Source organism: Mesoplodon densirostris, chromosome 17 (genome assembly GCF_025265405.1).
Source record: "Mesoplodon densirostris isolate mMesDen1 chromosome 17, mMesDen1 primary haplotype, whole genome shotgun sequence".
Classification (NCBI taxonomy): domain Eukaryota; kingdom Metazoa; phylum Chordata; class Mammalia; order Artiodactyla; family Ziphiidae; genus Mesoplodon; species Mesoplodon densirostris.
In genome coordinates, this window is record NC_082677.1 from 77,590,080 (window position 1) to 77,660,228 (window position 70,149).

The following is a 70,149-nucleotide window of genomic DNA, read 5'->3' on the forward strand; positions in this document are numbered from 1 at the left end:
GAGCACCTCTGCCTCTGGGGTCCTGGGCAAGTCACCTTGTACCTTCAGGCCTCAGTCTGGTCATCTTAGGTGAGCTTGGCCTGCGGGTCCCGCCTGACGGGCATCTGTGATTGCCAACCCCTCCCCTGTGTCGTGGAGGCCCCGCCCCCCCCAGGGCGCACCGGCCGCCTCTGCCCACGGCCCCCGGGGTCACTCCACTTGCCAGTCCTGCCAGGCAGAGGCCCTGCTGCCATCCTGGAGGCCAAACCTCCTCCTCCAGGATCGAGAGGGAGCTTCTCTTCCTGAGGTGCCATGACCACTCTACTTCCTGTGGGCTCCGCAAGTGGCTGGGCTGGGGTCTTCGAGCCCTGCCCTTCCTCTCGCCCCCGCTCGTCTCTGGGCCAGGTTGTGACTGTAAACTCACGTTCAGCAGCGGGGTGGGTGGGGAGGTGGGTGGGTGCGGAGACCCCAAAGCCGCTTTGAGGGATTAAAGCCATGAAGCTGAAATGGGGCCGTGGGACCCCGGGCTGCCTGCCCTCCTGCCTGCCTCAGAACACACTTCAGGGTTTAGTATTTAAAAAGATAGAATCTCAGTCTTGGGGTGGAGGGAAGCCCAACCGGATGCTGGAAACTCCCCTGGGACCCTCTGCTGCGACAGCGCCCACAGCCCCGGATGTGTCCGCCGCAGCTGCAAACCGCGGGCTTGCTCTCCCCCATGACCTGGGCTGGCGTCGTGCTGTCGCTACTGCTCCCCATGCTCCTGGAGCCAGAGTGAAAGGCCCGTGCGCTCGACCCCCGGCAGACCCGGCTCGCTCTACAACGAGCAGGTGCCTTCCGCACCGCGCACGGCCTCCCGAAACGAGAAGGCGGGAGAACCGAGGCTGCGGGTTTGCACGGGGAGCTGGCGGCGTTGACCTGTGGTGCCTGCCCTTGGCCGCGCAGGCAGGCGACTGGCACTGCCGCCTCCCGGAAAGCGGCTCATCCCCGTCCTGGGGACGCCGGGCGGCAGGCGGAAGGGATGCCGCCTGGAGTTAAAGCCGACGGGCCTGGCGGACCTCTCGGCCTCGGACCCGCGACGACTGCGCCGCTGCACGCCAAGGGGCAGAAAGCGCCGACACAGAGCTAGGAAGGTTCCGTAAACGTTTTATTTTTCCATAGTTTTAGGTCAGAGAGAAGCATCTGGTAATAAAAATAACAGAATTCTCTTCCCGGGTCCGCTCGGGCGGTGCTGAGGTGAGTCCGCTATTTACACGTATGGTACACACGGGCAGGGAGGCCGTGAGGGGAGCTGGCGGGCGAGGGTTCAGTGTCTCGGGCGGGGGTGCGGGGGCCTCCCGCCGTCCTTCCTGGTCTGGGAAGAAAGCTGTGGCCGCACGGGCGTCCGGCGGCGGCAGAAGCCTAGGCAGCCGGCTCAGCTGGGGGGCAGGAGTGGGCCGTGATGTCGCTGTGCTTGTAGGTGGCTTCGTCGAGGTCCAGAACCTTCCGGTTGACCTCCAGCGTCATGCAGCCGCGGTAGAAGGCTGTGACCGGGGCCGAGGTCACTGGCACATCTGGGCCGCGGGGGAAGAACAAACACGTCTCAGGGGGCGAGATGCCCGGCGTCTGGGGCCCGGGCTCCCCGCTCTGCGTCTCCGGCCGCCTCGAGGGCACGGTTTCCCTTCCCCGTGGAACCCCTCCGTCTGGCTCAGGCACACACCCTAGGCAGGCGCCAGGCTTGACGCCGCCCCCCGGCCCCCAGGAGTGCACACAGAGAGTCAGATCAATTAAATATTATCTTCTCGGCCCGAATGAGTCATGCCCAGGGCTTCCAGGCTCTCGTCTTCTTCAAAGCTCTGCTTACTAAAACTAAAGGCACTTTGAGTCTGGCAGCCAAGACAGAGACGCCGCCGTCTGCGGCAAGTGGACACCACCCTGAGGGGTGGGAGCGGACGGGGGCTTACGTGGGGCCCTGGCCTCGTCCTCCTGCCACCACTTTGCCCCGATTCCTGGCTCCACCTGACCAGACCTGAGCCCCGGATGCAGGAGGGGCCGGGGTCACTCTGCCTGCTGCCACGGCAACTGGACACCAGGCCTCAGGGGCGAGGCTGACTGGGGCACTGGGGCACCTGGCCCCCAGCTTGGGCCAGTGGGCTGAACCCTCCTCACTAGCCTTGGCCGGAGCCACCGTCTGATGCCCACGGGTGGGGGTGGGGCTCCTGGAGGGTGCAGGAGCCGGGGAGGGGAAGCTTCAGGCTGCTGCTTGTCCCCGCAAGCGTGTTCTCAGCCTGGACGCCACACACAACGGCAGGCCGGGGCCGACACCCAGCAAGGCACCCGATGCAGCCATGGGCCAGCTGCTTCCCTCTTCCTTTTAGTACAGAGCAGCCCAGTTCTGCTTGGGGCGAGCAAGTTGGGGCACCCTACCTGGCAGCCCCCCGACGAAGGTGAGCACGGAGCCCTGCAGGTGCCTCCCGAGGACGGCCAGCCTCTCCTGCAGCCCTGCTGGGCTCACTTCACTCTGGCCCTTGGTGCCGTCCACCTCCAGGGTGGCCCCGTCCTTGTTCACAGAGACGGTCACAACGTGCTCCTGGCCGTCGCAGACCTTGATCTCCATCAGGACCAGGGTGACGCTCTCCACGGCCAGGACGACCAGCTGCGGGGAGAAGCGCGCCTGAGCAGGGGCAGGGCAGGTGGGGTGGCGGCCAAGTGCCCGCGGGCCCTGTTGTCCTGCCCTGTCCTGCGGGCCTCCTGCGGGCACGGTCGCCTGCGGCCGGGGCGTGACAGGGACTCAGTCTCTACTCGGGTGAAGGAGGGGGCCACCTGGACCCTGTCCAACGTGATGGAGGAAGAACGAATAAAGCCACAGACCCTCGGGCGGGAGCTGGGGGGAAACACGCTCCAGAAACGGGAACGCACATGCACTGGCCTGGGCAAAGGTGACCGCAGTCACCAGCGTGTCCGTAGCCGGGACACAGGATGGGGCTGCCCCTCCACGTGGAGCTGCCACGAAGCACCACAGAGGGGTCAGGGCAGCAAAGGCACACGCCAGGCAGATCACGCCTCTGACAACGCGGGGCAGAGGCGCTGTGATGACCGACGGCCCTGCCCTCTCCTCCCTCCCTCTCCTCACCCGGGGAGGTGGTCTCAGCTGGCCGGGCCTCAGGGCCGTTTGTCCCAAGTACTGGGATGGGGGAAAACTGGCCTGGGCAGGGCGCGGACCCGCGCCCATCAGCTTACAGCCCCGGTAAGAGGGGAGCTGGGTGGCCCTCGCGGGCGGGCTGACTTGGTGAACACAACCCTCTTAGGGCAGAGGTGAGAAAATAAACCTATTTCCGCCACCTCTTAGCTGTTCTCTGAGAAAACAGTAAGTCCAGTGAGCACGGTGTTGGCGTGGTGTCGGGAGAGTTGGGAGAGGGGGGCTGCATGGAGGTGACGGGCGGCGCGTCCAGGGCGTGTGCCAAGAGCTCCGCCTGCGTCCCCAGGGGGCCGCATGACAAGGGTCTGGGGCACGTTTGCACATCTTTTGCAAAAGGAAGATCTGATCTGTGAGCAAAATCCTTTGGCTTACATACGAGCAATTAATTCAAACTGCTACACCACTGAGCGGGTGGGAAAGTCTTCCCACCGCACAACTGGCTTTCGGAACCCCAACATCGTCCCCGAGCCACGCGTGGCTGCTCAGGCCCCGGTGAGAGACAGGGAGGGTGGGCTGGAAGCTTGAGGGGTGCAGCCGGGCTGGGCACTGGGCGCTGGGGGCAGCAGTTCATCCTCAGGGGTCAGGGGTCGGGTGGGGCAGTGAGTGGTACCTGCTTTTTGAGCTTCTTGGTGGAGTGGTAGTCGACCAGGGCCACAGAGAGGGCCACGGCCTGGTCATCGCCCACCAGCGCGAGCAGCATCCCCGTGTCGGTGGCGGGGCGGATCCGAGCCACGGCCTCTACTTCCCAGGTGGTCTCGGTCCCGACATCTGGCGATGTCCGAGCTGCGATGAAGGCGGCACATCACAGGGCGATCCAGACCAGAGAGACGGGGAGAGAGACGGGAGGAGCAGGGCGGCGAGCTCAGCTCCCCCACGGCCCCGGGCAGCAGAGGACGCCGGGCAGCGGAGGAGGTGGGAAGCCGGTGACAGCCTCCCAGAACCCGCGGTTCGTGCCAACAGCTGGGAAGTGACGGGGGGCCAGGCTCCGGACTCAGGTCTGGGCCGCAGTCCAGATGCCCCCGGCCGCCTGAGGATGGCCACGCCGCGCGCTCCCCCGAGCGCCCCTTCGCGTGACCACCGGGCCACCTAGTCCCGCCGGGACCGCAGACGCGCCACTCGGGCCGTGCTCAGCCCCCGGGCGCCCCTGACTCCCTCCCCGCAGGTCAGTTGAACGGGGCGGGCGTCTCAGCCTTTGACCCTCTGCACCTCACCTGTGGCCTTGCGCAGCCCCGCAAGCTGAAGGGCTTTGAAAAGTTAAAGACACGGAGAAAATGGAAGCTTCCCCGAGCCCCACTCAACAGCACATACGATCTTACATCCTGAGCTGCACTTTTCTACCGTCACAATCGACGCCTCCGTGGGTGAGGTTTTGTTCAGGTGTGTTAGGCGGGCTGCAGTAGGTAACGCGTGTGGATTATAAAGCACACGGCACGTGTCACGTATACGCCGCATCTGAATGAGTATACGTGGTGCACGCCTCTAGCACAAACTGCTCCAAAGCACTTGTGGTACCAGGGCTGCATCCTGGCTCTCGGAGGGCGAACACCACCTCACGTTTTCTCCCCACGTTTGATCACCTGCTGCTGAAGACGCCAGACAACCTCCGCCCGCTCGGTTTTTAAGTGTTTCTACCTCGTGAGAATGACAGGCAGGGGCTGCATCGGCAGAAGGATGGTGAGGCCACGTCTGCGAACACTTGGGCTCGGACCTCGCCGTGGGCCGGCCTCTCCCCCCAGTGGACTGTGAGCCCCTCGAATCATGTGTGCGTCCCCATCCCAGAGGCGCCTGTTATGGTCAGTTCCCATAATTGTTCATCGAATCGAACGCACACAGAATTGGAAAAAGAAACCACCCCCCCGTCCCAGCCTTCTCGTCTGCTGCCGAACTCCCCCTGCACCCCTGCGGCAGGGGGAGTGTGTTCCCCGCTGAGTCCCCTGAAGGATGAGGCCTGCAGCCTGGTTGCCAGAAGCGTGCTTAAGGCACCAACGCCTCGGCTCCCCTGGGGAAGTTTTCTCGGGTGCAGAGTTGGGTCAACCGCACGCCCCTCACCAAGGGCTTCTCAGGCTTTGAGACCCAGTGAGTCCAGATCCACTGGACCTGCCGCTGAGGACAGTATCTGTCATTTCCTAATGCGTCCTTTCTGTGTTGTAATGTGAGAACGTTGACGGTATAGTTCGAGACATATTAAAAAGGCGTAGAGTTCTAACTACCATTTGGCCTTTGTTGTCGCAGAACTTGAAGCTCAAAACCATGCAGCAAACGCGGCGAGCAGACCACAGCAGGCATGGGGACGGGCACAGGGACAGCACTGCAGCCAGTGGAGACCGTGCCTGCGGCGTCTGCGTCACCACAGTGTTAGTGAGCAAAGAATTAAACGTTTATGCTCCACGATGTGATATTGAACGGCACAGGATGCTCTAGGTCTGCACGTGCACAAAAACAAACACTGAAAGGGTGACATGTGTTTTGTATGAGGTGGTGCGATTAGGGGTCAGTGGTTCTTTTCTAAAAACCCTTCAGTGATACGGTGACGCTTTTGACAATTAAAGACAGAAAGGGGACAGTGACACAAGGTCTTGAGCGGATGGCCCAACTTGCTAAGGAGGAGGGAGCAGGCCCCACGTCCTCCAAGCTGGACGGGCCCTCCTTGAACTTGCAGGCCACCGGGGCAGTGAGGTCTGGAGGAGGCAGTGGACCACCTGCCCTCCCGGGCTGACGAGCAGGGCCGGGGCGGGGTGGGGGTGGGGGGTCACGTGTGCGCCGTCAGCCAGGAAAGGCTCAGAGTCTACGAACAGAGAGGGCTGGGGATACCCCGGGACTCTTGCAGGGTGAGAGGGTGGAGCGGGGACCAGAGCTGGGAGAGGGGGCCTTGGCAGCAATGCCAGGAGCCTGGCAGGAGTGGGCTACGGAGAAGGGGAGGGGGGCGACCCTGGAGCCTCCCTGGACCAGGTGTCCACCTGGGACCGCCGGGCAGCCCGGGCTCTGGACGCCTTCCCGACCCTCAGAAAGAGGCACGCGGTTCTGTGCGAGGTGCCCCTGGGCCAGGACCCGGGGCTCTCCCAACATCCTCAACTCAGAAGTCACTAAGGCCTGTAAGCCGAGGCACGGTGACGCCTCAGGGCTCCAGCTGGTGCCCCCTGGGAAACAGAGGTTAACTTCCACCCTGTCTGAGGGGACGTCGGGGAAACCCCGGGTCCAGACTCAAATGGAACCGTCACCGTCCACCCCCACCCGGCCCCCGAAGTCCGCACCGTCCGGGTTGACATCCCCAGAGCAGAGGTGGCAATGGTACCGCCGAGATTTGGGACATTCACTCAGTTCACATAAAGCTGACATCTAAGTGCTCACCTATCAGCACGGGAGGATTATTTGTCTTTACTGTAAAAGTTCTCACTGATGGATGATAAAAGGGAAGAGAGAGTTGTGGTTGGTTCCAGGAATGAAGGGCCCTGCTTTACAGAAGCCGAGGGACTCTGGGTCGACCCTGTGTCCCCTGCAGCAGCACTGGCCCCCAGCTGCCCACCCCGCCCGCTACGAGGCCTGCTCCTCTCTCCCCAGGTGTGAAGGAAAAGCTCCTTTGCTGCCTTGCACGCCGGCTGGAAAAGCCTCGGCTCTTTGGGGCCTCTCTCCTCTTCCTTCTGAAGCTTGAGCTCAGGGACTCCTTGAAGTGTTGCCCCTCCCCGTGGCCCACAGCGCTGTGACTGCAATGCTGGGCGCTTCCGAGTGGCTCCATCTACATCTACGTGGATGAGCCTGAGCCTGTCTTGTCTCAGAACCTTCTGTGAAGTTCCCCTTAGAGCCCTGCATCCGCCTGGCCTGCCCGTCTCAGCCACCGAGCACCGGCACCCTCCTCCGTCCCTTTTTTTCCCAGCCCTGCACCCTGGAAGTGGGCCTGTGCCCCGCCCTGTAGCCCGGGGGCCATGAGGCCGTCCCTCGTGCCGTCTTCCCAGGTAGGAAACTGGCTCCTGCTTCTCTGGTGTTTAGTGTATTTCGGCTTATTTTGGCTGGAAGGACAAGCACAGCCATCCCGATGCAGGAGCCAGGACTCACCATAATCCAGGCTGTAGAAGGCAAACCCGCTCCCAGGGAAGAAGGACCCTCTCTCGGTCAAGGAGAAGCACTGCATTTTCACGTTCACCTTGACCGTCTCCTGGACAGTGGTGTCCTCACCGTCCAGCCAGTGCCAACTCCTCAGGCAGCCGTCCAGACGGGGGTTCATCTGGAAAGACAGAGACCCCCGGTGGCTTCCTGGTGCCGCCCGGTCCGACGGCGCCCTCCCAGCGCAGGCACATGGAAATCCACCACAAACGTGGATGAATCCTGCGGGAGGAGGTGTTTCCACTACAGGCTCCGCGCTCATGCAGGGAATCGCTGCCCGACTCCAGGTGCAAGGCACACGCAGCAGCACACGTGGCACATCCGCGCCCCACACAGACGAGGACAGCGTGCCCATCCTCCTCTGCCTGCACCCGGTCCCCACTTGTCTAAGAGACACAGGGCGCTGACCACCGCCTGGAAGGATGAGGGCGAGGGGACCCTTACACAGCAGCTGTGCCTGCACTGCTACCAGGCACCCAAAGCACCTGGGGTGTGTAGGGCAGGGGCTGGGGACCCGCAAGCTGTGCACCTGCCGCGTGGCTCTGCGCAAATCAGGCCGCCCCAGCCTTTGTCTGTAAAACAAGGAGGCATGAGGTGCACGAACGGGCCTCTGGGGTGTGGGCCAGCCCTCTGCTTACACCACCCTCTACTTGGAATCTCAGTGCGCTGGACTCACGTCTCCTGTTCAGTGTGGAAATCAGACCCGGAACACCAGGGATTCTGGCCGTGGACATCAGCACACCGGGGGAGTGGGGTGATGAGATGGGACAGGACTTTGGGAAATGGCCAACGCCAACCTCCCATTAGGTCTTGTTTCCCCTATGGGAATCCCAGCAGGGTTAACAACCCAAATGTTCTTGGGAACGGTTCAAAAAAGGTGAGTGTTCTTTTTGTTAAAGGATAATTTCATTGTGATTTATCTCCTCTGCAAAATAGACATTTTTATCATCAATTTAGACGAAAACGCAAATGAGTTTCGTAGAGAGATGGTGAGGTACGTGATGTAGCTGCAGTGCGGCTCGTTAAGGTCTAGAGACGCTCGCCTCCCTTCCGATCCTCTGCCGGGGCCCTCAGGGTTAAACCCTGGGCTCAACCACCTGGGCTCCGACCTCAGGGACTCAGGACGGTACTTACAGGCTGGACAAGGTCTTTCTCCTTGAAGGGAACGCCTCCCACGGTCAGGTTCAGATGGTATAGTCCTCTGTCCAGCTGGAACAGGTCACCGGCCACGGCGATCTTCATGACAGCATCCTTGTTCACCTTGATCACCAGGCTCCGCTCGAGCTCCTCAACGGAGATCTGAAGAGCACAAGTGCTATGAGGTGGATGTGCACCTTCTGAAGGGGCGCCGAGCCTTGGGTACCAATTCCCATCACCACCCGGGGCCAAGAGACCCCCAGCCTCGGGGGGTCACGTTCCCATCACCACCCGGGGCCAAGAGACCCCCAGCCTCGGGGGGGCCACGTTCCCAGTCACCTATACTGCTTCCCTGGCATCTATGGTGTGGCTCCGACCCTGCGGGTTTTGGTTTCCCTCCAACGCTGCTCCCTCCCCCTGGCCCGCCCCCCTCCTGCAGGTGAGCCCACCTGGAGCCCCTTCCCCATCTCTGGACCCTAAATTAAGCCTCAGTCAGGGAGCTGCCTTCTGGGGCCCTGAGGTCACTGCCCCCTTGGGTCAGCCCTGACGTCTCTGGTCCTTTGCTTCTCCTACCCCTCAGCTGAGCACTTTGAATACAAGAGAACATACATTACTTCGGAATCTCCAGCAACGGTGCCTGGCACGGACTGAATGCTGACTGAACATAGGAATTCTTTCTATAACTTGCCACTCTTCCCTGCTTTCCTTGTAGGAAAATTTAAAAATCTGTCACTCTATACACGATGCATCTTCCTAATGACCCAGAAGCCCCTCGATTTCCTTTTTGGCTCGGGTGGAGAAACACTTAGGTACTGGGTCTGAATTTGGTCAGAAGACAGCAGTGTGCACATGTGGGGAGCTCAGGGGCAGGGAGAGTGGGCAGAGGTCGTTGTGGAACTGGCCCTGCACCTCAAGGACCAGGTTGTGCCTTGGGTGGGCTGGCAGCCACGTGCATCCACTGCTCATGCCTCCTCTAGCCCCTTCCCCTCGGGCAGTGTCCCAGCCCCGCTCGGGACCCTCCTGCCCTCAACCGCGGGGCAGCGGGTTCCCACGTGTGGAGCTCCCTCAACCCCGGGACGGCTTCCCTCTAGATCGACTGTTTTATCTGTAACTTTGCGGGAGGCATCCCTCCTGCTGCTTTGGAGATGCTGGTGCTTTAAGAGTCCAGGAAAGGAGGAGCTGGACGCCACTGACAGGATGGAAATATTAGCAAACGTCTACACTGTTTTTATTCGCAGAGACCAGGGCAAATTTTTCCATTTAATCTTCACTTCTAGAGGAAAAAAGAATGCTTTTCCCATTTCTCTTTCAAGCACTTACTTCTAAAAGCCCAGTTCCAACTAAGGGGCCTCCAAGTTTGGGGAGGGAGCCTGCGTGTCACAGGCTGCTTTGCTCCAGGCATCATGATGCAGGACAGAGCGGCAGCTCCAAAGCCACCGGCTGCCGTTCAGGCTCTGGGCGGTCAGGGCACCTCCATCAAGAGGCTGGAGGTCAGCATGAACGGAGCAGGCCAGGAAGCCAGAGCCTGGGACGGCGTCACGAGTCACGTCTGACCCTGCCCCACACCGAGAGCCGGGCACCGGGACCTTGGCCAGTTCTCAGCCTCGACGCAACTGGCGGTCTGAACCGGCGGGTCCTCGAGGTGGGGAGTCCCGAGTCCCCCTGGCCTCAATCCAGCTGCCAGGGGACCCCAATGCCCCCCACAGCTGTGATAAGCAGAAGCGTCTCCGGACACAGCCAGGTGTCCTCAGAGGAGTCACCCCACTGAGAACCACGGCCGCTGCGGCGGGAGCCCTGCTCTGCTTCTGTGGGGACGTAATGCCCATCTGAGCACAGGCTTTCTGGCGCGGGGCCGTCCTGCCACGGCTGCAGCCACTAACTGCTGAGTGAGCTATAGTGCAAGTAGATGCTGTGTCCTTGGCCCAGGAGCCCCGGGCCGGCCCAGGCAGTGCAGCGGGGGCCACGCTCACCGTCTGCCACGAGCCGTGGTTGATGATGGGCCCGCTGCTGGTGACGCGGCCCACGCCCTGGTAGCGGAGCTGCAGCTCCAGTCGGCCAGCCCGCAGGCCCAGGACGATCCAGGTGCTGTCCTGATGGCCTCCGGCGAAGAATAGGACGCCCTCAGGATCAAAGGTCCTGAAGTCGAACTCAGCCACCAGTCTGAGCGCCGGCAGAAACGAGTGGGTTACATGCAGGTTGTGGTGCGTAAGCCCTCCCGGCGAGGGCTCGCCTGGCCTCGGGAAGAGCCCAGGTGAGCAGGCCGAACGCCGCCCGCACCCCAACACCAGCAGCGAGTCCCCGGGGAGGCGTGCAGCTGGCACCAGCCCTGAGGCCCACGCGGCTGTGCTGGACTGCGGGCTCCCTGGCCGGGACGCGAGCACGGGGCTGACTTTGCCCCCCGCCGCCAGGCCCAGACGCTCGGGCCGTCCTCTCACCTCGTGGGCTGCAGCCGTTTGAAGCGCAGCCTGATCACGGGCGTCCCGCTGAACATGCGGCCCAGGTACAGCGACTTCACACTCTTGGCCACGTTGAAGGGCACGCAGGGCAGGATGTCCTGTCAGGAGCGGGGAGCTGGCCTCAGGTGGGGGCCCTCAGCCGGGCTCCCACTGGAACCCCCAGGGACCCTGCTGCCCCCAGCCCAGCCCACGATGGGGGCTCCCAGGGGAGGCTGGTCTCCGATGCTTTCAGAGGCCTCCCGCTCCCTGCTGGCAGTTTCTCCAGCACCCTCCTTCCCTGTGCACTTCCCTTCTGCTTTCATATTTTAATTATGGAGTATTTCAAATGTACAGAAAAGCATGGAGAAAAATAAAAATAACTATAAAATGTTGTAAAACAAGCAAAAAATGGAGACCTTGAAGTTGTTTCTAGAATGTTTCCTACTCTACGATGCAGCTTCTCCACTACCTGGAGGACCACACGGTGGGAGCCCCGGGGGGGTCACAGGGCGGCCGGGGTGGGCCTGCGCTCACGGTCAGGGGGCGCTTGCTACACGTGCGTCGCAGAGCCCGGGCAGGGGCCGCGGTCACGCGTGTATGAGTGAGTCACTCTGGGGGAGCTGAGGGGGCCACAACCCAACGTCGGACGGCACGGCCACGCCTCCCACCCCGCCTCTCCCCTTGGGGCCCGAGGATGCGCTCCCAGCCAACCCCACGCGGGGCCACAGTGCAGCCGGGAGGCCGGGCCGGGCGCTACCTCGCAGGTGTTCATGTCCCGGGACAGCTTGAGGCCCCCGCGCCCGTTGCAGTGGCAGGTGTAGCTCCCCGGGGAGTTGACGCAGGCCTGCTCGCAGCGCCCCTCCGCACACTCGTCCACATCTGCCGGCCACAAGGAAGCGCCTGAGCCCACTGGTGCCACCACGCACCCTGCTGCCCCATCGCACCGCCATGGACGTGAGTGCCCAGCCCGAGACCCGGGAGCTCCAGGCCCGTGGCTCCCACCCAGCTGGCCGGCTCCTTCCTGGGGACGCGGGACGGAGGCTGTCAGCATGCGGTGCAGGGACGGCCTGGGGGGTGGGCAGGGCCAGACTACGCCATTCCCTCCCTGGTGGAGGGGGCAGCCGCAGGCCCCAGGCAGGAAGGCGGTGGGAGGGAGCATGGCTCTCGGCGCCCCCGGACTCGGCTGGGCTAGGCTGCACCGAGGGCAGGAGAGAAGCCCGTTGCCCAGAAGCACAGGGGCCCCGCCTGGTCGGTCTCCCTGTGTCTCTGGGGAAGAGGCCCAGGTGCACAAGAGGCACGTGCCATGTCGCATGTGTGCAGGTACGCAGAACCCACACAAGTGCTCACAGCACGCTGTGCTCCTGGGAGAGCAGTGCCCTGCGCGCGCGTGTGCGTGTGTGCGTGTCCCGTGTGGTGTCGGGGCGGGTACCTCGGCAGGACTTCTCCCGGGAGTTGAACGCATAGCCCTCTTCGCAGAGGCAGGAGTAGGAGCCCGGCAGGTTCTGGCACTGAGCCTCCCCGCAGGCGCCTGCGTCCTCACATTCATCCAAGTCTGCAGGAGAAACCAGCTGTGTTTCAGGTCCACCAGGCCTGCTGGCAGCCGGCCCGAAATGAGATGCCGCCAGCCAGGCTGGGAACCGCCGCTGAGAGGCATCCAGCTCTGCAGAGTGAGCACAGCCTGGCCTGGCGGTGTCAATCACTGCACCCCTGGGCAACGCAGCCCTCCTCCCCTCCCCCTCCCCTCCCCCTTCCCCTCTCCCTCCCCTCCCCTCCCCCATTCCCTTTCCCTTCCCCCTCCCTTCCCTCCCCTCCTATCCCCCTCCCCACTCCTTCCCCTCCCCCTTCCCTTCCCCCCTCCTCCCCTCCCCCCTCCCTCCCTTCCCTCCCCTCCTATCCCATTCCCCCTCCCCTCCCCTTCCCCCTCCCTTCCCTCCTCTCCCCTCCCCCTCCCCTCCCCCTCCTTTCCCTCCCCTCCCCCTCCTTTCCCTCCCCTCCCCCTCCTTTCCCTCCCCTCCTATCCCCCTCCCCACCCCCCTCCTCTCCAGCCTCCTCCCTTCCTTCCATCCACTGGGCTTTCCGGCCCCAGCCCAGGAGCAGGGGTCGGGGGCGGGCACTGCTAATCAGGGGCCTGGTTGAGAAGGCTGATTCGAGACACTGTACAGGGCACTGCCTGGCCGGGCTGCACACAATTGGTGCTTAATTCCAATGACTGCAGTCCAGGAAGGTAAAAAAGTAACTCCTGGGGCCCTTTGACTAGAAGTCCCAGCCTGCGCCCTGGAGCCCTGAGCTGACCACGGAGCTGACCGCTGCCTGCTAGGCCTCACTCAGGCTCCCTGGTTCCTCCCCCCTCTCCTCACACCGGGGTCTGCCCTGTGGGAAGCCAATGCCGCAGCCACTGTAACTGATAATCAAGGGTCAGTCCTGAGGTTCCATCCCCTCTGCCCCTCTGGCAAACAAGTACAGAAAGCCTGCAGTTAAGAACTGGTTCCTAAAGTGACAAAGGGACTTTCTAGCAAGTGCAACTGTTACTCCAAAAAACATCGATTCCTCAGATGGCACACAGAACCGCACGCCGCAAAGACTCGCAATTACTCGTGACTTCATTACAAGGGCAGTTGAGCAAACACAGGCCTTCAGACGTGGAAACTAAGATTTCGTCGTGGGAAGGAGACAACACAAAGGGCACCTGCCCCCCAGGGAGCCTGTAAACCTACAGGGCTCCACATCGCCAGGACGGATCTGCACGAGGACCAGACTGCAGCCGTGACACAGGCCGCGCCGTCCTGAGCAGAACTGCACCTCTGGCTTCACAAGTGCAAGCACTGGCCTCGAGAGAATGCGATTCACACTATTGCTCATAATAGTCTGTATCTTTGTGGGCATCAACATAACTGCAGCGTGCTCTGCCCGTATATGTAAGCGGACAACTAAAACTGTCAGCAGAGAGATGCTACAGACCCACGTCAGTGTCTTCCACTCCGAGAATACGGCATCTATGTCCGCAGGAAGAAGTTACAGAAGACGGGCCTTCACCCCTAACCCCATAGAAATGGAATGATGTCTGACAGGGGGGATTCCTAAGCAGCTCTCTACAGGAAACTGCCCTCAGGAAGCCCCCTTCCTTGTCACTTTAGCAGAGCCATATTGCAACTGGCTTTCAACCAGTCACCTCCAGCCCAAGCACACCTCTCAAATCTCTTGACCACACAATACCTCGCCTAACCTGTCTCTTCTTTCTGTAGATCAAAAGAGTAGAAATGAAGAATAATGAACAGATGACCAGATCCGCCCCCCTAGCTTCCCCTCCAGTAATCTCCCGGACAAACTGTGTGACCAAGATCGCATCTAGAGGGAGGCCATGAGGAGTCGACACGCCTGCACACAGTGGGGGACGGCGAGGACTCTGACCCCCCATCTCGGGGATTAACTGAGACTCCTTCTGTTTCCCTTTAGAAGCTTTCATGGCCGAGCAGAATCTTCGGAGGTGGTTTCTGGGGGACACCGAGGGCACCATCTCCCCAGATCGCTGGCATTCTGATTAAAGCCACCTTTCCTTTCTGCCAGTTGTGAGCGCTGATTTTGTAAGCAGTGAGCAGTGGGACCCTGGGCTCCCTGCCCACCCCCCCGCCCCAGATGTCCTGGGCCCCGACTGGCACAGAAACCTCTGCAGGCTCTGTGGCCTGGAAGGAGGCCTGGCAGCCGCCTCCCAGCCTGGGACAGTAGGCATGGCCTCCCCAGCTGGGCCGGCCCTGTCCACAGGTCCTGGTGCATCAGCCCATGTCGAGGTGCTGGGGCAGCTCCCTGTGGCCGCGGACATGCCCGGGCATGTGCTGTGTCTGCAGGACGCCCACAGCCTCCAGAGCCGGAGGGACCAGCCACGCCTGCAGCCTCTCGCAGAGGAGCAAAGCAACTGTGGCTTCAGCCAGCCGGCAACTTGGCAATCGCAGAAGAAAATGGGGGAGGAGGAGAGAGGAAGGCAACCAGGACCCAGGGCCTCACCGTGGCAGGTCCGGCCGTCCAGGGAGAGTGCATAGCCGCTGTAGCAGCCACACTGGAAGCTGCCTGGCTTGTTGTAGCAAATCTGGCTGCAGCTCCCGTTCTCCTGGCTGCACTCATTGACATCTGGAAACAGGACACAGGCACAGAGAGAGCCAGAGGTGACCCACAACCCGCTTGGAGCACGTCGCAGCGTCTGCGTCTCCGACCCCATGGGATCCACCCTCAGATCCTGGGTGGGAGGGCACAGGGGCCCAGGGCTCCCACTGCAGCCAGGGGGCCGCCTGAGGGTTCTAACCAGGTCCTGGGGGGTTTCTGCAGCTTCTCTGCTGACCCTGCACACTGTAGACTCAGAGAGTCTCAACTCCTTTCTGATCAGCGGGGGGCCACGCCGGGCAGGGCAGCTACAGGGCACTCCTACTGCCCACCGCAGGCCCAGACCTGCTCTCAGGAGGGGTCATCGCCCTCCCCAGTGCCCCCTCCAAGGAGGTGGCCTGGCTAGAGCACAGTTCAGGGCTCAGCATGGTGGCTTTTCAAGCTGGGTGGCGCCCTGCCCGGGGGCAGAGGCAAGACCTCCCGAGCTGTGCAAACCTTCGTGCTCTTGGGAGGACCGGAGGGGCTGAGGGCCCCGCCCGCCCATCCTCTCCCGGGAACTGGGAGGGGGCCGGCCAGCGAGGGGCCTGGACCCCCGGACTGCCGTCCTCCCGCTTCTCCTCACTCTGCTCTCAGCCAGACGGGCTGGTGCGGCTGTGTCCCTGGCGGGGCAGGTAGGGGGCCCGGCAGGGAGAGGCGGAAGAGAGCAGGACTCAGGGCCCCACCAGCCCGGGGCCCCTCGGGTGGCCCTGCGGGGAGGGTCTGACGCCTATGCCCCCAGCCCGCCCCCAGGCCGTGGCCTTACCTCTGTTGCAGAGCCGTCCCGCCCAGCCGTCTCTGCACTGGCAGTAGAAGTTGCCCATGAGGTCCTGGCAGACTTGGGTCCCCTCCTTATCGCAGGGGTCTGGGGAGCACTGGTCAGGCAGCTCTGAGTTGAAAGGAAGGAGAAGATGTCCCTGAGCTGCTCCTGGTCAGCTGGGAGGAAAGCGAGGCAGGTCTGGGGCACTAACGTCCCCTCCACTGGCCCTGGCGGGCCGCACAGGACACCCACCTCTGGGCGGGAGGGGGTCACAGACCAGGCTGGCTGGGCCACAGCCGATCCCAGGAAACCCAGGTCAGCTCGGAGGGAGTGGCCGCCCACCCCCTGGGCCCAAGGTCAGGGCCGTGGCCCCGGGGCAGCGGAGGACAGGAGTGGGCCTGGCTGGGCCCCAGGAGCTTGGACCTCCCAGGGAGCAGGTCCACAGGGCCCTGGCCAGCCCATGGGCCAGCCCAGCAGACACAGAACATTCCCTTCCCCTGGCGGCCGTGTCCACCCTGCCAGGCCAGGACCCCGGCCCACTTGACCCCTGGCCTGTGGGGTCCAGTTTGCAGAGAGGGCGCCCACAGCCTCCCCGCCCGCCCCTCGGGTGGGCCTGCTGCTTCTGCCTCTGCTTGGACACGGTCCAGACCGTCTGGGCACCGGCCTCCGCTGCTCCCCTTTCTCTCCGACACGCGCCGGCCCCACGGCCTGTAGGTTTCAGTGGTGCTGGTGACCAACGGCCATCCTGCTTCTCTGGATTGTCCTGCTTTCAGCGGAGGGGAACGGGGCACATTTCCCGGGGCCCTGGAGACCGCGGGGCAGCCACCCGGCCAGGCTCAGCCCTGGGCTGCCGCCTTTCTGTGTGCCAGCGGCCACTACCTTCTCATACCCGGGCGTCCACCTGCAGCACCTGAGCCAGGCACTGTCGCGCGTCTTTATTCCCCGAGCGACGGGCCCATCTGAGCGCTGGGAAGCCCAAGACAGGTGGTCACGATGCTTCAGCCCTCCCTCTGCCCCCGCCCCGTGTGGAGCTGGGGTCACCATTCACTCCACTGCCTGGTCACTAGGAACAGGCCAAGCCAGCACGTGACCGCTGAGAGCGCCAGGCCGCTGTCTGCGCTGGTGGAGCCGGCCAGGCGGGCACTCACCCCCGACTCTTCCCTTCTTTCTCAGGACGGCTGACGTCCCCAGCCGGATGCTGGTCTGGGGACAGTGTTTCCACCGTGCACTTGCTCCTGGTCCCAGGAGGACAGTGGGCCCCTGTGTCCCCCAGCTCACCAGGCCGCGTGCCAGCCCTTGTCCTTGGCATGGACCCAACACCGTGCTTTGTCCCTCTGAGTCCCCGTGGGTCTGGGGACCCGGTCACCGGGGACCCCCTCAGGGAGGGCCCAGCATAACTGTTTGTGTACGCAACCTGGAACCCACGTCTCGCACTGGGCTCTTCTCGTGGCCTTTCCACGGGACCCCTCAAAGCTTGCTTGTTCTGCACAATTACAGCCAACAAAACACTTGCAAGTGTGCCCCAAACACAGCACCTCCAGGTACTTTGGAGACACATGCACAGCTGTCTTTGGTGGACTCAGTGAGCGCCTTCCACCCCTAAGCAAGCAGGAACTGGGTCTGGCGCTCGGAGAGTGAGGAAGGGGGGTCCAGCGGTCAGCCCTGTGGCCCCCATGCCGCTGTAATGAGGGCTCCCCCGGGGGACAGGAGGGCCAGGGCGGCAGGGGTCAAGCCCAGTTCCAGGGTTGAGATGATGGACGGGTCTGCTTTCTGACACTGTCGCCGCAGGATGGGGCTCTGAGGGGGCAGGGAGACTGCAGCGGTCGGGGGCACGTGTGCTGGGGCCCGGACAGCACCCAAGCCGAGGGTCCGGCTGTTCCCCCAACAGCACTCGGCACATCAGAGGCCCTGCAGGAGGGACGGGCAAGATGCGGTGTGTCTCCACGCGACATATTTGGTGAAAGACTTAAAAAGTTATTTCAGAAGGACACACCTGGGCTCGTTTCGTCTGGAATTTGACTCGAATGCCTACCCGCCCGCCCCCACCCCCCTTTAAAAATCAACCTCCCCTGGGGTGGGACAGCTCCAGCAGATCCCACAGGGAACCCAGCTGGAGAACTCCACCACCCCGGCTTTCATCTGTTGCCCTGTTGGGAAGCTTATCTGTAGGGCAGAGGAAGGAGAGTGTTTGCAGGTGCCCCTGAGCTTCTAGGAATTCGGTGGACGCAGGCAGCCTGCAGAGGGGCTCTGGGCTGAGTCAGACCTGAGCCCCGACCCGGGCCCCCGACAGGCGGGAGGCGAGGGCCATGACGGCTGAGAGAGGATGGGGGGAGAAGCGGCTGCTATGCGGACAGGGACGTGAGGCCAGCAGAGGCCTGTCTCAGTGGCTTTTGCTCCCACTTCCAGAAATGCGTGGGTGTGACGAGTTATAACCTGGGAAATGCATGCAAACGCGGGCAGGCAGTCATTCTCACGGAAGAGAAAGGCACCGAGACCCTTCCTCGTGGAGACAATCGGCCAGGACTCCGCAGAGGGCATCGCCCACGTCTTCTGGGACCCAAAGGCAAAGCCGCAGAAGCCGATCCCGGACCCCCGGGGGAGGCACATCTAGAATAAATGACCACACGGAGCCCCACCTCCTCACTGCATCAGAGACGTCCGAGGCAGGTTATAAGATTAAACATGAAATATCAGACAACTTTTTATAGTCTCAGGAAAAGGATAGCCTGAAACCCAGGAAGTAAAACAATCTAATCAGTTTGAATACATAATTTAAAAAGAAGGAACTGGTATGGCAAGTTGACAACAAAAATCTGCTACAGGTGAAGCGTAATGACAGGAAGCTGAACTGTGTCTGCCCAAGGCCGGTGAGGTCCCACTCACCCTGAGGGGCCGAGGGCAGGGCTTGCTCACGCCAACCGGGGCGTGTGGGTGTGGGCTCTGGTTCCCTGAGTGCACACTGGCCTCTGCCCCTCACTTGCTCTTGTGAGGCTGCTGAAGCGTCCGTGGGGAGCCGGGCCTCACAGCAGGGCCCCCGCCCTCGTTCAGTCTCTCACTTCCTTTGTGCGCCTGGGCCGGGTTGGGGTCTGTGACCCACGGCGAGACAGGCAAGGCCAGCGGCTGGCGCGTGGGAGGCTGGGTGACTGGTCACAGCAGCCGAGCCCTGCCCACCAGGCCCTGGTCCTCCACCCGCCCTGGGCGACCCTGCAGTGCAGGCCCGCGTGCAGCGCAGGTCTCCCTGTGCAGGGCTGGCTGTGCGCTCAGAGACCATTTCCTCACTGGTGGAGCCGTTGCAATAAAGCAGCTAACACCTGGGCTTGGCGGGGACGAAGTGGCCACATCGTGGAACCCCTATGCAGGGCTGTCTGTGCGCTTAGAGCCCGTTTCCTCACCGGTGGAGCCGGTGCGATAAAGCAGCTAACATCTAGGCTTGGCGGGGACTAAGTGGCCACATCACAGAGCTCTCTGGCCACAGCCAGGCCTGGAGTCAGGCTCAGCTGAGACGGGTCTATGGGTCTACGTGTGGATTAAAGTTCGTGCAAAATGTCAGTGTTACGTATGATAATTTAAAATAATAATAATAAAGACGCATGATGAGCTGAAGAAAAATGTTGCTACCTTTAGTACAAATGGCTAATTTGCAAAATATATCAACAGCTCCCACAAATTGAGACAAGTAGGCAAAGACTCTGAACAAACTATCCACAGAAAAAGAAACACAAGGTTCCTCAACATATGAAGCTCCGCTTTACTTATGAGTAAGAAAAAAATAAACTGAATTGACTGGGGGTCTTTTTTCACTTTTTCTACTGAAAGATATAAAAAAGTAAGAAGCAATATACTGGGCTGCTGCAGGTACTGGGAGAGGCACTCCCGCCCTCCACCGGGCGGGTAACGGGGCTGGGTCTGCATCAGAATTGAAAAAGAACACAGCTTTCCCACTGCAAGTCCACTCTATTCTGCAGATCTATTCAGACAAGGAGGTCACTCTGGCTTTGCTTGTTACAGTATAAAACTGGAAACGGCCCAGGTGTCCACCAGTGCACGCTGGTTAACAAGCATGCTGCCCACCAAGCGCGAGTGTGGACGCAGCCCCGCGTGCTGGCCTGGCTCGTGCTGACACAGGAAGCGCCTGCAAAACGTGGAGGGGAAAGGGCGGTGGGGTCATGGGTTCAGGAAGCTGCCACCTGTGTGGAAATAAGAGACTCCGAGTACATTCCTACGGGTCTGGGAATATTCTTAGAACCGGTGGCCGTGGTGAAAGGGCCCCTGACTGACCAGGAGGCAGGGCCGGATGCACCTTCTCTCCACCTGTGAAAGGTTTACACTTCATACCGTGTGAATTTCCTGCCTGTTCGAAAAGCCAACACGTACTCGCTTAGAAAAGGAAGCTCAGGGCAACGGAGCGGACCTCAGGCAGGTGCCGTGGCTCCAGAGACAATGGAAATACAGCAAAGCCCCAAGACCCCGAACGCAGGGGCTTCGAGGAAGGAGACAGACTCACTCTGCACGCAGGTGATGAAATCTGTGTTCTTTTTGTACGGAGATCCATGTTTACTGATGCATTCTGCAAAACAGGGAGGGCAGGGCGTCACCCTCCGGCACAGGGCCAGCAGACGTGACACTCTGGAGGGAGACTAGTCACACTGACACGGAACATGGAACACCGTCAGACGAGAAGACGTCTCTACCCATGGGCAGAGCTCGGTCTCCAAGGAGCCTTGGGCCCCCGCAGCCTCCTGGTGGGGTTCTTTCTGTCGTACAGAAGGCTCGCCGCTGGCACTCAGGAAGCTTCTGACCGTGGTCAGAGAGCTGGCCTCCATTTCAACCTGAGCCCCGCTTGGAAACGGTGCCCTTGGCTTGATGGTCAATCTCTTTGGAGAACTAGCCCCCCTCCTCCTCTGTGCTGTCTGACTGGGTGCTCCACATGGAGGCCGGGGTGGCAGGGACCACAGGCATCTGGATGGTCTGAACTTGAGCTTGGGCATAATGGGTGTTGGTTGGGCCACGTCACTGGCCCTGTGGCGGGTCGCTGCGGCTCATCCACGCCTCGGAGGACGTGGGCACAGGCGGTGGACAGCACTGGAGGTGGCCCAGGGGGCCACCGTTGCCTTTGCCTAAGGAAACAAAGCCATACACCCGGGAGCAAGGCCGGCAGGGAGCCCGGATGGGGCTTCTCAAGGCCAGTCACAGGTCCACTACGCTTGTTGCCAGATACACACCCAGAGGAGGTACCTCTAAGACGCTATAAGGCCAATGGAACATTTACCAAAATGCACTTCACACAATTAAAGAGGAAAGCCCTGGAATACTTCTCTCTCATTATAAGCAGAGACATAAAAGAACCCTTAAAACAGTATTGATTAAGGAGCAGTTCGCAGGGGAACTTTCAGGTCGTCCTGAAAACACGGGACCGCCTTTGCCTTTTTCCTCTCACTCTCCCCACAGTGTTCAGTGGGGCTTTCCAGGCACCCCCCGCCTCCATACACAGACACGACTGCTTGACGGCCAAGGCTGTTCGCCTGTACGTTCCTGTTGTCCAAGTTAAACAAAAGCATTTTTTAATGTTCTCTTTAATTAATAATATGGTATCTATAACCAGAGTCCGCATAAGCAAAAGCTCTTTGGGGTCTTCAGTAATTTCACAAAGGCAGAGTCCTCAGACCAAAAAGCCCGAGAACCACTAAAGCAATCATATTTCCAGTTAATGAGCTAAGCCTGGAATCAGAGTGGGGCAGAGGTCTGCAAACAATGGCACTGGCTGGAGGTGACACTGCCGTGGTCACTATGGTATAAAAGGCACAGACTCGGGCTTTGCCCCGTGAGCCCTGGAGAGCTCCCACCTCGCTGTGCGATGAAGCACGGTCCTTCCGGGGACAACTCGGTGATGAGGTGTGAGTCCCCAAACAAAAGGAGGAAAGGAGTCCAACTTACCTAAGTACCTTGGATAAAAGTACTCCTGCGGAAAAAGAAAAAGAAAAGGCAGCGGTTAACCGGCAGAGTGCCTGGCGTCTGGGCACCACCCCCTGGCAGCTGGTCCACCAAACCTCACCCTTCTCCCCCTACAGGAACGGCCCGGCCCGGGGGGCAGGTGCTTGAGGGAGGACGGCAGCCCAGAAAGCCACTTTCTGCCCTTGAGAGGGCTGGGGGAGGGGACGGAGGGAGGGGGCATCCCTGGGGCCATGCAGCTTCTGCAGAGTGAAGTCTGCACACTGAGACCAGACCTGCGGTAACCAGCAGTGCTGTGCGGGCGAAGCATCTTTCAGGAAGACAAGAAACGTGCCAAGGAAAAACCAAGCCTTGGACCCCGGTGGGTGGTCGCAGGGGCCCCTTGGGAGATGGGAGGCCTCTGTAGGTCTCCCAGCAGCTACTGTACTTATAAAACAAACAGCTGGATGAGGGATGGAAGGTGTAAACGGGGAGTGCTTTTATCCATGACTGCAAATTAAGAGATGGGCGCTGGGCAGTGAATGTCAGGTGAGAGAACACCTGCCTGTGCCCGTCCCGGCAGCAGCTCCGGGGATGGGGCAGTCACAGCAGTCCTGACCCCACACGCCCTGATGTCCCGCTCAGGGCTGCTCGCTCAGGGTCGATCGCGGAGCAGTTTGGCCCCGTATCCCCTCCCTGACGGAACCAAGGCGCCGGATGTTGGGTGTCACCTGCTTGCTCACGACCACCCTCCCAGGAGGGTCTTGCTAATCAGCCCCGTTATCACAGATGAGTAAACTGAGGCTCCAGGCGGCTGTGGAGTCTGACTGAGTCCCGTCCCAGGGAGGGCAGGGGTGCCGGACCCCACGGGGCCCGTGCTTCACGCCCGCTGGTCCTCCACTGCCTCACTTGTCCCCTCCGCTCGTGCTTGGCCAGGGCGTCCCGCGAAGACGCGTTCAGATGTGCTTTTATAAAGTAACGTTCTGATAAAGATGCTTCTTGTAAAACTCAACTTCTTTAAAAGAAAAGTAAGGATCAGAGCAAGCTTGGGACTCATGCAACACTTGCGAAGGTGACATTCATGCAAATGTGACAGAGAGACAGGCGGGAGGGGACTGCCCTCCTCTCCGCTCCCAGGCCCCCGACAAGCCTGGCTGCGTTTCTTTCTCCTGCTTTCAGTGCCACACCAGCTGGCGCTGGGGACAGAGAGACAGACAAGTCTGGGGCCCTGTGACGAGAGCTCTCAGGGTCCCGGGGGTTGTGGCATCTTTCGGGGTTAGAGGGAGAACAGAGGCCACGGGGCTTTGCAAAAGGAGGGGATTTGGTTCTGAAATAAAAGATTCAGGATGGACGCAGGAAGTGCCCGCTCAGGCTTAGGAAGCCAGGGGTTAGACTAGGGTTGAACATGATGAAGAACTGCGGGGCAAGTACCCGATCACACACACGTTTACACACTGCAGCTTTCCGGAAAGGCAGATTCTATTCTTCAGAATCGTGACTAGTTAATAGTAACGTGTAATATGTTTTAATACTGAGCCCTACTGTTGTGAAAAGTCAGGCTCCTCAGCCCTCCATGCCGCCCTGCTCCCCGCAGGTCTGTAAACATGGGAACGTGTGGCCCGAAGCCCCTTCAAGGAGCTGAGCCCAAGGGCAGCTGGGTCCACCTGGGTCTACAGTGAGGCTGCATGTGCTCTGGAGCTACAGGAAAAACTTCCCTGTGAGCCACCTTCTGTCTCTGCTACTTGCGATCTGCCCCCCAAGCAGGAAAGGACAGCAAACCTGCTTTACCCCCGAGCTCCTCAGAGGCCGGCCACGTCCCTGCGGGGCCCAGGTGAGGCGCGGGAATCCAGCCCTGACGCCGTCCCACTGTTCACCCGACGGCCTCACTTCCCGGCCCTGCGCATAGATGGGCCAGGGGACGCCCGCTCCCGGCTCTGCTGACCGGCGCGGACGCCACCTTGCAGACACACCAGTGTCGGTGGTGCATGAATCTTTTTTGTCGTGGAATATCTGGGACTTTTACCTGGATTACACAACATGACAGGAGTCACACATCACACTACCACCGTGTGGTTACTTCTCAAACAGTAAACTGAGAATTTATTACTTCCTTTAATACATAACTGCCCTAAGTTGTTTCCAAAAATCTCTACTCTTTGACAAAGTAGGCTGGGACTTGGGTGTCAGGACAACTTTGCTTACTGACATGAAACGTGTAGAAGGTGTTTTCCCTGGGGAACAGTCGGGAGGGTTGACCAAGCCTCTGGCCACAGCCTTGCTAGCAAATCTGTCTTCTGGCAGGAGACTGTCAAGGTCACGGCAGCCTGAACTGCCCTTGCCGCGGCTTCGGCTTCCTAAGAGCGTGAAGCTCACAGCGGCCCCTGAAGACGCCTTCCTGCAGGTGGGTGCCCAGGCTCCACTGGTCCCGCCCGGGGACCCAGAAGGGCTCCTAACCCCTGGGGCTGGCGTTGCACGGCTCCCCACGTGTTCTCCTAGCACGGTTCATACAAAACCCTTTTTTCCTTCCTTTCTCCCGAATTCAGCTCCTAAGATTCTCCAAACCAGGTGCAAAAGACTCCACAAGACTGAAGGAACACAGACACCACTTCTCAGGACACGGACCTCTGGGACCCCCAGGCCCTACTCCACCCAGAGAACCCAGGGCGGACCCTGCAAGGGGGGCAGCCCCCAGAGACACCCCGCGAGGGCACTGGGTCCTCTCCTTCCTCAGACACTGAAGCGCACGTTGCAGGCAGGTCCTGGAACAAAGTCCTGGGTATGACCACCCAGTGGCAGGGGTGACGCTGGGATCAGCCCCGGCCCTGACCCTGGGGCCCTGCTGCAGCTCTGCACGTCTGTGTGTGTGGTTCCCTCGGCTGTACGTACCCCCTCCATCCCCATGGCTGTCCCCTCCCACCCAACCTGCACCCTTGTGACAGGGACAGGGGCCCGAGCCGGGGGGGCCCTCGAGAGCAGCTACGCCCACCGGGAAGCCCAGTTCTCCAGGTCCTCTTCACATCAGTTTTAGGATGATACGCGCTGCTCTGGATGCTCAGAGCCCTGGTACAGGCAGCAGCGGCTCTCGGGGGCATGGAGACCCTGGTCCCCTTACCACTGGCCCCTCCCTTACTGAGCACTTCCCTGCAACCTGCACCTGCCCACGGCACATCCCTTTGCACGTGCTTCCCACCTGCTCTGGGCACCCGCTGCAGCCCAGCTGCTGGCGGAGCACGTGCACACAGGCCCCGGGCACCCCCCACCCTGCCAGGGTCAGCAGGGCCCCAAGGCAGGGGGTGGCAGCCTCCGCTCACCACTCAGCTGCGGGCTGACAGGCTCAGGTGGCCGGGCGACTGCTGAGGCCCAGTGTGGGGCAAGAACCCGGGCAGCAGAGGGGGGCCGGTCCCTCCAAGCACATGTCGTATGAGTGCAGCTAAAGAGACCCATGTGAGAGGCGTGTTGTGCAAAAACCCTCTGACGTGGCTAAGTACAGTGTCTACTGCCAGGCATGAAAATACGCTTGGAAATGAACCTCGTAAAACAGGTTTGCTTCCAAACACCTCTCCCCCACAGCAGAGATTTGCAGTTGCCATCCAGCATCCGCAATCCTCCCTTCAGCCTCAGTAAGAGAACTCTGGATTTAGTTAGGGCTGCAATGCACCCAGCTACAGGACTGCACTTCCCAGCCTCCCTTGCAACTAGGGGTGGGCATGTGACTAAATTCTGGCCAATGAGGTACACACAGAGAATGGAACTGAGTAAAGAGAGTGGAGTACTTTGGTTCTCTGGCCTCCTTGCTGGAATGTAGATGTGATGGCTGGTATTCCAGCATCTTGCCCAGTGTGTGAGGAGGCCTGGAAGACAAAGGCCATGCACCAGTACAATGGAGCACAAATAGGTCATGGAAGCCCCTGGGCCCCCACGATGGAGCAGCCCCAGGCAGCCTGCCTCCCACCTTTTACATGAGAGATAAATAAAACTGTCTTGTTTAAACCACTGTTGCTTGCATTTTCCAAATTTATGAGGCAAAAATACCAGGCTAGCTGAACTGGAAAAGTGAGTGCAATTTTCAGATTTGTAATGACCTGCAAAGTAATGTTATAAATCTACCATGAGTCAAGATTTCATGAGTCGGTGAGAATGTTTTGGGAAATAACCAATGCAAAGGCACTGATAAATCAGGGTTTAGGCCAGTTAACAATGACAGAAGAGAAAGTTTGCAAGTATCATAGAATGACTGCTTCAAGACAGAATAACCTGATTATCCAGGATTAACAAAGGCTCATGGGACTATGGATGAAGTTGCCAAACACTTTTAGCAAACATGTCTCCATTTATGGTAAGGAGAATGTAGGCTTTCTGAAAACCATTATTATTTCGAAAACATACGCCCTGCCTCTCCCCCAAATCTTACTTCAATCTCTCTTTGTTCTGAAAATTTAGTGCCTACTTACCTTTATGATCCAATTTTATAAAGCGTGAAATGGAATAAATTTGTTTTTATAATTTACGGTTTCATCCCTCAAGATGGACTGCTGCACTCACTGGGTAACCTGATCCGTGTTCAGTGGCTCACTCGAAGTGGCCTTTCTTCCCGTCTATTGTGCTCTCCTGGCGGAGGCTTCCTGGGGCTGCTGGGCTCTCACCTTCACAGCACTGGCTGATCATCCACAGCTTTGCTCGGAAACCCCTTTGTTCTCAAGGCCAAATGCAGCGATGTTGCTCACTTGAGTGGCTGGGGTGCTCACAGGCAGGAAACAACTAAGCCACACTGGATACTACTAGGCCTCACCACATACTAGGCCTCACCGGGTGCTATGTCTCACCGGGTACTAAGCCACACTGATTACTACTAGGCCTCACCACATACTAGGCCTCACCGGGTGCTATGTCTCACCGGGTGCTAAGCCACACTGGATACTACTAGGCCTCACCACATACTAGGCCTCACCGGGTGCTATGTCTCACCGGGTACTAAGCCACACTGGATACTACTAGGCCTCACCACATACTAGGCCTCACCGGGTGCTATGTCTCACCGGGTACTAAGCCACACTGGATACTACTAGGCCTCACCACATACTAGGCCTCACCGGGTGCTATGTCTCACCGGGTACTAAGCCATACTGGATACTACTAGGCCTCACCACATACTAGGCCTCACCGGGTGCTATGTCTCACCGGGTACTAAGCCATACTGGATACTACTAGGCCTCACCACATACTAGGCCTCACCGGGTGCTATGTCTCACCGGGTACTAAGCCACACTGGATACTACTAGGCCTCACCACATACTAGGCCTCACCGGGTGCTAAGCCTGACCAGGTGCTAAGCCTTCCCTGTCGGGCCTGCCACGTTCTCTCTGGGAAATGTGATTCACGAAGGTGAACCAGCAAAACTTTATTCAAACCACGGCTATGCTGCACTGAGCGGTTTCTAAGCACCAGACCCCATGCTCAGTCCTCCCTACAACCTTGTGGTGGCACAACAGTGACCCCAAAGACGTCCAGGTCCTCCTCCCGGCAGCTGTGAATATGGTGGGCTCCACAGCGAAGGTCAGTGAGGTTGCTGATCGGCTGACCTTGGGAGGAGGTGATTCCCCGGGCCATCGGGGGCTCAGGGGACCACAGGGTGTGCAAACACGGAAGAGCAAGGCAGCAACAGATCCAGAAATAGCAACGTAGAAAGAACGCCGACCTGCCGGCCAGGAGGATGGAGGAGGGGCCCGAGCCAGGGATGCGGCGCCTCCAGAAGCTGGAAAAGGCAGGCGTGGGTTCCCTACTGGGGCCTCCAGAAGGTTAAGTTTCTGCTGAAGTGTTACAGCAGTGAGGAAACGACACATCTTCCCTGGAGTCAGGCAGGGACGCTCCTGTCCCCGCCGACCTGTCCCTGCCGACACGTGGCAGCTGGCCTTGCGGAGTTCAGGCAGCGCAGGACCAGGCGGAGGGATAACGTTGTCTGCCTCCTGCCCACAAAGACATGCCCACCAGCCCCTAGCGGGATGCCAGCCCCTAGCAGGGCGCCAGCGCGTAGAATGTGTCCCCCAGGAGCTTGTGGACCAAAGGGGCAGAGCGGGCACCAGGGGGCTCTGGGCAGGGACACGGCCCTCGCAGTCTCCAGCGCCAGGAGGGGGCTTGGTGGGCAGCCGGGCCGGGGGCTCAAGCGTCATCCCAAAGCCACAGGGAGAGACCGTACGCGGCTGCTTGGCAGCGTGAATGGGGACCGAGGCCCAGCAGGTGGGACGGAACGTCGGCCTGTCCTGGGAGGGCCCCGAGGAGGCAGAAGGGGTAGCACCAGAGATGCTCCATGGAGCCTGCAGGATGCATGCTGGGGGGTGGGGGGGGCGGGGGCCGCAGACTTTGTCCCGAGGCTGAGAGGCCGCAGCGGCGCCGACAGGAGTGGGGAAGGAGGTGAGAAGCCGGAGAGAGCGAGTGGGAGAGAAGAGACGAGGGAAGGGGACGCCGCCCGGGGATCAGGGCGGAGCCGGCGACCACCCGTCCCTCTGCAGGGACCCACACGGGCGGGGCTGCAGAGGACTCGTGCTGCTGCGGGTGAGACGGGCAGGCGCGGACGGCACGGTCAGGTCAGCCAGGTCAGCCAGGTCAGAAACGCAACGCTACGCTTCCCTGTTCACGTTAATTCGGGAAAAACAAAACGATGTATGTTCCCGTCATGCAAAACCCCCAAATAAAATGCTGGACAGAGTACAGGGTGACAAGTTACCAGGGCAAACAGCACAGCTCCAACACAGCCTTTGCGCAAAGGTAGTGTGTCCAGGAGGCCCTGAGAGCGGGCTGTGCAGACGGGACCCAGGCTCGCCCTGGAGGCCGCAGTCACTTGGGCTCACGGGTCAGCCCTGAGTTCCCTCTGGTCCTCCCACTAATGACCTGACTCCCTTGAGTCGGTCAATTCCCGGGCCGCAGCTCACGGGCGCCTCCATGGGCTGGCTCAGACTCGCCCGAAGCAGCATTCTGCGATCCCGTGACAGATTCTGTGACTGCACAGCTCCAGTCCGTTCCTGGCGTCTGGAAGGGGATGGAAGGGCACCTCGGCACCTTTCGGGTCCCTGCTGAACCACAGCCCCGCACACGTGAGCGTTCAATTCTGAGCAGCACAGGATGGGCTGGTGTGAACGAGGAGAGACTCAGAGGATGCATGTGGTGGGTGCAGACCTGGGTCAGGGGTCAGGGGTCAGGGTCTGCCACACCCCACAGGAGAAGGTGCCCTGCCCCCGACAACTGCCAACAGCCATCTCCTAACACGTTTTCCATTTCAACCTGAAGCATCACACTAAAGAAACATGTGTCCAAACCAGAGGCCCCTGGGGGCTGTACCTGTGGCCGCCAGTCATGCCACGTGCTGGGCAGGCGGCCCCAGCCTGGCCTCCAGCCCCGTAGCTGCAGCAGTGACCTTCCCAGACGCCCTGGGAGCTGGCCCAGCCCAGCTGTGGGGTTTCCACAGGGCACAGTGTTCCAAGAAGAGGTCCTCAGAGAACTGGGTTTAGATAGCAGGGTTTGGGGACAGATGTGGAAAAGAATGTATTTTATTATCATAGGCACTAACTGCAAGGAAACAAATTTCACCTAGAATTTGGGGAAAAAAAAAAGTCCAAGAAAATAATAAGTATGATGGCAACACATCACTACCTCCTTTGAATGACGTGTTTTTAATTGGTGCAAAGCGCCTTTCTCAGAGGCAGATAAAGAACTCCGTCCACTTCCAACACCTCCTTAAAACTTACTTTAAAACTTAATAAACTGCACTCTCTCAGGGTCACAATTTACAGTGTCCGCACCAGGATCGCAACGAAATCACTGGACTAAAACCACCACCAAAGGGGCAGAGTATTCCCGACACCAAATGTTAACCCTCAAACCACAGCCCAGTCCGCATCACAGGAGCAGCAGCACCAAGACGCCAGACCGCTGCCAGTGAAGCCAGAGCAAAGTAACCGCCTGGCGGGTTCGCAGTGTCCCGGCCCAGCACCTCAGAATCTCGAGAAACAGGCATCAGCTTCTCAAAGGGTGTGTTCTTCCTAGGTCCCATAGGCAGACCTGAGGTGACTTTCAAAATCTCTTTAATTGGTTTTCCATAGACGTTAAGCCCGCAGGCTGGGACGAGGTGTCATTTAGGGGGCTGCCCTGTCATGACACTGCAGGGCCCAGCTCCGGGCCGGGCAGACCCCTGGGACTAAAACAAGCACGTCTGTAGGCACAGGGGCAGCAAAGGGGGGCCAGACAGAGCCTGTCTCTCCCTCAAGGCCACCCGGGGAGCGGCAGGCCCAGCGCTGGGGGCCTGAATGCCGGCCTGTCTAACCAGCCGTCCGCAGGCCTCTGAGCCGTGCGGAGCCAGCTCTGGAGAAAACGTGATGACTCGGAGACCCTGCCCTGCCCTGCCAGCTTCCTTGGGCCTCCAGGGGAGGAAGCCCTGGAGGGACGGGGCCCAGTGGGGAGGCCTGGGCAGCCCGGGGGGCAAGGGGCCGCCCAGGCAGACAGGAGCTGGGGCTGGATCTGCACAGGGAGGGCGCCTGGTCACACTCCTCGATGGACCCCCGTGTGGCACGGAGGAGCGGGGTGTGCAAGTGCGTGTCTGAGCATCCAAGTGAGTGTTAGGGGCTGCTGTCCAGGCGTGGGGGGCAGGGGGCCCGAGGCTGTCCTGGAGGTCACTGGGGGTGACGAGGGCCCTCTCCCCCCTCCTGCTGGGCCCCCTGAGACCCCTTAGGCCATCCCAACAGGGGAGACTTGAGGGAAGGGCTTCCACCTCCCTCGGGGGTGCCCCTCCCCAAGCTGTCCCCAGAGACCCTGGGGTCTCAGGAAGACAGGTGTCCCTGGAGGGCAGACGCAGTTCAAGACAAGGGGGCAGCCCTGCAGGGCTGTGAAACTGACTGCACCCCGAAAACCCTCCTGGGTAGGGAAGTATCACCACCACTGGGCCCCCATGTCTGAGACAGCGGGGGTGGGGTGGGGTGGGGGGAGAGAGACAGAGACAGACAGAGAGTCAGACAGACACCGCCAGAGAGAGACACAGGGTGCGGGGTGAACACGCGAGGTCAGAGGTCAGGCTTGGGCTGCACAGGAGGCCGAGGGGCCCTGTGGGTGGGATGCCGCCCGAGCTGTGAGCGCTGTGAACATTGTTGTTGCATCTCAAACTAACCAAGGTGATGGGGTCAAGGCCCAGGACCTGGAATTCCTCCCGACACGCAGGCCTCGGGCGGCACTGGTGCTGGGAGGTTGTGAACCATGCCGGGCCGCAGGTCGGGCTGGGTAAGTCTTTCGTCCAGAATCCTTTCTGGAGGCCAAGGGCAATGGTATCGCTGTCTGGAACCCACTGGCCTTAAAGGACTTAAGCGGGAAGGTGACTGCTGGGCTGGCCTGGTGAGCTCTGGGGAGAGCTCAGGGGACCCAGCAGGGGTGCCTGGGGGCCTGGCACCCAGAGTCCTCTTGACAAGAGGCCAGAACGAGGGAAATGCCAGGAAGAGAGGGTAACAATGTGAAAGGAAAACAAGATAAGGAGGGAATCTAATCGCTGGCTCTGGGTGGAGGGCAGGGCGGGGACTCCCCCCGAGGCCCGAAAGAATGTGGAGGAGACCATGGTCAGCAGGAGGGAAGCAGGCGACACCTGCATCAGGAGGGCCCCCAGGCTCCCTTAACCCCAGGAATCGGGAAGGCGCCCATAGCTATCTGCTCAAAGGAGAGCTCTATCCCTCAGGCGCCTCCATCCCCAAAGAGGAAGACGGCCCAGGCCCAGGGTGGAACAACCAGCCCTGGCAGGAAGAGCCTAGAACACACCCAGCACAGAGGGCACAGCCTCCGGATTCCAGGAGCGGCTTGCCGCCCAGAGGGCCGGCTCCAGGTGCCCCAGCCCCCAGCTCAGGGCGCAGGGCGTCCTCCCCCATTCCCCCTCACCGGCCCCCAGAGCCCCAGGAACTGAACGGGGAAGCTCCGCCAGGTGTGTGTGGCTGCAACGGCCAGACACACAGAGGACAGGCCAGCCCCAGAGGTGACTCTGGCAGGTAAGGACTGGCTTTTCCTACTAGCACCCCCTTGAGCAGGCGAGCGGATCACAGCCCAGTGGATGCTGATTCTACGGCCTCTCCTGTCACACATCAGGACGCTGGCGGGAGGTCCCGTGACGGTCACAGAACCAGGTCTTGGTGACTTTTTGAACTAAGGTCAGGGCGCTCATCCTGGGTCATCCCCGCAAACACTCACAAGGAACAACATCTGAAGGCGAGGAATTGATGTTTCTCAAGAGAGCCCCAAACTGTGTGGGGCAGAGGGGCCCACTGGTAATGTCGTAGGACGGCCTCGTTCACAAGAGCTGTTTCTCCAAAGGCGCATTAGCAGTGAGGTGTGTTTGGAGGGCTCCCCAGGGATCCCAGGTCCCTGGAATCTGGGGCCTCCCCAAAGTGAGGGAAAGGACGGTGTGGACACCTGGAGGGGCAGCTGGTCGACCAGAGCAGGAGCCCCTCAGCACCAACCTCAGCCCACGACCCTAGCTGGGATCCTCCCAGCCTTCCACAGCACCACCTGAGGAAAAGGACAACCAACCAAGGGCCAGACCCAGACAGAGCGCAAGCAGTCTGCACGGCGCTCTACACAGCATGCGAGGTGCGGGTTGAGATGAGGGGTTTTTGCATTGACTGCAAGGGAAGGCACAAAAGGAGCCGGTCCACCCTGGGAAGCTGGTAAATAAAGGGAAAGCTGTGATTATGACTTGGGGATGGGGGTCAGAAAGGAGCACAGAATTCTGGAAAATTACAGATGGCTGTGATATGAAAGGAGTTCCCACACTCCCGATGGGTGGATGGGGTGGGTGTGAGAGAGCGTGCCCCCAGTGTTACAGCAACTCCACCTCGGCAGGGAGGGAAGTCAGGACGCTGTAGGAAGTACAAAGTCCCTGCACAGAAACGGTGGTCTCGTTAAAGTCACGGGCTGTGAGCACTGCTTTCCTTGTCTTGTCTTCATTTCATCCATTGTAGACAAAGTTATCATTAAAACGTAAAAGCAGTTAAAGTCAGAGGGGGGATGCCTCTGGGAAGGGTGGCACAGCACTTAGTGTGCAGTGTGCCCAGGCCCAAGGCCTTTCCGTCCTGGAAAGCAGGGACTGGGGCAGGGCAGGGGCAGGCTGGAGTGGGTGGTGGCCTTGCTGCCCTCAAGGCTTGTCACCCGCAAGCCCGTCCCACACTCTGTACAAGCCAGCGCTCCAGGCTGGGCCTGGGGCTGGCGGGACTGCAGCCGGCACACAATCCCGCAGCAGGGCCGGGACACAGCCCCCCGCGGGGCCTTCAGAACTCCTCTGCAGGTGCCAGCTCCTCTGGGCCACTGGGACTCACATTAAAGAAACGGGCAAACAGGCCAGAAGAGACCGGTGGCAAAACAAACCGCGTTGCTGCGGACACTGAGGGCAGAGTCGCGGCAGAAGCACCTGTCACAACTCAGCCGCCGCCGCCGCCGCGGGCTGGGCCATCACTGTAAAGCTTGTTTCGGAAAGCGGACTGAAGGGATGGTCAAACCAACCGGTCAGAAACGGGAGTCAAAGTAAAAGCCCACGGGCCTCACTGTCATTTGTTTATAACACGAGACATTTATTTCATCCCAGAAGAATCCTTTAAAAGAAAAATTCCCGTAGGACCAAAACCAGCTGTGAAATCACCCTGACCTCGCGGTGCAGCGATGCAGTGTGAGTCCACCCCACCTCCATCAGTCCTGCGTCCCAAAGACGCGCACCAGGTCCCCCAGGGCACCGCCACCACCTCTCCCCTCCCCGAAGATGACACAGCTCCTGCGCTGACGCGGAGGCCACACCGGGGCTGCTCCCTGTGGTCGGGTGCCCAGCCACCCCACATTCTCCGAGGACATTATTAATAGAAATCTGCCCTGAGCCAGCCCGTCGGGCTCCTGAAGTCACCAGCTGCTTCGGCGAGTTCACCTTTCCACAGGGGCTGCCCACCGGCGGCGGGACCCGGGCCCGTCCCTGCTGTCCACTCGGACCGCCCCCGACCCCTCCACGGTACGTGTTCCAGCTCTACTCGCGTCCTCCTGCCGAGGGACCCGCTGCTGCCAGCAGCGGGTCCAGCCCTCACGCCTTTGAAGCTAACGCTCCATCCCTCCTGATGCGGATCAGGGCGCTGTGAACAGCTCCCCCCACCACCACCCCCGCCCTCTCCAGTCTAGCTAAGGGGGCGGGGAGGTAGGAAACTGATCTGGTTTTTAAACCATTTATTTCTTTTACATTTTAAAACGGACCCTGCGGCATCCCGGTTGACCTGTCATATAACTGCACGGTTCTTTCAAAGCGGCTGCTTTCACAGGCTTACCGAGGGAAGAGGACTGCAGGGCGTCCGCAGGACCCCCCGCCGACATCCGCCACCCACCTCCAGCTAAGGCGGCACCTGGCGTCACCAGCAGAACTGGGCCTCAGAAGGAGGAGGCTTGAGGGTGGGCCCGGGTCCCGGCGCCTAAGACCCTGCCCTTCCGCCGCGCCGACCGCCCCCTAATAAGGGTCTGGGTGTGCCCTGCAGCCGAAGGACTTGCCGCGGACGCCGGGGCTCCCAGCCGTGCGCGCACGGACGGTGTCCCCGGAAATGCGGCGCCGCAGGGACGGCGCTCGAGGGGACCCGGCTGCCCTGCTCCACCTCGCGGTCCCAGGCGCCGGGCGCACACCTCCCCGGCCCGCGCGCTCACCGTCTCGGGGTCGTTCTCGAACACTTCCCGGGCCTCCTCCTGGCTGCACAGCTCCTCGATGCACTCCCTCTCCAGGTGGCCCTGCTTGGCCTCCTCGAAGACCTGGTAGGCGCGGCGCTGCCTGGGCCTCAGGAACTGCGCCGCCTCGCGCGCCCGCAAGATCACGGCTTCCCGGGCACGGGCGGGAGGAGCGGGGAGAGAGCGGGGACACGCCGTCAGCGCGGCGGGGCCGAGGCGCACGGGGTCGGCGCGCACGGGGCCGGGTCTGGGCGCGGGCACCGGGGCTCCCCTCGCCCCCGGGGTGGCGGGGTGTTGAGACGGGTCCCCAGGCCCAGCCCGCGCCGCGGGCCCGCGCGGTACTCACTGTGCGCGGACTCGGAGGCCAGCAGCAGCAGCAGCAGCGCAGTGCCCAGGGTGGCGGCGGGCCCGGGCGGCATGGCGGGCGGGGACGGGGACGACGGCCGGGACTGAGACCGGGGCCGGCAGCCGGGCGCGCGCGGTCAGAGCGCCCGCGGGGCCGTGGCGAGGCGCGGGCGCCGCGGGGCGATGGCTCCGGTCATCCCGTGCGGGCGGCTCTGAAGGTCACATCCCGGCGGCTGCACCGCGGCGCTCGCGCGGGGCTGGGCGGGGGCGGCGGCGGGGGCGGGGCGCGCGGGCAGGACCGGCCTCCGGGCCGCGCGGGGCGGGCGGGGCACGCGGGCCGCCGCCGCCGCCGGGCCGAGCCGGTTTTCTCCGGGAAGATCAAAGCCCGAAGGGGAAGCGGGTCGTCAGGACGAGGGAGGGGACCCGTCCCCGCCCCGCCGCCGCCGCCGCCCTAGTGCAGGAGCCTCTCCCCAGTCGGCGGTTAAGTGTCTGTAATCGGGATGTAAACGCGACGAAGAAGTCACACGGGTCCAACCTGACAGGTACAGTTTGACCATTTACCGGATTCAAACCTCTTTCCACCGCCCCCCCGACCCCACCCCAAATCTCCTGCATCCTTTTTGGAGTCCTCATTCTGGGGCACATTTTCTCAAGACTTAAAACCCACCAAAGAAAAGATGAACTGAAGTCAAACCGAGTCCCAGTGGGGTCCAGAGAGCCAGATTAAATGATGTCCATTTGTAATCTGTTTTCATAGTGATGACATTGGAAACCTTGAGGGTTCCCAGTAGATATTTCAGCCGAAAGCAGCGTTCTGTTAGTTCTCGGAGACCAAGACTTTGTCTCTCGTCCCAGAACATTTCGCAAAGTCACAGGCAAAAAAAACACACACACACAAACAAGCAAAACCAAAACATAGCGGACCACTCGGGGGACCGAAGCGGACAGCGAGCCCGGCACCGCGGGGAGGGGGGCCTGCGCCACCCCCTGGGGAATCCTACCCCGGAAACTGCGCCCCAAGGGGAAGGTGAAAGGGCAGCCACCCCCAGCTGGGCGGTCGGTTTCCTCGGTGGGCTCAGCACCGGGTCCGCACCTGTTCTTCCCGCCGTCCCTTGTGGGAGGATGAACCGGCGCTGCTGGTAGATGCTTTGAGGTCACGGGTTTGAAGGTGGGGTAGTGAGCATTAATATGTTAAATTCAAGGAAAAGGATGTTCTCCAGAAGGCTCTACAAAGAGAATTAACAATTTAATAGCTAGGTCGTCTGCACCTGTGCCTGAACTAGTTCCGGGGCCTCCCTTGACAGCCTGCGATTCCAACGCCCAGTGACTCAAAGGCTACCGCAAACACGGAGGTGCTTACACAGAATATTGACCACATTAATCTTCCTGCTTGTCCTTCTTAAGGACAAGCACTGGCTTCAGAAATCTGGGTGGGGTGAAAAATTCTTTAGTAGGGATTTACACCAGATCTTTAATTAATTGGCGGCACTTCTGTTGTTGGAGGTCATTGAGCTGCTTGGATCTGTGAATTGACAGTTTTCATCAAATTTGGAAAAAAAATTGGCCATTTTTTTTTTCAAATATTGCTTTATGTCTCTCAGACCTTTCCTCTCTTTTGGGAACTCCAGTGGCCCCTGCATACAGCTACTTGAAGTTTTCCCAGAGCTCACTAAATGCTCCTGTTTACATTTTTACATCTTTTTTCTCCCTCTGTATTATTTTGATAGTTTCTATTGTTATGCTTTCTTTTGCAGTGTCATATCTGTTCATCCATCCGGGGTATTCTTCATCTCAGATATTTATTTTGATCTCTAGAGGTTTGCCTGAAACCTTTTTGGGCAGAAGCAGAGTGAAATGGTTTCAGCTCAGGGCTGAAGTTCCACGGCAGAGTCCTTGGACAGTTTCTCCAAAGCCCATGAGTGTAAGATTCCGCTCTGGCGGAAGAGACTGAAACTGTTCCCGGGCCCGTGAGAACCGCGGGGTTGGTCCCTCTAACCATTTCCCAGCCTTGGGAGTCTCTGCCCAAGATTGTGATCATTCCGCTGAAGAGCTGAGGGGCCCTCCGCAGATCCCAGAAGTCCCTTCTCGGGCAGCACTCTCCTCTCATGCTCTCCAGGGAGTCAGCAGACTGGGGTTCCCTCCACCCAAGGTAGCCTCAGCAGGAGAGATCCCGTGGGAGCCGGGCAGTGCTAGGGCCCACCTTCACCTGTGTCCTGTCCCTCAGGGCCGCTCTCTGTTGCCTGATGTCACTGTCTGGAATCCTGTCATTTCATAGATCTGTCTGGTTTTTTAGTTGTTTCTGACTCGGCCTGGTAAATCAGACAGGAAGTTGAATCTGGGCCGTGTGACTCTGTCTTGTCCAGAAGCAGAAGCCTCCAGTCATATTTTAATGAAGTTTTTTTTTTTTCAAACCATGTTTTGTACCCACTGGTAGGTACTTAGTATTTTGTTAACCTGCAGTTTTTAATGATGCAGGATAGAGGGTAGCAGAGTTTTATCGGATGGGAGTTCTTATTTCCACTGTAATTCTCTGAGTACACACTGGATCATGGTGTAAAATGTATTCATTACTGTGGCTTATGGTCTGAAAGTTTGAGAAACACTGCTGAGGTGAAAGTTCTTTTGTGGAAAAGTCCTTCAGGGCCTTCCGGGGTTGGGGGGAACCAACTTGTCCCGGTTTTCTAGGGATGTTCCCAGTTTAGCCCTGGGTCCCAGGACCCCCCTCAGCCCAGAGCAGATCAGGGTGGTCACTCCCCCTCCTCTGCCCGGTTGGGGGCCCCTTGGCGACCTGTGACTTACAAGTGTTTTTGTGCCAAATGTCCACGTGTGAGTGGTTTTGTGGAATGCTCTAGGGGCCTTGCTGTAGAAGCAACACCCATCTCCAGGCAGGGCTGCCTACCTAGCCTGGTTAAGCCCTCTTTGTCTGAAACGTAGAGCCTCAGCCTAGCCTGAGGCCTGGGTACCAGTCCTGGGCCCGGTGGCGTTGCAGAGCAGAGATGCGGTTCACCGCCCCCAGGTGGCGTGGCCTTTGGCAGCCACCTTTCTCCATGCCCAGGTTCCTAATCTATGACGTAGTGCCACACAGGCCCTGCCTCCTGGTATGTGGGACAATGAGACGAGGTGGTGACTGGAGACTCCGTGGAGGCACAAAGAGAGCGTGGCTGTGGCTTCCAACACTGTCTTTGTCGGGCGTGTCTGTTGCTGGAGGGGCTTCCCCTGACCAGGTATTGGTTCAATCCGGAAACATCCCCACACTCAGGCCTGGCTCAGGAGGGGCCTCGTGGGGCTGAGAGTCATGCAGAGGCTGGGGCTCTTGGACGATGGCCCCGTGCCTGGGACGGGGTCAGCTCCCTGATCTGCGGGGCTGGGGGCCGAGACAGGGCTGATAGCATAGCGGGCTAGAGCACGGCTGCTTTGCACCTGCATTTGGGACGCAGCGTGAGCCCTGGGGCGTCTCCCGGGGTAACTGCTGGGACACTTGTGGATTTCAGAGGTGTGTCCATCTGGGCCAGTGCGGCTGCACGTGGATCCCATTGGTCCAGGCCTGCGCTGAGCTCAGGGCTCCGGCAATGCCGGGACTCGCTAGCTTTCCCGCAGGTAACATGTCCTCCGGCAGGGGCGGGGGCCCGCATCCAGAGGCTCCACGCGTGTTTCTGCAGGGCCCCTGCTGGAATTCCAGGGATGAGTCCGGTCAGCCCGGCGTGGGCGGCGCTCGCACCCTGGAGCTGGGGCCACGTGCACACCCGCCTGGCTGCACAGTCTGCTCAGCAGCCCTGCGGCAAGGCAGCGCCCCCTCCAAAAAGGGAAAATTGCTGGGCAGACAAAATGCAACAGATGCTCGTTATCTAGAAGAACTTTCGTCCTGGAGGTGTAGATAAACGTACCACGATAGGAAAGTTTACATTTTTAGAATTTCCAGATCAGTAGCTTTTTTTCAGAACATTTTTTCCCTCTGGCTGATAAAATGTTTGTTCGAAGACTATGTAAGTTGGCTTAGACTATATTCTAAAGATCTAAACCCTGACTCGATTTGCAGGGTTTGGTCTCCTTTGGCTGCAGCGACCTTCAGATGGGGTCACAGTTCATGGGGCCTCTCCTCCTCCAGTGCCAGACACGACCTCTGGTGCCAAGAGATGTGGGACTCGGGGGTCAGGGCAGATCCCTGCTCATCGCCCCACAAAGCTCTAGGCGGACTTTTAACTTTATCATTGTGACAGAGATAGGGCTTTTGCAAAGCCTGATAGAAAATGTCTTTTTTGTATCTACTAGCCTCCCGAGTAAATTTTGTTCCAGGTCTGAACACACTCGAAGCAGATTTTAAGTTGAGGCAAAATAACCATGAAAGGATTGTTCCGGGTCCTCATCCGCCTGGCTTCCGGGAGGGTAAGTGGTGTCTTCCCTCCAGTGAGAGGCAGCCCGGCGGGGAGGGCCTGGGCCTCGGCAGGAGGGGGCCGCAGGACACCGGGCGGTGGGCCGGGAGCCGTGGCAGCGGTGATAGGCGTGTGGCGGCCGGAGCAGGGCTGGGCGCTGGCGCCCCAAAGGATCCAGCAGAGCCTGCGGATAAAGAGCCTCGTCTAGCAGCGCTGAGTCGACAGCAGTGAAGGTGCCCTGGGACCCTCTCCCCCACGTGTGGGCGTTTCTCCTCACCTTCAGTCCCCACTGGTTTTGTGGTTCCCATACCCCAGTGTGATACGGACCATCTGTTCGCTTGCCATTTGCCGAGATATCGAAGTTTTCAGGACTTTTCATTGTGCTGGGAAATGGGACTTGAAGGTGGTGGCATCCTAGAACGTGGGAGATGCATGGTTGCCAGACCTCTGCTTCCTGCCCCAGATCCCCGGACGCGCCCACGGAGCCACGGCTGCCTGAGAGCCCGCCTGTGCGGGATGCAGCGTCCGCGCGGTCCGTGGGCTCTCACAGGTGTCTGGGGACACGCTGTTGACAGTGGCTACCTGTGGAAAGGGGAGGCGATGGTCCCTTTTAACTGTATTGTTGCATCTCTGCACCTGTTCCGTCTTTTACAACGAGCGTGTGTTACTGATATAACAAGTCCACGAACATTGGATGTCGGCAAGCCCCTCCGAGGGGGCACGCCCTGTTGCAAAGAGAGGGCCTTTTATAGCAGCTCGGAGGGAAGCTCTGAGCAGGTGACAGAGGACAGGCCAGCGGTGAGCCTGGGCCCCTCCGCTGGCACCAGGCTTTGCACGTGGACGAAGCACCTTCCCCGGAGCCTCTCCTGGCATCGGGGAGGCCGAGGGTGTGTGGTACGGCGTGAGCGGATGTCTGGGGCCAGACAGGCCTCGTCTCAAAGGTGATTAAGGCTGCTTGTTTGCTGGGCTGAATTATTGGATGACTTCTATCTGTAACAGCCATCAGGATCTTTGAAAAGTCATATGACTTAGTTTATTCATTTAGAAAACTATGCCGACGACCGTCTCGCCTGGCAGACCGTCTCTGAAGGCTGAGACGGCTCATTGAATTCCACACAAGGAGTTAGGAGAAGATTCAGGTTTCTCTGGGGACAGCAGTGCGTGAGCACACAGCCAGGCGCATCAGGGGGCCCAGGGGGGCTGGAGGGGGGTGGTCACCTCCGAGGGTCTCCAGGGAGAGCAGGGCTTCCGCTGTGCCCTGGCCTGGGCCGCTGAGACAGGGGTGGGCGCCTGCTGGGCCGCCAGGCCCGGGAGGCCTGCTGTGTCATTTGTAGCTCAGCTGACGAAGGACGGAAGTCATGACGCCGAGGCAGCTGTGAAGTCCCTGAGGCTCACCCTCTTTGGTGACGGGGGCACACGTGTCAGGGACCAGGCAGAGGGGCCCGGGCCTCCTGCATGCGTCACCCCAGCTGCTCTTCTCATGGGGTTCCGGGCCGGTCCTTCTGCGGACCAGGATTTGGTGTGTCCCTGCAGGGCAGAAGTGGGAGTGGCGTGCCAGCACCTTGGTCTGATCTGCCTTCCGAGGCTGGTCTCACACAGCGGGATGGGGAAGGCGGTCTGAGGACGGCGGAGTCGTGCGCAGCCTCAGGTTTGACCCCACCCACCCGCCGACAGAAACTGAATCTGAGATTATGAACTCCGGTGAAATGTAGACAAATTATCATCTCGTAGAAGTGCTGGTCTGAGCCCTGGCCTTTAAATGAACTGATGAGCTTTGCTTTAGTTAATGAAAAAAAACCTGGTTCGGCATGAGCTTGAAGAGGTCTAGAAATATTCCTTTGGGGGAGGATCCAAAACATTTACAGCAGCTGCAGGAGCCTGTGGAGTCGACCCAGCTATTTTAACACACACCGAGTTGGTTTTTAACCTTCAAGGACAGGCCAGGTGAGAGGTGACGGTCACAGTGCCCTCGGGAGACCTGTCAGGCCGTCTCAGCACAGCCGAGACTGCGACACATGACCTTGGGGTACATTTCCTGAGGCCCACAGAGCCGGGTGGACTGTCTTCCCCAGGCTCCTGCCCGGAGCTGCCTTAAGTGACGGTCTGTCCTTCTGTCTGTGGGTGTGACAAAGTGTAGTTTTTAAAATTTCAAAACCTGACTCTCGTGCAGATATAGAATGAACAAGTGTCAGATAGTTATTAGCTGATTAACAAGTGAACCAGGAAGTTAAGTTGGTTCAAAGAGCATCTTAAGGATCTGCGTGTCCACAGCCATCGAGGGATGTGTGCGCAGGGCTGCTGGGGTGGATGCAAAACTGGTGAATGTCCTTCAAGGTCACTAGTATATGTAATTGCGTACTGGCTATAGAACATGTCATTAAAATGTACGTACAGGTTCTGAATTGACCCTTTCTTGTGGGAGGAAATCGTGTGCCCCTTCGCCTGGAAAGATCTGAGTTCACAGGTAACCCTGGAGCCCGACTCTGTAATCCACAAGATGCTGGGCTCAGGTGGAGAAGCTGGCCTGGTGGGCTGGGAAAGGGGACAGAGGTCGGGATGCTCTGGGGTGAGGATGAGCTAATGATGTCCAGGGGTTTAACGAAATAGATGACCTGTTGCACTTATGCTCAGTGCACGTGTGGTTCGCCAGGTGTGACGCAGGCAGCCCTGGGAGCAGCTGCGATGTGGGGGCAGGCGGCAGCGGCTGGGTGCAGGCGGGGGGCTGCTGCCCTCCAGGCCCCGGCCGAGCCCAGCTCCCCTCCCGCCGCCCAGAAAGCTCACCACGAGGGGCTGACACCCCTGCTTCCTGCCCATTTGTCGAGGACCACGGCAACGCAGAGGGATTTTACGGGTAAACGGCACAGATGAGCTGCAGAACTCCGCATGTAAATCAAGTGCGTCTTTGTAAAATAGGGGAGCTCCAGGCTCTGTACATTGCTCTAATTTTTTATGAAACTCAGGCCGAAGACGTTGTCTAGTTGTTACTGTCACTGCCATTCACAGGTAAGAACCCAGTCAATGCATTTCTGTGTAGAGTCAGAAAAAAATTTTTTTTTTGCAGAGGAAAATCTTTGAGGACTTAACTAAGCACCAAGCATCGTGTAGGTGCTGGAAACCCAAGATCCGTGGGTGTCTGAGGACTGCGGTGTCACTGACGGAGGTGGTGGGACACAGCTACCTCTTAAGAGTCGATTGCATTTTGAGCACTTTCATGACATTATTTTGCTTTTATTCCCATTTTACAGACGAGGGGCGTGAGGCTCAGAGAGGGTAAGCATCTTGCCTGGTGTCAGAGGCAGAAGTGGTTGAACTGAGCTTGAATCCAGGTCTGTGGGGTTCAGTGCGTCTGCGGCCTTCCAGTGACTCCAGGCCTTCCTGCCGTCCATGGAAGGTGGGGATGCTGCTGACATCTTTCACGTTAAGAGACATCTCCACGTCACCGCTGGGAAACGCGTCCTATCTGACTGATTCAGGTCATCCCATCAGTGTTAACTTCATTCATTCTCTGTGTCATTAACTTCATTCATTCTCACATTCTCTGCGTCCTTCTCACACCTTTAGGAAAAGAATCATTCATTGAGGTGAAATTCACAAGAACTTAGGCATTTCAGTGTGGCGTGTAGTGAATTCATAGTGTTGCACCACCACCACCTCTGTGCAGTTCTAGGACATCCCATCACTGCAGGGAAACCCTTCCCCAGCCCCTGGCAGCACAACCTTCATTCCATCCCCATGGATTGGCCCCTCTGGAGGTTCCACGTAGCACGAGCGTGCGACCTGTGTCTTGTGTGATGGGCCTCTTAACACTCAGCTGGCGTTTCCAAGGTTCATCCCACTTCGGCGCATGCTGGAGCTTCGATGTTTTTTTTGGCTGCAGAATATTCCATTGTGTGGATGGACCACATTTTGTTTGTCTCTTCATCAGTTGAGAGACTTTTGGGTTGTTTCCACTTTTTGGCTGCTGTGAACACCGGTGTGTGTTCACTGTATTTTCTTATATTTCCATACGTGTCCCCATACACATGGCTTTGTCTTTTTTCAGTTAACGGTTAATTTTTTTTTCAGAAGTGCATTTTGAAAATATTATCAATGTCTTTATTTCCATTCCATTAAATCCAATAAAGTTAAATTATAATAAATATTCCTTTTGGTATAAATAAAATATTTAAACTTAAAATAACATTGTGAGTTTTAATGTGCCTACTTTTCAATTTTTCAACATCTTTCTCAAATACTTTTAATGTTCCAGAAAAACTATTAAAAACACCCATAAACACGTGTATCCAGAGGTGTATATTTTTCCTTTTGTCTCAGGCCCCTGTGTGGCTCGGCTGGCGCTGGGCACTGCCTGGTGCTGGGGGCACTGCCTGGTGCTGGGGGCACCAGGGGGATTTAGAGGAAGTAAAAAGTCATCGTCACCATCGTAATTGATAATAATCGGTGTCTGCTAAGGACACCGGTGTTTTCTCAGTCCTGAATGAAGCACCTGCAGGAAGCTTCGCTGCTCGAATGCGGTGCCCGCTGGCCCAGTGGCTTTAAGCTGACGCCGCGACGATGCCCGTTTTCTGCCTCTTTCATCTCCTCCCTCCTCAGGGCACGTGCTAGACCCACGCCTTCCGGCCACGTGGCCAAGTTTTCAGCATGGCCCCAGGCCTCACACACCTTCGACCGCCTCCCGGCCGGGCTGGTGCCCTCCCCACATACAGAACCCTGGGAAGTGGTGGGTCCCTGTCCCCTGCTGGCCTCTGTGCATGTTGGCCTCCCCACTGCAGCTCAGCCTGAACGCCAGACCACACGGTGACATCGAGGTCCATGCTCTCTGGCGGTGGGGACCTCAGCAGCTCCCAGGCTGCCCACGTGGGCACGTGGCCTCCATCCCCGTCAAGAGCCCTGGCCCACGTCCAGCCACGTCTCAGGCGATCATGGCCCCTCCGGTCTCCTAGGCCCTGCGCCTCTCACCAGCCTCAACCCTGGGCCGACCTCCCAGCTTAGAGGCTCTGTTTGGGGAGCCGCTGTTGGTGTTTATCTGAGGTCATGCCCGCCGTCTGGGGCTGCAGAAGTCAGGGTGCCTACCTCACCTAAGTCTCTCCTTGATGCTTCTGGTGTCTGTTTCTGAGATTTGGACCAAAGGCAACAGAGCCAGTGGATAAAGGGACCGTTTGACCTTTGCTGACACTTTGGGGACTTGGGAGAGGAAACGCTGCAATGGTGTTCAGAGCCAGGAAAATGGCTGCAAAGTCTCTCGGCCTGTCTGGCATGTGGCTGCTTCTCCTGATGGTGATGGAGCCCCCGGACCGTCACAGGCCTCCGGTGCAGCCTCTGACGCTTCGAGGTCGCCCTAGGCTCCCCTAACCTTTCCAAAACGAGACCAGGCTCCTGGGCCTGGAATGCGGCAAAGGAAACGCTTTTGTCCAGCCCAGCTTATCTGATTTCCCAGCTTGTAGCTCTGTCGTATCAAAACAGGCTGCTTCCTGTGTTACACAAGGCGGGGAGGCAGTGAGCGTGGCGGCTGCCAGCTTTAGCAAAAGCCCGGTGTCGGTGGAGGTGACCCTCTGTCCCTGGCGTGGCCCTGGATTTGGGTTGTGAAGACTCCACACGAGGGACACAGGTGAGCCAGGCGGATGGAGGCCTTCCACTAGCTGGCCTGTCCCCTCCGAGTCGTTTGAGGTACGCTGTGCCCCTTTGCTTGCTCCTAAGCTCCCCAGCGGGAAGGCAGTCCTGGAGAAGGAAAGCGAAGGAAGGTGGAGGCAAGGCCCCTCCTTGCCCCGACACGTGTGTCCATGAGGCCCGAGGGGTGGACGGCAGATCATTGCAAGTGAGATGCCCCGCGGGGCCCCTTGTTCTCCACTTGGTGGAGGGTGTGCACCCAGCCCAGCCTCTTGGCTCAGGGGTCAGAGAGGGCCCTGCGGGGGAAGGTAAGGCAAGAGCAGTTCACGCTCATTGTGGGAGTTTCTCACGCTCGTCAGGGACAGTGCACAACCAGCCCCCGGCCCGTCACCACCGCAAGGATCCAGCCCACGGCCGGCCTTGTTTTGTCTACACCCCACCCATTTCCTCATGGGGCTATTTTAAGCCAGTCCCAGACGTCATATTATTTTATCCATAAATTTTTCAGAAAGTATTTCTAAAAGTTAGATAAGAACTAAAAAAATCCTTATGAAACCACAATTCCATATTTACAATGAAAATAATTGACAGCGATTCCTTAAAATCATCAGATATCGGTGTTCAGATTTCCCTGGCGCGGCTTCTCCCTATTTAAAGCAGCTGTTTTTTGTCATGATCTGGTCTCCAGGCCAGTCTCTGGACTGGGCACACAAGACATAGGTGGCACAATCCTGCTACGTGGGGCTGGAGTACAGGCGCCCAAGGGCAGCCCCAAACCGCCAGGAACTTGCTCACCCTCCAAGTGGGTGCCCGGAGGGGTCTGTGCACCCAGGAGTTGAGGTGGGGAGTGGAGAGGGCGCGGAGGCCGGGGGAGAGGTGGGCTGAGACCCACACGGGGGCGGTGCCCGCTCTGCTGGAATTCCGACGTGATTGAGCAACAGGCATGTGAAGTGTTCTGATGGGAGCTGGCCGCCCAGAAGCCCTCCTTCCCCAGGGTCTGCATGAGCACCAACACACCCCTCCCCCACAGCGCCGGCCCCTCGGCGCATCCTGCTAGAGCGAGCGTCTTGGGTCGGCAAGAAGGAAGCGCACAGCAAGGTCTGAAAGTGTGTGACCGGCTGTGACCTCCACTCCGGGCGCCGAGTTCCCCCGCCAAGCCCAGCTCCGGCCGGGCATGCAGTCCTCGTCCAGGATGGACTAGCCTTTCCAGGGTGGGGTACTTCCTGCGGCTCTGGAGGTCAGAGTCTACCGTAGGTAAAGGTGTCCCAGGCGCATCCGTCCGGGCTCCTTCCCCACCTGCAGCTCCCCCCATCCCCCCTGGGGTCTCTCTGACTCAGACCCTCCTGCTTCCCTCCTTCCCTTATCAGGACTGGCGATGGGGACCATCAACCATCTCAAAATCCTTCACTTCTTCTTGTCCGCAGAGTCCCCACTGCCACGAGGGGACACATTCCCGATCCTGGGGGGGGTCAATATGAGGGTCCCTGGAGACGCGATCCGTCAACCACACGAACCCTGTACAGCTTTGCACCAGGTGAGCAGAGACACGTCCCCAAGGTGCCCGCGGGTTCAGGGCCCTCCCAGGCCTTTCTCCCGTCAGACGGCTTTGCTGGGATTCTGTGCCAGATGAGCATCCAGATAGACCACTGCGTCACCAACCACAGATAAGATCTAGGGTAATGAACCCTACAAGGCCCTGTGGGAAGCGGCTTTTTAGACACAGACATGTGGGCGCTGGGGCTGCCTCTGCGTCTGTGGTCTGTCTCTCCAGAAACGGCGCTTTGCTGCAGTTCCTCAGGCCTGGGCCTGGGGAGCCGCCCAGGGTAGGGGGACTTCGGGGCTCAGGGTCACAGCGCGGCTGCCATCACTGCTCCCTGAGGGTGGGGAACACATGTGAGAGAGTCTCCCCGTCAGCTGTGCACCGCGCTGCCCCTCCTCCTCCAGCCCCGCCCCTTCCCCTCCCCCGTTCCCCCCTTCCCCCCACTTCTCGCATTCATTTGTTGATTTTTTTTTAACATCTTTATTGGAGTATAATTGCTTTACAATGGTGTGTTAGCTTCTGCTTTATAACAAAGTGAATCAGTTATACATATACATATGTTCCCATATCTCCTCCCTCTTGCCTCTCCCTCCCTCCCACCCTCCCTATCCCACCCCTCTAGGTGGTCACAAAGCACTGAGCTGATCTCCCTGTGCTACACGGCTGCTTCCCACTAGCTATCTACCTTACGTTTGGTAGTGTATATATGTCCATGCCACTCTCTCACTTTGTCACAGCTTACCCTTCTCCCTTCCCATATCCTCAAGTCCATTCTCTTGTAGGTCTGTGTCTTTATTCCTTTCTTACCCCTAGGTTCTTCAAGACCTTTTTTTTTTTTTCTTAGATTCCATATATATTTTCTTAGATTCCATATTCTTTTTATGGCTGAGTAATATGCCATTGTATATATGTGCCACATCTTCTTTATCCACTCATCCGATGATGGACACTTAGGTTGCTTCCATGTCCTGGCTATTGTAAATAGAGCTGCAATGAACATTTTGGTACATGACTCTTTTTGAATTATGGTTTTCTCAGGGTATATGCCCAGTAATGGGATTGCTGGGTCGTATGGTAGTTCTATTTGTAGTTTTTTAAGGAACTTCTATACTGTTCTCCATAGGGGCTGTATCAATTTACATTCCCACCAACAGTGCAAGAGGGTTCCCCTTTCTCCACACCCTCTCCAGCATTTATTGTTTCTAGATTTTTTGATGATGGCCATTCTGACTGGTGTGAGACGATATCTCATTCTAGTTTTGATTTGCATTTCTCTAATGATTAATGATGTTGAGCATTACTTCATGTGTTTGTTGGCAATCTGTATATCTTCTTTGGAGAAATGTCTATTTAGGTCTTCTGCCCATTTTTGGATTGGGTTGTTTGTTTTTTTGTTACTGAGCTGCATGAGCTGCTTGTAAATCTTAGAGATTAATCCTTTGTCAGTTGCTTCATTTGCAAATATTTTCTCCCATTCTGAGGGTTGTCTTTTCATCTTGTTTATGGTTTCCTTTGCTGTGCAAAAGCTTTGAAGTTTCATTAGGTCCCATTTGTTTGTTTTTGTTTTTATTTCCATTTCTCTAGGCGGTGGGTCAGAAAGGATCTTGATATGATTTATGTCATAGAGTGTTCTGCCTATGTTTTCCTCTAAGAGTTTGATAGTTTCTGGCCTTACGTTTAGGTCTTTAGTCCATTTTGAGCTTATTTTTGTGTATGGTGTTAGGGAGTGATCTAATCTCATACTTTTACATGTACCTGTCCAGTTTTCCCAGCACCACTTATTGAAGAGGCTGTCCTTTCTCCACTGTACATTCCTGCCTCCTTTATCAAAGATAAGGTGACCATATGTGCATGGGTTTATCTCTGGGCTTTCTGTCCTGTTCCATGGATCTTTCTGTTTTTGTGCCAGTACCATACTGTCTTGATTACTGTAGCTTTGTAGTATAGTCTGAAGTCAGGGAGCCTGATTCCTCCAGCTCCATTTTTCGTTCTCAAGATTGCTTTGGCTATTCAGGGTCTTTTGTGTTTACATACAAATTGTGAAGTTTTTTGTTCTAGTTCTGTGAAAAATGCCAGTGGTAGTTTGACAGGGATTGCATTGAATCTGTAGATTGCTTTGTGTAGTAGAGTCATTTTCACAATGTTGATTCTTCCAATCCAAGAACATGGTATATCTCTCCATCTATTTGTATCATCTTTAATTTCTTTCATCAGTGTCTTATAATTTTCTGCCTACAGGTCTTTTGTCTCATTAGGTAGGTTTATTCCTAGATATTTTATTCTTTTTGTTGCAATGGTAAATGGGAGTGTTTTCTTAATTTCACTTTCAGATTTTTCATCATTAGTGTATAGGAATGGCAGAGATTTCTGTGCATTAATTTTGTATCCTGCTACTTTACCAGATTCATTGATTAGCTCTAGTAGTTTTCTGGTAACATCTTTAGGATTCTCTATGTATAGTATCATGTCATCTGCAAACAGTGACAGCTTTACTTCTTTTCTGATTTGGATTTCTTTTATTTCTTTTTCTTCTCTGATTGCTGTGGCTAAAAATTCCAAAACTATGTTGAATAACAGTGGTGAGAGTGGGCAACCTTGTCTTGTTCCTGAAATTAGTGGAAGTGGTTTCAGTTTTTCACCATTGAGGATGATGTTGGCTGTGGGTTTGTCATATATGGCCTTTATTATGTTGAGGAAAGTTCCCTCTGTGCCTACTTTCTGCACGGTTTTTATCATAAATGGGTGTTGAATTTTGTCGAAAGCTTTTTCTGCATCTATTGAAAAGATCATATGGTTTTTCTCCTTCAATTTGTTAATATGGTGTAACACGTTGATTGATTTGCGTATATTGAAGAATCCTTGCATTCCTGGAATAAACCCCACTTGATCATAGTGTATGATCCTTTTAGTATTTTGTTGAGGATTTTTGCATCTATGTTCCTCAGTGATATTAGCCTGTAGTTTTCTTCTTTGTGACATCCTTGTCTGGTTTTGGTATCAGGATGATGGTGGCCTCGTAGAATGAGTCTGGGAGTGTTCCTCCCTCTGCTATATTTTGGAAGAGTTTGAGAAGGATAGGTGTTAGCTCTTCTCTAAATGTTTGATAGAATTCGCCTGTGAAGCCATCTGGTCCTGGGCTTTTGTTTGTTCGAAGATTTTTTATCACAGTTTCAACTTCAGTGCTTGTGATTGGTCTGTTCATATTTTCTATTTCTTCCTGGTTCAGTCTTGGCAGGTTGTGCATTTCTAAGAATTTGTCCATTTCTTCCAGGCTGTCCATTTTATTGGAATAGAGTTGCTTGTAGTAATCTCTCATGATCCTTTGTATTTCTGCAGTGTCAGTTGTTACTTCTCCTTTTCCATTTCTAATTCTATTGATTTGAGTCTTCTCCCTTTTCTTCTTGATGAGTCTGGCTAATGGTTTATCAATTTTGTTTATCTTCTCAAAGAACAAGCTTTTAGTTTTATTGATCTTTGCTATCGTTTCCTTCATTTCTTTTTCATTTATTTCTGATCTTTATGATTTCTTTCCTTCTGCTAACTTTAGGGTTTTTTTGTTCTTCTTTCTCTAATTGCTTTAGGTGCAAGGTTAGGTTGCTAATTTGAGATGTTTCCTGTTTCTTACGGTAGGACTGTATTGCTATAAACTTCCCTCTTACAACTGCTTTTGTTGCATCCCATAGGTTTTGGGTCACCGTGTCTCCATTGTCATTTGTTTCTAGGTATTTTTTGATTTCCTCTTTGATTTCTTCAGTGATCACTTCGTTATTAGGTAGTGTACTGTTTAGCCTCTATGTGTTTGTATTTTTTACAGATCTTTTCCTGTAATTGAATATCTTTTTCCATCCCCTCACTTTCAGTCTATATGTGTCCCTAGGTCTGAAGTGAGTCTCTTGTAGACTGCATATATCGGGGTCTTGTTTTTGTATCCATTCAGCCAGTCTGTGTCTTTTGGTGGGAGCATTTAATCCATTTACATTTCAGGTAATTATCGATATGTATGTTCTGATTCCCATTTTCCTAATTGTTTTGGGTTTGTTATTGTAGGTATTTTCCTTCTCTTGTGTTTCTTGTCTAGAGAAGATCCTTTAGCATTTGTTGTAAAGCTGGTTTGGTGATGCTGAACTCTCTCAGCTTTTGCTTGTCTGTAAAGGTTTTAATTTCTCCATCAAATCTGAATGAGATCCTTGCTGGGTAGAGTAATCTTGGTTGTAGGTTTTTCTCCTTCATCACTTTAAATATGTCTTCCCAGTCCCTTCCGGCTTGCAGAGTTCCTGCTGAAAGATCAGCTGTTAACCTTATGGGGGTTCCCTTGTGTGTTATTTTTCCCTTGCTTCTTTTAATATGTTTTCTTTGTATTTAATTTTTGATAGTTTGATTAATATGTGTCTTGGTATGTTTCTCCTTGGATTTATCCTGAATGGGACTCTCTGTGCTTCCTGGACTTGATTAACTATTTCCTTTCCCATATTAGGGAAGTTTTCAACTATAATCTCTTCAAATATTTTCTCAGTCCCTTTCTTTTTCTCTTCTTCTTCTGGGACCCCTATAATTCGAATGTTGGTATGTTTAATGTTGTCCCAGAGGTCTCTGAGACTGTCCTCAGTTCTTTTCATTCTTTTTTCTTTATTCTGCTCTTCAGTAGTTATTGCCACTATTTTATCTTCCAGGTCACTTATCTGTTCTTCTGCCTCAGTTATTCTGCTATTGATCCCTTCTAGAGTATTTTTAATTTTATTTATTGTGCTGTTCATCATTGCTTGTTTCCTCTTTAGTTCTTCTAGGTCCTTGTTAAATGTTTCTTGCATTTTCTCTATTCTATTTCCAAGATTTTGGATCATCTTTACCATCATTATTCTGAATTCTTTTTCAGGGAGACTGCCTATTTCCTCTTCATTTGTTAGGTCTGGTGGGTTTTTATCTTGCTCCTTCATCTGCTGTGTGTTTTCCTGTCTTCTCATTTTGCTTATCTTACTGTGTTGGGGTCTCCTTTTTGCAGGCTGCAGGTTCGTAGTTCCCGTTGTTTTTGGTGTCTGTCCCCAGTGGCTAAAGTTGGTTCAGTGGGTTGTGTAAGCTTCCTGGTGGAGGGGAGTTGTGCCTGTGTTCTGGTGGATGAAGTTGGATCTTGTCTTTGTGATGGGCAGGTTCACGTCTGGTGGTGTGTTTTGGGGGTGTCTTGGACTTATTATGATTTTAGGCAGTCTCTCTGCTAATGGGTGGGGTTGTGTTCCTGTCTTGCTAGTTGTTTGGCATAGGGTGTCCAGCACTGTAGCTTGCTGGTCGTGGTGTGAAGCTGGGTGCTGGTGTTGAGATGGAGATCTCTGGGAGATTTTTGCCGTTTGATATTATGTGGAGCTGGGAGGTCTCTTGTGGACCAGTGTCCTGAAGTTGGCTCTCCCACCTCAGAGGCACAGCACTGACTCCTGGCTGCAGCACCAAGAGCCTTTCATCCACACGGCTCAGAATTGAAGGAAGAAAAAATAGAAAGAAAGAAAGAAAGAAAGAAAGAGGATAAAATAAAATAAAGTAAGATAAAATAAAGTTATTAAAATAAAAAATAATTATTAAGAAAAAAAATTTTTAAGTAAAAAACAAACAAACAAACAAAAAAAATGGACGGACAGAACCCTAGGACAAATGGTGAACGCAAAGCTATACAGACAAAATCTTACACAGAAGCATATTCATACACACTCACAAAAAGAGGAAAAGGGGAAAAAATAATCTATCTTTGCTCCCAAAGTCCACCTCCTCAGTTTGGGATGATTTGTTGTCTATTCAGGTATTCCACAGACGCAGGGTACATCAAGTTGACTGTGGAGATTTAATCTGCTGCTCCTGAGGCTGCTGGGAGAGCTCTCCCTTTCTCTTCTTTGTTCGCACAGCTCCTGGGGTTCAGCTTTGGATTTGGCCCCGCCTCTGCGTGTAGGTCGCCTGAGGGTGTCTGTTCTTCACTCAGACAGGACGAGGTTAAAGGAGCCCCTGATTCGGGGGCTGTGGCTCACTCAGGCCGCGGGGGAGGGAGGGGCACGGAGGCGGGGCGAGCGTGCGGCGGCAGAGGCCAGCGTGATGTTGAGCCAGCACGAGGCGCGCCCGTGCATTCTCCCGGGGATGTTGTCCCTGGATCCCGGGACCCTGGCACTGGCGGGCTGCACAGGCTCCTGGGAGGGGAGGTGTGGAGAGTGACCTGCGCTCGCACACAGGCTTCTTGGTGGCGGCAGCAGCAGCCCCAGCGTCCCACGCCCGTCTCTGGGGTCCGCGCTTTCAGGCACGCCTCGCACCCGTCTCTGGAGCTCCTTTAAGCAACACTCTGAATCCCCTCTCCTCGCACACCAGGAAACAAAGAGGGAAGGAAAAGTCTCTTGCCTCTTCGGCAGCTCCAGACTGTTCCCCGGACTCCCTCCCGGCCAGCCGTGGCGCACTAACTCCCTTCAGGCTGTGTTCACGCCTCCAGCGCTCTGACTGAAGCCCGAGCCTCAGCTCCCAGCCCCGCCCGCCCCGGCGGGTGAGGAGACAAGCCTCTCGGGCTGGTGAGTGGCGGTCGGCACCGGTCCTCTGTGCGGGAATCTCTCTGCTTTGCCTTCCGTACCCCTGTGGCTGAGGTCTCCTCCGCGGCTCCGAAGCTTTCCCCCTCCGCCACCCGCAGTCTCCGCCCGCGAAGGGGCTCCTAGTGTGTGGAAACCTTTCCTCCTTCACGGCTCCCTCCCACTGGTGCAGGTCCCGGCCCTATCCTTTTGTCTCTGTTTATTCTGTTTTCTTTTGCCCTACCCAGGTACGTGGGGAGTTTCTTGCCTTTTGGAGGTCTGAGGTCCTCTGCCAGCATTTAGTAGGTGTTCTGTAGGGGCTGTTCCACGTATAGATGTATTTCTGGTGTATCTGTGGGGAGGAAGGTGATCTCCGCGTCTTGCTCTTCCACCATCTTCTCCGACTCCCGTTCGTTGACTTGATGATTATTTACCAAGTCCACATTATCCCCCAGGAACTGTGGAGATGAGGGGCACACAATGAATTAAAAAGGTACACATAGTGCCTTTCTCAAAGAGCTTACCTTCTTTAATGGGGCAAATCTTAACCAATAAATTGTACAAATAAACGTAAAGGCACAGCTGGAATGCAGGCCCTGACGGTGGTGTGAGAATCTGCACTCAGGGAGGTGTCCTTCCTCCCACTGGGGGGTTGGGGCGGAGAAGATCCTGGGGAAGGAGGGGCTCCAACCTGCGTACGCGGGGGAGGGCGAGTGGGGTGAGGGCCTGTGCGCCGCCGCCCTGCGTGGGCACCGAGCCCCGGGGAGGCACATGGGCCCCCGGACGTGCTTCCTACCCCGCAGCAGAGGGAGACCCCTGGGCGCTGCGTGTGTGAGCAGGGAGTGGAGGGCCCCCCAGCAGGGTGGGGGGCGGGCCTCGGCTGCATGGCTGAGGGATGGACTTGGGGGCGGCGCTGACCACGGGCGGGGCCACACAGCTTCAAGGCCACCTGGGGGGTAAAACCCTCGCGGTCGGTGGGGTGGAGTCCACGAGAAGCAGGAGGGACTCCGGCCTGAGCGAGGGGAGGAAGGTTTGGGGGAGGACCAGGGAGGTTCGGGTGTGCTCATTCCGGTGGGCGTCCGGTGCTCATCGTGTTTGGGGAGGGTCCTTTAAGCCCCAGGGAGGTGTTGAGGGAGCCCTCTGGTCCGGGGGCGTAGAGGCGGGGGTCACCATGCGCCTACCGCTGCTGAGCACTAGGGCGCAAACAAAACCCACTCTTGAGCTTCTGGACTCGGTGGGAGCTCAACATCATGGCCTGGATGTTTGTGACCCCTCCCCCAGTCATATGTTGAAGCCCTTCCCCTCCCCGTGTGAAGCGTCAGGAGGGGGCCTTTGGGAGGGGACTAGGATTATCTGAGGACATGAGGGCGGGGCCCCCCAGGGTGGGATCGGTGCCCTCAGAGAGAGCTTGCTTCCCCTCCTGCTCTCTGCCTTGTACGGACACCAGGAGGGGGTCCCCACCAGAGCCCAACCCTGTTGGCTCCCTGACCTCAGGCTTCCAGCCCCCAGGACGGTGAGAAACAAATGTCTTGTCTGTAAGCCACCCAGTCTGTGGTGTTCGGCTACAGCAGCCCAGACAGACTAAGACAGGCCACAGGCATCTCCAAAGTGACTCAGCCCAAACGAGGACCCCAAGGTCCTGTGTCTGAGCTGCTCACACTGGTGAGCGGCAGACCCCCAGCCGCGGCCCGAGGACGCTCCTCTCATGTGGTTGAAGTAAAGGCAGCAGTGGACGACGGTCTCCTGGGCCTGAGGGCTTCAGCGGAGGACAAAGGGTGTGTCGGCAGGACGAGCTTGCTGCCGGCCACTAACCAAAGGGCTAAGTTGGCATATGGGGAGCTCTGCCCAACGAATCGTTTTACATTGTGGGGGAAAAGCACATGGAGGAAGAGTGTCCACCCACATTCTTCTGGCTCCAGGTAGGCCATGTTCGCCTTCTGCCTGCCTCACTATCTGTCTTTTCTACAGCCAATGTTTATTTATTATTATGATTATGGATACAATTATTTTTACCTTTGAGTTGGTAATATACTCACATGTTTCAGGGTTCAAAAACTAAGACAACATAAAACCTCCACTTTTGGTCCCGTCTGCTCTGTTAGCTTCCAACCACTTTTATTATCATCAAGGATCTTTCTAAATTCTTTTACGCAGACAGATGTGAATACATATTAGTTTCCACCTGTCTTACATTAAATGCAGCTCATTGAACACATTGTTCAGTACGACATCTCTTCATAACAGCACCTAAAGAGTTCTTCACTTTTTGAAAGATTGATTTCTTTTTCAATCAGTTTTTGAAAGAAAATTCAATTTCTTTCAATAGAGCTTTGTAGTTTTCCTCATATAGATGTTATACATCTATATATTTTGTTTATGTCTTTATATTTTGTTAGATTGTACCTACATATGTCTCCCTTTTATTGGTGCTAATGTAAGTAGTTTGGTTTTTTTTTAATTAATAAAATTTTTTTTTTTGGTACGTGGGCCTCTCACTGCTGTGGCCTCTCCCGTTGCGAGCACAGGCTCCAGACGTGCAGGCTCAGCGGCCATGGCTCACGGGCCCAGCCGCTCTGTGGCATGTGGGATCCTCCGGACCGGGGCACGAACCCACATCCCCTGCATCGGCAGGCAGACTCTCAACCACTGCGCCACCAGGGAAGCCCTAATTAATTAATTTTATTTTTGGCTGCATGGGTCTTTTTTGCTGCACGCGGGCTTTCTCTAGCTGTAGCGAGTGGGGGCTGCTCTTCATTGCAGTGTGTGGGCTTCTCATTGTGGTGGCTTCTCTTGTTGCAGAACACGGGCTCTAGGCACGTGGGCTTCATTCAGTAGTTGTGGCTCATGGGCTCCAGAGTGCAGGCTCGGTAGTTGTGGCACGCAGGCTTAGTCGCTCTGTGGCATGTGGGATCTTCCTGGAGCCGGGACTGAACCTGTGTCCCCTGCACTGGCAGGTGGATTCTTAACCACTGTGCCACCAGGGAAGTCCCAAGTAGTGTGTTTTAAATTTCAAATGTCAATTGTTCATTGATGGTATATAGGAAAGCAATGGACATTTAATTAACATACCTTGTACTCTGCAGCCTTGCTAAGGTAACTTATCAGTCTCAGGATTTGATGTTGTTGATTCTTTGGGATTTTCTACATAGACAATCATGTCGTCTGCAAAAAAGGATAGTTTTATATCTTCCTTCCCAGTTTGTATAATTTTTATTTCCTTTTCTTGTCTTGTTGCATTAGCTAGGACTTCCAATACAATGTTAAATAGGAGTGGTGAGAGAGGACACACTTGCCTTTTTCCTGGTCTTAGGAGGAAAGATTCTAGTTTCTCATGATGAAGTATAATGTTAACTGTGGGTTTTTGTAGATGATCTTTATCAAGTTGAGGAAGTTCCCCTCTATTTCTAGTTTGCTGAGAGTTTTAATTATGAATAGGTGTTGAATTTTTATATTGTGCTCTTTCTGCATCTACTGATATGATTATATGACTTTTCCTCTTTAGTCTGTTGATGTGACAATTACATTAATTGATTTTCAAATGTTGAACAACGCGCTTGCATACCTGGGATAAATCCTGCTTGGTTATGGTATATAATTCTTTTTATACATTTTTGGTTTGATTTGCTAATATTTTGTTGAGGATTTTTGCATCTAGGTTCATGAGAGATTGTGGTATTTAGGTTTTCCTCTTTTGTGATGTCTTCATCTGGATTTTATGTTAGGGTAATATTAGCTTTATAGAACGAGTTAGAAAGTATTCCCTCTGCTTATATTTTCTGTAATAGATTGTAGCAAATAGGTATGATTTCTTCCTTAAGTGATTCTTAGAACTCACCATGAATGTATCTGAGTCTGGTGCTTTCTCTTTTGGAAGATTATTAATTATTGATTCAATTTCTTTAATAGATACGGGCCTATTCAGATGATCTATTATTTCTCCTTGTGTGTGTTTTGGTGGACTGTGTCTTTCAAAGAATTGGTGCATTTCATCCAGGTTATCAAATGGATGGGAGCTGTGCTAATGACCCTCTTTCTTTTCTGATGCTAGTAATTTGTGTCTTCTCTCTCTCTTTTTTTTTCCTTCGTTGGCTTAGGTAGAGATTTATCAATTTTATTAATCTTTTTAAATAATTAGCTTTTGGTTTTATTGATTTTCTCTATTGTTCCCTGTTTTACATTCCATTAATTTATTACTTTCTCCTTCTTACTCTGAATTTAATTTGTTCATCTTTTTCTAGTTTCATAAGGTGAAAGTTTAGATCATTGATTTTAGATCTCTCTTCTCATATGTGCAGTCACTGCTGTAAATTTCCCTTTAAGCACTGTTTTCACTGCCTCCCACAAATTTTGATAAGTTGTATTTTCATTTTCATTTAGGTCAAAATACTTTTAAATTTCTCTGGAGGCTTCTTCTTTTACCCATGTGTTATTTAGAAGTATGCTGTTTAATCTCCAAATACTTGGGATGTATCTTCAAACTCATTGAATCTTCCTTCATCCATCAACTAATGAACCCATCAAGGTATTCTTTATTTCTGTTATGGTGGTTTTTATTTCTTGCATTTCCTTTTTATTCTTTTAGAGTTTCCATCTCTCTAGTACATTACACCTCCATTGTTGCATTTTGTCCATTTTCCCCATTAGAGCCTTTAACTTATTAATTGTAGTTATTTAAAATTCCTGGCCTGATAATTCCAAACTCTCAGCCATATCTGAGTTGGTTCTGATGCTTGTTTATCTGTTCAGACAGTGTTTTTTGCCTTTTGTCTGCCTTGTGACTTTTAGTGACAGCTGGATATGATGTGTCAGCTTAAGGAGCTGAGATAAACAGACCATTAGCCTTTATTGTGAGGTGATATGTTTATTATCTTTCTTGTCGTATTGCACTGGCTACTACCTCCACCACATGCTGGGAAATGGTGGGAGCAGTCATTCTTACTTTGTTTTCCATCTTAAGAGAAAACTGTTTGCTATTTCACTATTAATCATTATATTAACTGTAGATTTTTTTTTTAATGCCCTTAATCAGACTGAGGAAATTATGCTCTATCTTGCTGTGTTCTTCTAGTTTGGGTTCACCTAGTTTGCTGGGTTTTTTTTTTTAATCATGAATATTTGTTGAATTTTGTCAATGCTTTCTATACATATGTTGAGATGATCATATGAATTAAGCTTTTATTCTGTAATCCTGTAAATGACAAAAATTGATTTTTAATTAAATTTTTTTTGAGATAATTGAAGATTCACACTCAGTTGTAAAAAGTAAAGCAGAGAGATTCATGTACCCTTTACCCAGTTTCCCTCCAATGCTAAAACTACGGAGCAATGTCGCAGCTAGGATACAGAGATCAGCACAGCCAGAATACGGAACCTCCATCATCATGAGGATCTCAGCCTTTCCCTGCTTTTAGTCACACTCTGGTACCTTCAAATAGTAGTTTTTTATGTTGTGTTCAGAATTTATACTTGTTATCTTTGGAAAGACTGGTTCATGGGGAGCTATTGCCATGAAGGGGAGCCTGCTCTTTTCTGTGTCTTTTGTATGTTATGGGAATTCCCGCTTTGTCAAGTGTACAGAAAACTTTCCTCAATTTTCCTTTATTTGTTATGTTTATTTCAAAAACCCATTTGCACGGGAGAATGTTCTGTTCCTACATACGATACCAAACGCAAATCATTATTGTTGGGCTATAAGGATATCGTCTGATAAATAGAGTTTAAAAAACATTATACTGTTAATTTTATCAGTCTTTTTCTCAGTCCTCTGGATTTTGCGTCCAGAAAGGTGACCAGATTTTCCTTAGAGCAGTCTTTTTCATTTCAAGATTGTAGAATTGTAAAAATATGTAACAACAGAAAAATCTTGTTTTCATCTATTGCTTTTCTTCCTTCGATCCTTCCTTCCTTCCCTCCTCCCTCCCTCTCTTTCTTTCTTTCTTTCTTTCTTCCTTCCTTCCTTCCTTCCTTTTTTCTTTCAAATTTAAATACGTGCTTCATCTGAAATGTATTTTAATACATGGGATGAAGAATAAAGACTAGGAATTTTGTTTTACTCAGATGGATAGTTGGTTGTCTTAATATCATTTATTGAATAATTTATCACTTAAATATTTTATTTTGACTCTTCACTGTTAACTGTTATTTGTAAGTGTTGCTATACTTATTTCACAGATGCAGTATCTGAGATCAAGTTAAGTAAGTTATTCAAGGTTGCAGGGCTAAACTTTGTAAAGCCTGAGTCCAATCAGGTTTGCAGGCTCCAGGGCCCATCCTCTTCCCCGTTTGCGGCTAAAAACCCCCATCTGATGTCAGAGCTCCGAGGGTCCTTGGGAACCATGTCTCCCAGGTGACTGTGATTTAGAGGAGCTGCCGGCAGCACAGTCTTTGGTTTTGGGCCTAGAGCTGCCTTGTAGGGGGCATTGCTCTTATAGGAGTGTCCTCGCCGCACCAAGACAGCTCAACTCCCTTGGATGATCTAAGGCAGCTCAACCTACACCAAATTTAGCTTCAGGCCACACTGACGAGAGTCTGTTGTTAATTTTGGAATCATGTGTTGCTATTTGGGATGTACCAATTGGATTCAGATGGGAAAAGTTGGAGGAAATAGGAAGATTTCTGCTTCAGAGAGAGGAGAGATGGAGTTGGCTGGAGAGATGGAGTTCCTTCCCTTTATCCCGCACTTTTGTGGTGGGAAAAGTATGCTTTGCTGAGAGGTGAGAAGGAGTGAAAGCAGCCCGTTTGGCAGGTGGACCGGGAGGGATTCCTCCCCACTGAGCCCGGAAGGAAGGCTGCTCCGCACGCCACCCGTCACGTCCACAGAGCGGCCGGCAGGGAAGTGTGATGTCACGTCCACGTCTATGGGGAGCTGACTGACTGTGGTTCCTGACCCGTGCGCAGAGCATGTAGTTAACTGGGAGGTGCAGGCGGTCACAGTGCAGGACCCACCGCCAGCCGCACGGGGAGCAGTCAGCCCCCAGCCCCCTCATGGGTCCCAACACGGCTGAGGTGGGAATGGCCGGGCTGTGATGTGAAATCCATCGGTGTCCATTCAGCGAAGGACCCGCAAAGATGACACTAGTGGGTCCTTGCTGTGCGGGAGATGAGCCTGTCGGTTCAGTGGACCTGGGGGTTCCAGGCTGCTGGGGCATCTCTGCTGGGACCAAGCCAAATGGGGTCCCAGCAGGACACAGACACCCCCACCCCAGTGTGCCCTGCAGGGTCCTCGCCACCAAGAGATTGTCTTCAAACAAGCAAACAACAACACTTGAAGGGTTAGAGATTTATTTGCCTGGAAAAATTATTTTTGAGGTTGTCAGACATTTCAATTATTAAGAGCTGGGGCTAAGTAAACCTCAGAGGAGGAGGAGGAAAGCTGTGTGGAGGGAAATCGCCCGAAGAATAACTCTGACAATTCAGAGCTTTAAGCAGAAGCTAGTTTTGGATGAGAGAAGCCAACACCAGAGAAGAGAGTCTACAGACCTTAGCAGGGTCCTCCTGGTGGTTTGGTTAAACCCCGCCACAGTCCCACTCCTGGACCATGCGTCCTGACGGGCGTGGGGATTTGGGAGGTAAAACTTACATGTAATGGATTATAAGGTGTTGATAAACTGAGCGTCCTATGTAACCTTCACCCCCTTTTCAATGACTGCCTACTGCCCAATGGGGAGCCAGCGTTCTGATGCCTCCTTCGCCCGTATGGGGTCTGACCTCGAACCTGCTGGGCGCGGACGCATGCTGCGCGAGCACCCCTGCCTGTCGGGCCATCCTTATTCTGTCTCAGGAGGGAGGGTGGCCCCATCAGGTTGCTGAGTCACTGTCCTCTCATTTCAGAGCATCTGGAAGGAGATGCTGTGCTTCTGCTGTTTGGCCACGTGTGGATGAATTCCTGATTCCCTGGGAAGGGGCTGGCGTTGGAGGTGGGAGACCCCAGCAGTGCTTGCAGAAAGGGCCACTGGGAGGTTCCCAACAAATGCAGGACACGCAGGAGCCTGAGGCTTGTTCATGAGGTCCGCCTGCGGCTGGTGCTGACCAGTGCTGAGCCACTAGATTCACCTTAACAGAAAGGCGGGGGGCGGGGGGGGCGGGGCTGGTGGTGGTATCAGTGCTGGGACATCTCCAGAAATAAACAGCAGGATGTTCAGAATTCTCTTACACATTGTAGAAATAGATTCTTGTTGCTGAGATGTCGTTTTCCCTACAAGAAAGCAGGAATTTAGATGCTCTGAACTGTCAACAGACCGAAGGCTTTTGGCTCCTGGGGGCCTTAGGTTCTTATTTCAAACTTGAAAGGGTCTGGAATAAGAGTACATCATCGCTAATTGGACCTTGGGCTCCAACATGGCAAAAATAAGCTTTACCCTAACCACACACAGGCTGGAGGAAGATGAAAGCCGTTGCTCTGAGATGAGGGACCACAGGCGAAGCTGCACCCCTCCTGCAGCCGAATGGGCCCTGAGGGTCTCAGCATCTCCCGTGATGGTGATGCTGCTGGGAGCGCTTGTGCCAGGTTGCTGCCACCACCTTGCACCCACACCCTCGTCTGCAGCACCTCCCTTTTCTCCTCTTGTGGAGCCTGCAGGGTCGTTTCAGGAAACGAAATACATCAAGCTGTCCTGGAAGCAATGAAAAACCGAAAATTGGAGCCAAGCTTCCAAGAAAGAGATGAGAACGTTGTCACGTGTCCTGCGAGTGCTTTGTTTTCTAGGCAGCGTGCGCTTTTCCTGCCCTGGGACCTTGGGCTTACAGGTCCCCCCACCTCCCCACCCAGCAGGTGCCTCCTCGGGATGGATGCCCTCCTCCCTCATCACCGGCCAGGACTTCCTGGAGGGAACTTCACGCTCTCTGAGGATTCGGAGCCTTCTGTGCATGTGTTCCAGCACCCAGTACGTTGGCTGCAAATAATGGGTGCTCCATAAATATAGGGAAAAATTGTAACTCTCACGGTGGACTCTTCTTAAACATTAAGTAACTGTTTAACATTTTTTGCACAGCTCTTCAGGGTAGAAAAGCAAACTCCCAGAACTCTCCAGCAAAATGGCAATGTTTCAGTATTTTTTTTTTTTCTTTTTTGCGGTACGCGGGCCTCTCACTGTTGTGGTCTCTCCCACTGCGGAGCACAGGCTCCGGACGCGCAGGCTCAGCGGCCATGGCTCACAGGCCCAGCAGCTCCGTGGCATGTGGGATCTTCCCGGACTGGGGCACGAACCCGCGTCCCCTGCATTGGCAGGTGGACTCTCAACCACTGCGCCACCAGGGAAGCCCAATGTTTCAGTATTGGAGTATATTTTATTTAATTAAAAGCACCAGCTTGGTGTACGGTCAGCCAGGTAAGACACCCAAAGTCTTGAAGACATTCATTGCCCTTGTTACAATATTCTACTTTTGGGAGTTTGTCCAAAGGAAAGAATTCAAAATATGGAAAAATCTTTATGCCCCAAAATATTCATTATAGGATAGCATTATCTGTAATGGTGAAAAAGTAAACAACTCAGTTGTCCAAAAGGGAGGTTATTAGGTGGACTACGGTGGGTTCTCTTTCTTTTTTTAAAAAAAAATAATTTATTGGAACAACTCCTACAGAACACCTACTGAACGCTGGCAGAAGACCCCAGACCTCCCAAAAGGCAAGAAACTCCCCACATACCTGGGTAGGGCAAAGCGGAGAGATTCCCGCACAGAGGAGCGGTGCCGAGCGGCATTCACCAGCCCGAGAGGCTTGTCTGCTCCCCCGCCGTGGAGGGCGGCGCTGGAGCTGAGGCTCGGGCTTCGGTCAGAGCGCAGCGAGAGGACTGGGGCTGGCGGCGAGAACTCAGCCTGAAGGGGGCTAATGTGCCACAGCTAGCCGGGAGGGAGTCCGGGAAAACTCTGGAGCTGCCGAAGAGGCAGGGGACTTTTTCTTCCCTCTTGGTTTCCTGGTGCGCGAGGAGAGGGGATTAAGAGCGCCGCGTAAAGGAGCTCCAGAGACGGGCGCGAGTCGCAGCTGAAGGCGCCGAGCCCAGGGGCGGGCGTGGGACGCTGGGGCTGCTGCTGCCGCCGCCGAGAAGCCTGTGTGCGAGCGCAGGTCACTGTCCACACCGCCCTCCCGGGAGCCTGTGCAGCCTGCCACTGCCGGGGTCCCGGGATCCAGGGGCGGCTTCCCTGAGAGAACGCACGGCGCGCCTCGGGCTGGTGCAACGTCACGCCGACCTCTGCCGCTGCAGGCTCGCCCCGCACTCCGTGCCCCTCCCTCCCGCCCGGCCTGAGTGAGCCAGAGCCCCCGAAGAGGCTGCTCCTTTAACCCTGTCCTGTCTGAGCGAAGAACAGACGCCCTCCGGCGACCTACATGCAGAGGCGGGGCCAAATCCAAAGCTGAGACCCAGGAGCTGTGAGAACAAAGAAGAGAAAGGGAAACCTCTCCCAGCAGCCTCAGAAGCAGCGGATTAAAGCTCCACAGTCAACTTGATGTACCCTGCATCTGTGGAATACATGAATAGACAACAAATCATCCCAAATTGAGGAGCCAGGAGTCAGTGCTGTGCCTCTGAGGTGGGAGAGCCAACTTCAGGACACTGGTCCACAAGAGACCTCCCAGCTCCACATAATATCAAACGGCGAAAATCTTCCAGAGATCTCCATCTCAACACCAGCACCCAGCTTCACTCAACGACCAGCAAGCTACAGTGCTGGACACCCTATGCCAAACAACTAGCAAGACAGGAACACAACGCCACCCATTAGCAGAGAGGTGGCCTAAAATCATAAAAAGTCCGCAGACACCCCAAAACACACCACCAGACGTGGACCTGCCCACCAGAAAGACAAGATCCAGCCTCATCCACCAGAACACAGGCAGTAGTCCCCTCCACCAAGAAGCCTACACAACCCACTAAACCAACCTTAGCCACTGGGGACAGACACCAAAAACAACGGGAACTACGAACCTGCAGCCTGCAAAAAGGAGACCCCAAACACAGTAACATAAGCAAAATGAGAAGACAGAAAAACACACAGCAGGAGAAGGAGCAAGATAAAAACCCACCAGACCTAACAAATGAAGAGGTAATAGGCAGTCTACCTGAAAAAGAATTCAGAATAATGATGGTAAAGATGATCCAAAATCTTGGAAATAGAATAGACAAAATGCAAGAAACAGTTAACAAGGACCTAGAAGAACTAAAGATGAATCAAGCATCGATTAAAAACACAATACATGAAATAAAAAATACTCTAGATGGGATCAATAGCAGAATAACTGAGGCAGAAGAACGGATAAGTGAGGTGGAAGATAAAATAGTGGACATAACTGCTGCAGAGCAAAATAAAGAAAAAAGAATGAAAAGAACAGAGGACAGTCTCAGAGACCTCTGGGACAACATTAAACGCACCAACGTTCGAATTATAGGGGTTCCAGAAGAAGAAGAGAAAAAGAAAGGGACTGAGAAAATATTTGAAGAGATTATAGTTGAAAACTTCCCTAATATGGGAAAGGAAATAGTTAATCAAGTCCAGGAGGCACAGAGAGTCCCATACAGAATAAATCCAAAGAGAAATACACCAAGACACATATTAATCAAACTGTCAAAAATTAAACACAAAGAAATCATATTAAAAGCAGCAAGGCAAAAAAAATAAAAAATAAAAAAAAATAATTTATTTATTTATTTATTTATTTTTGGCTGCGTTGGGTTTTCGTTGCTGTGTGTGGGCTTTCTCTAGTTGCAGTGAGTGGGGGCTACTCTTCGTTGTGGTGCAGGGGCTTCTCATTGTGGTGGCTTCTCTTGTTGCAGAGCACGGGTTCTAGGCACCTGGGCTCAGTAGTTGTGGCTTGCGGGCTCTAGAGCGCAGGCTCAGTGGTTGTGGCTCACGGGCTTAGTTGCTCCACGGCATGTGGGATCTTCCTGGACCAGGGCTCGAACCCATGTTCCCTGCATTGGCAGGCAGATTCTCAACCACTGCGCCACCAGGGAAGTCCCATGGTGGGTTCTTTTTTTTTTTTTTTTTTTTTTTTGCGGTATGCGGGCCTCTCACTGTTGTGGCCTCCCCCGTTGCGGAGCACAGGCTCCGGACGCGCAGGCTCCGGACGCGCAGGCTCAGCGGCCATGGCTCACGGGCCCAGCCGCTCCGCGGCATATGGGATCCTCCCAGACCGGGGCACGAACCCGTATCCCCTGCATCGGCAGGCGGACTCTCAACCACTTGCGCCACCAGGGAGGCCCCCATGGTGGGTTCTTTTAATGGATGATGGTAAAGCACTGAACACTGATGCTTATCAAGAGTTAACGACCTGTGTTCATACATCCATGAGTGATGGTCAAGTGCTCTGTGTAATAAGATCACACATATGATGTGTGGGAACAACTAATTTTTTCTTGAACTACAATATAAAAGTTCTTCAAAGAAAATGTGGCAAAAAGGTTCACTGCGGTTTTCTCCGGGTGATGGGACTCTAAGTGATTTTTTTCTTTTTTCATTTGTTTTTTGTTTTACTTTCCAACTTTCCTGGGATGAGCATTTTACAACAGCAAATCACCCCAAAGATACTGGCTTCATGTTGTGTGTGTATTTTCTGCTCGTGTATACGTGATTTCTGTTGTTCTGGTGCCTTTTCCGCGGCACGGGAAATTCCTGGAACAAACGCGGGGCCGGGGGACCTGGAGTCCAGGGCACCTGGCGGGGCTTGTGAGCAGGGAGGCCCCACCCAGGTCTCCAGAGCCCCGACCCCCATGCAGATGAGGAAACAGACGGAGAAGGCACACAGCCCTGGCAGGTTGCTCCATCCCAGCGCAACCTTCACGGGGGAATTAATGTCTATTCATGTCGTTCCTGGAAACCATGTGAATCATTCCCAAACACCCCCATTGTTTCAGCGCATACTTTCCCTGTGAGGCTGGCCCCGCAGGCTGCAGGCCACAGCCAAGGCCTCAGTCAGGAACCCTCAGCGAATCCCCCCACCCACCCACCCCACCGAGTGTCTGCCTCTCTGCAGGAGCGTGGTCATGGCCTTGCACTCACTTTCTTCCAAATATGCGTCTTGTCAAAGACAGAGGAACTGTTGTTGATTCTGATTATCAAGGCCTTATTGGATGGAGCAGGCCACTTTTGTAACATTTAAGAAAGAAACAGACTTCCAGAAAAATGGCCTATTTTTCTGGGCCATTTTTTGAGCATTTAGCTCAAGAAAAAGATAGCTTTTCCTGGGCTAAATGCTCAAAGCCAGTGTATACCCCAAATAAAGAGCAACAAAAGTCTAGCACGGGACTCTCCCAAAATAATGAGGAATTTGGAGAAAAAGACCATCCTTGGTTCAAGAAGTGTTCTGGTGGCAGGGGGCGCGGAGGGACGAGGGAGAGAACTGACGGGAGGGGCCGCATGATGGGCGGGAGGCCTCCAAACGCACACTGTAGCTCAAGCTCAGCTGAACGGACGCTATTTTAAAGAGAGAGAGAAAAGTCAATGTTTGTAAACATGTGGCAGGTCACTGGTATTCAAATACTATGCTCATAATCATAATGAATATTTTAAGAGATCAAGCAAAGATGCAGTATTGATAATACTCCAAAAGCACCACAGAAGCACAGAAAGATGTTGATACCCAAGGATCTGGTAGAATCAGATTAAGTTTTCACTTGTAAATATGAGGGTAATCGCGGTGGTGGGCGTCGTAATAAGAAAAATGATCATGATAGTTATCGCCGTCTAGGGGTCGTGATACACGTGCTGTCTTGTTTAAATCCACAGCAGCCCCTCAGGGCAGCTTCTTGTATCAAGTGTACAAATAAGGAAACCGAGGCTCCCAGAGACTGTGTGTCTTGCACAAGATCAGATTGTTAATAACCAGGCAGGGCCACGTGGCAACCCAGACACGACTTTCAAGCCCTTACCAGCAATGTGCAAATGAATTCAGAAGTTCATTCCAGAAACTTTCCTGACTGAAAGTGAATTGCGGCATTGATATTACAGCCAGCCTTGCCCAAAAGCAATTTTAAAAGAAAGACTCCACCCCCATCTCCAACCCCAGGCACCTACTTGTCAAGTTTTATATTTGAAGAAAGGAGAAAGGATCACAGAGACACCCACGAAGAAATAAGAGGGGCTATGTGAGTATTTCAGAAATCACTCCTTTAGACTCCTGAGATGAGAGTACTTTGCGGGGAGAGGTTAAACAAGTAGCTTCAGCATACACCTCTCTGCTGCTGTCCCCAGGAGGAGATTCAAAGGCAACACGCCTACAGCATCACTCTGATTCTCCCCTGCAGACGGTCCTGGACCCTAACCTTCTCCGCTTCCGCCCAGAAAGCTCCACCGACCCAGGTGCCCAGTTTCTCCTGGTCCAGTCTGTCTGGATCAGGTAACAAAAAGTTATCAGGAATTTCTGACCTGAAGTCCCAGTAACCACAAGAGTTGTCCCCTTCGATACGAAGCCAGATGGACCGTCACCAGGAGGGGGCATCTGGTCGGGTGTGGCCAGAGGCTTGTCCGGGCTTGTCCTGATCACTCAGCCGAGCAGAAACGTAATCCACAGTCTGCCTGTCTGGATTCTCTGGAACCCACCTGTGTTGCGAGGTGGGGTTTTATTCTATTTCAAAATTGTAATAATTAGAAGGTGATTATAATTGGTTCTAGGCAGTAAAGATGCATTTAATAAATTCTGTAAAACTTCAGGCGATCGTATTGCAATAACATTGAAACCAGCTAATGAAAAGAAGGAGAAAAAATACCATAGCAGAGGGAAATTAAGACTATTTTCTACATAAAACGGAGGTGGTGCATATATAGAAAGCACTATGAAAGGTATTTGCAAGCAGTGAAAACACCCATACAACATACGGCATTTATAACATGAGGCCCAAGCATTATTTCATACATCAGTGTTTCCCAAGTTTCAGCCTTTTGCATGCTAGTTTTAAAGTTTTGCCATATCTATACACCTGAATTTTTATTACTTACTTACAGATTTGTGGTACTGGCTGTAATTTTTTCTACAGTACACTGAAATAAATTAAAAACTTTAAAAATAAAAAGTATCCATCTATGTACCACCTAAAACTCTTCATATAATCCCTCCATGCTTTGGGACCTAAGGAAACGTATAATTACCTTCCCCTATGAAAGCATGTGTAGCACAGCACATAAAGAGCATAGATAGATGGATAAGGGCAGTCAAAATAGAGAACCCCCACCACCACCATCAAAAAGTCACCTGACACACATACAAAAGCCGTTCTGCAGCGTCACCACCTGGGTGTCATCCTGCTCATTCTGGTAGGGAAATCCTCAATCAAAGCAATACAGGCAAGCCCCACTTAAAATCCTGGGAAGGAAAGCTGGATGTGACAGGTAATTTCCTATCCCAAGTAAATTCTTACAGTAATAGGACTTCTCCTGATAGGGCAGATCTAATACATGGAAAGGTGGCACCATAATCTGTGTTAACACGGAAAAATGTAAGAATAGCATAAATATCTGAACAGTTACCAAGAAGGCATTCTGAAATTCAAACAATTTTTTAACCATTATTTTTTTACTAGCTATAAAAGTAATTCATGTGTACTGCACATCATTTGAAAAACACAAGAAAAACACAAATAAGGAAATAAAATCATCCAGAGATAACCACTGTTAAGACTTTCACACATTCTTGATACCTTAATATGTATGTAAAGGCATAAATATACATGTTACATCAACATAGATCCATAGTTTCGCAAAAATGTGTTCCTGCTGTCCACTCAGTTATGTCCCTTAGTGAAGTTTTGTGTTTTCATCGGCTTTACAAATGTGTACGCTGTGGGGTTTATATATTTTATATATTTTTAATGCACTCAGACCTACCAGTCTTCCCATCTCTGGTTCTGTTTTTGATATCATGTTTACATCTCTCAGTTTGCTCAGGTTTTTCCTAGAGTCCCTTACAAAAGTTGTTGTTTCCTCAATATAAATGTCGTCTACATTTCCTGACCTAACTAATCCTAGAGCTGGTGTTGCTATTTTGAATGGGTCCTCTACCCTCACCGTTGTTGGCTAATTGGTCATTACTAGCATCTGGAAATGCTATTGGCTTTGTATATTAATTTTATTATACATCATTGTAATTTCCTCTCTCAGTTTTACTAATTTTGAGCCCACTCTCTTGGGTGTTTGGGGAAGTTTTGTGGCTCAAAACTGATTCTGGAATCAACCAGACCTGTGTTTACATTTTAGACACACCATTTGCTGGATCCAGTCTTGGGCAAGTCCTGTATTCTCTTTTTTCCCCAGCTCTCTTGATATAACTGGCATGTAACATTGTGTATGTTTAAGGTGTACAACTTGATGATTTGGTACATGTATCTACTGTAAAATGATCACCATTAAGGTATGTTAACACATGTATCACCTCACATAGTTACTACATTGTTTTGAGTGTGGTGAGAACATTTCAGATCTACTCTCTCAGCAAACTTCAAGTATTCAATACAGTGTTCACTCAGTCACCAGGCTTGTTCATCTTTTAACTGAAAGTTTATATCCTTTGACCAATATCTCCCCAAATCCCCCAGCCTCCAGCAGCCACCATTCTACTCTCTGTTTCTATGAGTTGGATATTTTATTTTATTTTATTTTTTGAGTTGGACATTTTAGATTCCACACAGAAGTGAGATCACTCATACAAGTGTGTTTGTCTTCCTCTGTCTGATTATTTCACTTGGCAATAATGCCCTCAGTGTTCATGCATGTTGTGGGAAATGGCAGGATTTCCTTCTTCTTTTCTTTTTTTTTTTTTTTTTTTTTTTTTTTTTCGGTACGCGGGCCTCTCACTGCTGTGGCCTCTCCCGTTGCGGAGCACAGGCTCCAGACGCGCAGGCTCAGCGCACATGGCTCACGGGCCCAGCTGCTCTGTGGCATGTGGGATCTTCCCTGACCGGGGCACGAACCCGTGTCCCCTGCACCGGCAGGCGGACTCTCAACCACTGTGCCACCAGGAAAGCCCCTCCTTCTTCTTTTATGGCTGAATAATTATCCATTTTACATATGTGCATAATTACCTAATATATGTATGTATGTATAGAAGTGTGTATCTATGATAATTATGGATGAATGGATAAAGAAAATGTGATTTATATATATCCATAAATGTGCTAGTCATCTGTCATCAGATACTTAAATTGTTTCCATATCTTGGCTCTTGTGAACAATGCTGCAAATGAACATGAAGCTGCAGATATCTCTTAAAGATAGTGATTTAACTTCCTTTGGTTATATACCCAGTAGTGGGATTGCTGGATGATATGGTAGTTCTATTTTTAATTTTTTACTATTTTCCACAGTGGCTGCATCAATTTTCATTCCCCCCAACAGTGCAGGAGGGCTCCCTTTTCTCCACACCCTCACCAACACTTGTTACTTGTCTCTAGCATAACAACCATTCTGATAAGTGTGAGGTGACATCTCATTGTGGTTTTG

At 54.6% G+C, this 70,149-nt stretch overlaps 1 protein-coding gene across 1 annotated transcript; it reads right to left on the minus strand.

The window, feature by feature from the left end:
* Positions 1 to 1,241: 1,241 nt before the first annotated feature.
* Positions 1,242 to 34,761, minus strand: GAS6 (growth arrest specific 6). Its single transcript, XM_060079978.1, has 15 exons — positions 34,689 to 34,761; positions 34,325 to 34,491; positions 21,647 to 21,671; positions 20,217 to 20,279; positions 15,719 to 15,841; positions 14,824 to 14,946; positions 12,254 to 12,376; positions 11,582 to 11,703; positions 10,825 to 10,943; positions 10,360 to 10,549; positions 8,387 to 8,551; positions 7,205 to 7,373; positions 3,765 to 3,937; positions 2,383 to 2,611; positions 1,242 to 1,529 (listed from the first exon to the last, which is right to left on the minus strand). The coding sequence occupies exons 1-15, from the start codon at positions 34,759 to 34,761 to the stop codon at positions 1,378 to 1,380; spliced, it is 2,016 nt and encodes a 671-aa protein (XP_059935961.1). The 3' UTR covers positions 1,242 to 1,377.
* Positions 34,762 to 70,149: the final 35,388 nt, after the last annotated feature.

What these genes read in the sequence shown, in the direction of transcription:
- GAS6 (XM_060079978.1), bottom strand. Translation starts at nt 34,761, where the DNA reads ATGCCGCCCGGGCCCGCCGCCACCCTGGGCACTGCGCTGCTGCTGCTG. An exon ending in TCGAGAACGACCCCGAGACG is followed by an intron (nt 21,672 to 34,324) that starts GTGAGCGCGCGG and finishes CTTTTTCCGCAG; the next exon opens with GAGTACTTTTATCCAAGGTA. An exon ending in ACCACGGCTCGTGGCAGACG is followed by an intron (nt 8,552 to 10,359) that starts GTGAGCGTGGCC and finishes TGTGCTCTTCAG; the next exon opens with ATCTCCGTTGAGGAGCTCGA.